The sequence below is a fragment of the Hyalella azteca genome, unplaced genomic scaffold (assembly GCF_000764305.2).
Source record: "Hyalella azteca isolate HAZT.00-mixed unplaced genomic scaffold, Hazt_2.0.2 contig4153, whole genome shotgun sequence".
NCBI lineage: Eukaryota > Metazoa > Arthropoda > Malacostraca > Amphipoda > Hyalellidae > Hyalella > Hyalella azteca.
In genome coordinates, this window is record NW_025934378.1 from 1 (window position 1) to 65,408 (window position 65,408).

General features: G+C 39.7%; 3 protein-coding genes across 4 annotated transcripts in view; 2 read left to right on the forward strand and 1 right to left on the reverse strand.

Annotated features, from left to right (window-relative positions):
• Positions 1-10,237: 10,237 nt before the first annotated feature.
• Positions 10,238-18,442, forward strand: LOC108671386 (gamma-secretase subunit Aph-1). The gene is made up of 6 exons (XM_018158928.2): positions 10,238-10,734; positions 16,340-16,459; positions 16,765-16,865; positions 17,057-17,160; positions 17,682-17,828; positions 18,151-18,442. Exons 1-6 carry the CDS (start codon positions 10,622-10,624, stop codon positions 18,340-18,342), a joined length of 777 nt encoding a protein of 258 aa, XP_018014417.1. The 5' UTR covers positions 10,238-10,621; the 3' UTR covers positions 18,343-18,442.
• A 6,109-nt stretch (positions 18,443-24,551) lies between these two features.
• Positions 24,552-29,506, reverse strand: LOC108671387 (cytoplasmic phosphatidylinositol transfer protein 1). The gene is made up of 9 exons (XM_018158929.2): positions 29,416-29,506; positions 28,989-29,140; positions 28,380-28,468; positions 27,997-28,004; positions 27,634-27,705; positions 27,155-27,250; positions 26,371-26,526; positions 25,843-25,983; positions 24,552-25,235 (listed from the first exon to the last, which is right to left on the reverse strand). The coding sequence occupies exons 1-9, from the start codon at positions 29,458-29,460 to the stop codon at positions 25,026-25,028; spliced, it is 969 nt and encodes a 322-aa protein (XP_018014418.1). The 5' UTR covers positions 29,461-29,506; the 3' UTR covers positions 24,552-25,025.
• Positions 29,507-48,121: 18,615 nt separating this feature from the next.
• Positions 48,122-65,408, forward strand: part of LOC108671391 (oxysterol-binding protein-related protein 9) — a 30,728-nt gene continuing 13,441 nt past the window's right edge. For both annotated transcript variants that reach the window (XM_018158938.2, XM_047879901.1), the window contains exons 1-9: positions 48,122-48,248; positions 48,735-48,863; positions 49,553-49,633; positions 49,968-50,069; positions 50,248-50,358; positions 50,936-51,123; positions 51,934-52,102; positions 52,683-52,767; positions 54,026-54,092. In XM_018158938.2, coding sequence (XP_018014427.2) covers positions 48,150-48,248; positions 48,735-48,863; positions 49,553-49,633; positions 49,968-50,069; positions 50,248-50,358; positions 50,936-51,123; positions 51,934-52,102; positions 52,683-52,767; positions 54,026-54,092 — 1,031 coding nt within the window. In that variant the 5' untranslated portion in view covers positions 48,122-48,149. The remainder of the gene's footprint in view (positions 48,249-48,734; positions 48,864-49,552; positions 49,634-49,967; positions 50,070-50,247; positions 50,359-50,935; positions 51,124-51,933; positions 52,103-52,682; positions 52,768-54,025; positions 54,093-65,408) is intronic.

Here is a 65,408-nt window from a genome sequence, read left to right on the forward strand (position 1 = left end):
TTTTTAGCCATCCATTATGATCCATATACTGTTATTGTTAGTTAGGCTAATTGCAACATAAAAAATACCACTTCAAAAAGACAAAAAAGTTGAAAAAATCAAAAAAATCAAATAAATCAAAAAAATCATGAAAAAATCAAAAAAATCATTGATTTTTTATTTTTTTGATTTTAAAAAAAAATCAAAAAAATCGCCAACCCTGAAATTATTATTACAAAAGATCTTTTGCGGCCCTGCTGTGTTTCGCGGCTCTGCCGGGTTTCACGGCTCTGTCGTGTTTCGCGGCTCTGCCTGTGCTCCACGGCTCTGCCGTGTTCCATGACCCTGCTGTGTTCCGCGGCTCCGCCGTGTAGTGTTCTCTTCAACAGGTGCTAGGGAGAGTTCGAATTAGGCAGGCAGATTGAGTTAGGCAGGATTTTAATGATTAATGATAAAGAGCCAATTAATTAAAGTGATTAATTGAAGTAATTAAAGTGATTGAAATGATTAATTAAAGTGATTGAAGTGATTGATTAAAGTGATTAACAATTATAACTCAAAACTCTGTCGTGGGGCCGCATTGGACTGGTCTTCAGAGGCCCCCGCAAATTTGAAAAAAAAGACAGTCGGTGTGAGAGCTTGCTCAGACTTCAACGAGAGAGGTTACTATTAACATAAGCTCTCGGCTGTGTGATTTTTGCATCACAGCTATAAACAGTGTCCGGGAGGATTGAGCATTTGGTTGACGAGGCAATTCGACTTTAAATTAGATTGATCCATCTACTTTTGAAATGGTCCGAAATTCCGGCAAGCGTCGGAAAAAAGAAGTTGACACTTCTTGGACTTCCCGCTCATCTGATGATACAAGCATTTATTCAGAACCCATACCTTCAGAACAACCGCCAGCAGGGCACTCGTCAAACTTTGATCAATTAGGAGACCCGAAATCAACATTAGCTGTTTGTTCTAGTTCTACTGAGCCTAACAGGGCTAATCTATCTTCTAGTCCAGCTCCCTCTCCCCCGCCCTATGTATCGGCCAATAATATGATACAAACAACAGCTTCAAACTCCAATGCTATTGTGAGACAAAGGAAAGAGCCAGCGGCAAATTTTGAAGGTTTCCCCTCATGTGAAGATGGGGAACTTATGCTGGAAGGTGTTCCAGTTTGGCAGTTCCAAGACCTGATTCAGCCACTAATGCTGGCCAGGTGACCCAGGTCCACCAGGATACCAATAATACATCTGCACAAACTATTGATCCGACTTCACCCACAAACACAATTCAAAATGGCCAGGATGCTGATAGACCTGTGGTGCTTGTTGAACCAATACCTGATCGCCCAATCTCAAAATTTTTTTCTAATGATTTGGCACTAAGCAAAGCCCTTGCCACATCTCCTTTTGGTAAAGCAGGCATATTTCAGATTAGGAAAAATACTGCTCGTAACCTACTTATCATCATACTGAAAAGTGCAGTAACCTGTGTTCCTGAGCTCTTGTCTGTGAACAAGATTGGTTCTTGGGATGTTAAGTGCAGGCTCCCACTCAACCAGACTCAATCTGTTGGAGTGATTGGTCCATTTGGTGAAGACATTACAGATGCTGAGCTGACCTCTGAGCTAAGTTCTGCTGGCTATCCAAAAGCCACTGCAGAGAGGATGTGCAGAGAGATGTGTAAAAATAAAGGCAGAGCAATACACAGAAAAGTGGACGTGTCAGCAGCACAAGGAGAAGGAGCGAGGAAAGAGGAAAATAAACCTCACACTACTACAGCTTAACATCAACGGAATAAGAAACAAACTTGAGGAACTGAAGGAAGTAGTGCAAAAGAAGAAACCGCATGTCATAATGATCCAGGAGACCAAACTTCAAAAACAGCACAAAACACCAATACTGGAAGAGTACTCAACAGTCAGAGGTGATAGACCACAAGGAAATGGCAGAGGAGGGCTGCTAACCTACATCCATAGCAATCTTCAATTCAGGGAGCTCACCAACTTCCAAACTTATATTGATGGAGCAGAGAGATCTGTAGTGGAAATAAGAGACGGAAGGAACTTCACATTGAGACTGGCAAATATATACATACCACCAAGAGATATCAATGCTGATCAGGATGAAATAAGAACAAACCAGTGCATCCAAGAGCTACTAACAGCTGATACCATCCTAGCAGGAGATGTGAACGCGCATGCTCCTCTCTGGCACTCCAGCATCACAGATGCCAGAGGAATATACATAGAAGAGCTGCTACTCACCTCAGATATGACCACGATGAATGAAGAAACACCTACTAGAATACCATTTGATCAGACACAAAGACGAACATCGCCAGATATCACAGTACTCTCACAAGACCTGAAGAGATACTCAAAATGGGAAACGATGACAACAACATCATCAGACCACCTCCCAATAATACTGGAAATACAAACCCACAATAAGGAAAAGAGTATAAGAAAACAGAAGACCTATATTAATTTCAAGAAAGCAAAGTGGGATTGCTACAAAGAATATGTTGACAGTATGCTAACAGTAGACGATGGAAGACCATATAACATCGGAGAGGCAACAAAGAGAATAGAACTGGCAATAAGGAAAGCAAGCAAGAAATTCATACCACAAGGAAATGTAAAATTAAAAATAAATCCCCTGCCGGAGTGCATAAAGGAACAAATAAGAGAAAGAGACAACACCAGAAAGATTGGAGAAGACCCAGAGAGAGTAAAAGAGTTGAACAACAACATCAATGAAAACATCAAGAAGCATAAGAGGGAAAAATGGAAAACATTTGTTGCAGAAGACTGGGATCAAAGGAAAAACACGGATAAATACTGGAAAGTGATGAAGGGAATTCAGGGTAAGACCGAGGAAAGAGTAACTAATATCATGATCAAATTTGGAACAAAGCTGAAAAAGACCAAGAAAGAAATTGCAGAAGGTTTCCAAGCTATACACGGGATCTGCAAAGAAGGTGAGCAGCAAACTCAAAAGAACAACTAACAGGAAGCTAGAGAAGATAGTGAGAGAGGAGGTTGTAATAACCAAAGATGAGGTGAAGAAGGCAATAGCAAGATCGAAAAGCAAGATATCAGAGGGTCCAGATGGAATAACACCGGTACACGTAAAACACCTTGGACCAGTGGCCATAAAACACCCAACAAGGCTATTCAATGAAGTGGTCAACAGGAACAACATACCAGAACAATGGAAGTTAGCAAGAATAATAGCCATATCAAAGCCAGGAAAAGATCGTAACATCGGCAAGTCATACAGACCAATCTCGCTTCTGTTGCCAATTGTGAAGATCCTGGAAAGAGTTCTATTGAACAAAATTGAAAGAGACATCCCCAACATCCAACACCAACATGGATACAAAAGATTGCATTCAACAACATCAGCACTGCACAAAATAAACGATGTCATCTGTGCCGGTTTTAATGAAAAGGCGCCTCCCAAACGAACGATAATGGTAGCCTTAGACATGAGTAGTGCTTTCGATACGATCAATTATGAAAGCACGATAGAAAAGCTACTGCTAACACCTATACCTAAAAAGATTGTTAAGTTCCTAGCAAACTATCTAAGAGGACGGAAAGGTTATGTGGACTACTGCGGAAGCAAATCAAGACAAAGAACTTATCATGGAGGAGTACCTCAAGGGGGAGTGCTGTCCCCAGTACTGTTTAACATATACATGTCAGACCTACCAACACCGCAAGAAGGAGTGGGAATTGAAGTGGTGACCTATGCCGACGACATCACGGTATTGGCAAGTCATAAAGATCTACAGACGGCCAAATCCAACATCACTACATACCTTAACAGCCTTACAAGCCTTACAGAATGGATAGAGAACAACCACCTGTTGCTCAACACAGAGAAAACTCAAGTCACACTATTAACACCGGATCCCAAGCAGTACAGTGTCAACCTGGAGCTCAATGTAAGAGGAACAACGTTGGGAATGGAAAAACATCCCAGAATCTTGGGAGTGACTTTTGATCCAAAGATGACCTACTCTGAACATGTAAGAAGCACTGCGAGCAAAGCGAAGAAAAACATCAACATAATAAAAGCCCTATCTGGAGCTGACTGGGGAAAGGACACGGAGACTATTGTGCAAACCTACAAGGCACTGATACGTCCAGTTCTGGAGTATGGAAGTAGTATATGGGGTCCCATAACATCGGAAAGTGGCTGGCAGAAAATACAAACTGTTCAGAACTCTGCCCTGAGAATTGCCTCAGGACACACACGCGACACCAATGCACAAACTCTTCACGACGAAACATCTGTCCTGCCTCTGAAGAACCATGTGCAGATGACGGCCTCACAACTGAGGGAGAAGAGCAAACTGGAAGAACACCCACTGAGAAGTCTGATGAACCAAGAACCAATCAGACTCATGAAAAAGACCATATACAACAGCGAGTATAGCATAAAAGTGTATGACTGCAACAACAACAGTGATAGCAGCGTGGAGGTGAATAGAAACATGAAGACATTGCATACCACCGTAGTCGAGAGATACCTAGAAGCGAGAACACCCAACAAGATTCTAAATGCACCAGCACCTAAAGTAAACGAAATAGAGAGGACCTTGGACCGAGGCATGAGGCGTACATTGGCGCAGTTAAGGGCGAGGAAATGCCCAATGCTTAGAGAATACCTCAATAAGATCGATGAGGCTAATTACCCAACACCATCATGCCCTCTGTGTCAAAACCCCACCCACAACACACAATATCTGTTTGGGTGTGCTGAAATTCCAACCAGCCTGCAGCCTGAAGATCTATGGAATAAGCCAGTGGAAGTGTCCCTACTGATCAGAGTGTGGCAAGACCGGCTCAGCGCTCCGGAGGGGGGTGGGCCAGGGCGGCACTCAGTTGAGTGACGTTGTGGTGATCATCATCATCAGAGGATCTACAAAGGCAAAGAAAAGACTAAAACAGCAATGTTCAAGGTAAATTTTGCCACAAATACTCTGCCACCATACATATACTTGAGATATCAGCGATTCAAGGTCAATGCCTTTGTTAGTACTTAGTAGACCATGGCAATGTTTCAAGTGCCAACATTTTGGCCACAGTGCAATTTATTGCAAAAATGCTGCTTGCTGTGTTGGATGTAGTGGTCCCCACAATGTCAAGGAATGCCCCAGTGCTGGTGGTAGCTTAGCACCTAAGTGCTGTAATTGTCAGGGTCCCCATACAGCCAATTATGGTGGATGCTCGCAAATGAAATTCCAGACCCATGTTGAGCAGACTCGGACAGTCCAGAAAATTTCCTACCGAGATGCTGTGAAAGTTGTCAATAGGACTAATCCCTCTAAAAGTGCACAGAGCCAGCTAGAATTATTAAATCACTCTCCTTATCCTAATAAGGATAATGCACATAACAAAACCATGCAAGTGAGAGGCCAAGGGACCTCTATGCAGTCAGTTGCCACACAAACTCTGGGTGGCAATGAGCCTCCTTTTGCCCTATGTGGGGAAATTTCTGTTACTAAATTAATTGAACTGCTCTCGAAAGTTCTGTGCTTGTGTGGCAACACTGCCAATATTGATATTGTTGAGGCAGTGACAAGGATTGCCAAAGAAACATTCAATGCTTCAAACCTGCCTACTCCTCTAGAAAGGGTGGAAAAAGATATTGAACCAACCTCTGAATTTCAAACTGCTCCCTCTTTTAGAGGAATCAGAGCTGAACCTGCTGATAATGATATTGAAATGGTGGATTCTGAATTGGAGCCCTCACCTGTCATTGGTGGCCAGTACTTGCTAAGAAATTCAAAACATTCCAATAGACCCCAGCAAACCACAACTATTGGCAGTAAGGTTACTAAGCAAACAGCTACACAGCGTGGCATTGGCTCTGGCCTTAGGTGTGCAGATCTGACATCATCCTTGGATAGCAGTGCAGCTAATATTCAGCCTTCTCCTATCATAGGAGGCCATTTTGTGCACCAGGAAAATGCTCCAACAAAGTCTGACCCCCCTGCATTTCGTGATGCCAAGTCACATGTATCTGGAAGCAGGAACCAGGGAGGAATACACAAAGGCTCAGCAGCACAAGAAGACAACCCCAAGTGCCTCTCCAAAAAGAAATAAAAATCCAACAATGGAACTGCCATAGCCTAAGGAACAAACTTAGCAACTTTAAACTCCACCTGTACTCTACAAAACCTCACGTTGCCTGTCTGAGCGAAACCTGGCTTAACCAAAACACTGAACCTCATTTTATAAATTACTCCACAGTCTTTAAGCATAGAGATTGTGGACTGGGGGGTGGAGGTTTAGCCATACTAATCCGTAGTGACATCTCATTCCTTGAAATTCCTCTCCAACCTTTTCCTGCTGGTGCCCTGGAAGTCCAGGGCATTAAGGTTTTCCTGAAAAACAGTTCTCTCTCTGTAATGAACATATACAATCCAAATCAACCAGTCACCTTTAATGAATTGCAGCACTATTTTCAACAGTTGGGGCCCTCAGCAATTATTGTTGGAGACTTTAATGCTCATCACCCCTTGTGGGAACCTTCTAGGGCACCCAACACCACCGGTAGGAACTTGATGGATGTCTTGTTACAAAATCCTATGCTGGCTCTCCTTACTCCTCCAGACTTGCCCACATATTTCAATGCCTACCTTAACTCATTTTCCACCATTGACCTTACCATAATTTCAACCAATTTGCAGCCAGTAGCTTTTATTTCCACTGAACCTGATATGGGCAGTGACCATTATTCTGTCCTCACCACCATTGGAGTTGAGCCTACCTCCATCCAGCACAGGCGCCGCCCTGCATGACTGTTTGAAGCGGGATCCTGGGCAGCTTGGTACTCCGCATTGCCTCCAGTTAATAATGAACTTCCCTCAAATCTTGCAGAGAGTGCTAGGAACTTAGTAGAAAATATAATATCTGCCAGTAACAAGGCCTTTCCTCAGAGCAAAGAAGCTGTAACTCCCAAATACAGCAAGGTCTGGTGGTCCCAGGCATGTGCTGATGCTGTTCACTCAAGTAAAGCAGCAAAAGCTTTACTCATATCCCAACCTTCACAGGAGAACTTAATTAATTACAAACGTTGTCAGGCTCAAGTCAAATGGGAAGTCAAGGCAGCAAAGGAGACCTCATGGAGGAAGTTCTGTAGTAATATAACCTCTGACACCCCAATTGCTAAATTGTGGGGCCAGATGAGGAAACTGCAAACTCCATTTACACGCAAGTCACAACCTTTCCTAATGCACAACTCAATTCTCTCGGATCCTGCTTCCAAGGTGGCTGCCTTGGCTGACCATTATGAACAGGTCCTCTCCTCTCCAACTCCATCTCCTTATCCTAACCATACCCTACTCCCTCTGGCATTGGCTTTAAGTGTTGACCTTTTTTCTCCCCTCAATGCCCCTTTCACACTGTATGAACTAGAAACCTGCTTGACTTCACTCAAGAACACATCTCCTGGCCAAGACAATGTACATAACAAACATCTTTCCAACCTTCCTCCTGACTATAAGATGTGGCTGCTGAGACTTTTCAATGAGAGCTTTGCCTCTGGAACAGTTCCATGGGAGTGGAAGACAGCATTAATAATACCAATTCCCAAACCCAACAAGGCCCTTACCTCCACCAACTCATACCGCCCAATTTCCTTGCTGTCCTGTGTTGCCAAACTAATGGAACAACTGGTAAATAAACGTCTGCACTTTTTTCTAGAACAGAGTATCGCTTTCAGAACTAGCCAGGGGGGATTCAGACCTCGCTTAGCTTCAATTGACCAGGTGACCCGATTAGACACAGCCATCCGAAATAGCCTCAGGACCAAATCCGTGCTTGCTGTTGTCTTGTGTGATTTCAGTAATGCATTTGACAGTCTGGCATAATGGCCTCTTATATAAGCTGAGCAGGTGTGGGGTACAGGGCAGGATCCTGCGCTGGCTGAGAAACTATCTGTCTGACAGATCTTTTAAAGTATTCTTTGAAGGAGAATATTCCTCGCTGCGCAGGATTAAGAGTGGTGTCCCGCAGGGAGCCATCCTTTCTCCATTACTCTTCAATGTAGTAATGAGGGACATTCCTTCAGTCCCAGGTGTACACTGTGCTGAGTATGCAGACGATGTAGCCTTCTACTCTTCTGATACTGACATTGCCCAAGCTACAGCTCGACTCCAAACACAACTTACATCTTTCTATAACTGGTCCCAACAATGGGGCTTAAAACTAAATCCTCTCAAAACTAAATGCATGTTCTTCACAAATAAACGTGTTATTCCTCTGCCTTTAAGTATTGATGGCCAACCAATTGAGATAGTTCATAAGTATAAATACCTTGGTTGTGTCTTGGATGCTCCCAGACTGCGATGGGGTGCACATGTTGAATCCCTAACAACTTCATGTCTTCCTATCATTAATCTACTCCGATCCATCTCACACAGGAATTGGGGTGCTGACCGCACTCTACTAATCAAACTGTACAAAACTCTTGTTCTCAGCCGCTTAGATTATGCTGCTCCTCTCTATGCCTGTGCATCACCTACTCTCCTGTCAAAGTTGAACGTAATACAAAATGCTTGCCTTCACCTGGCTATAGGCTGCCGTAAAACAATCCCAACTCCATCCTTGGAAGTTGAAGCCCATGTTCCCCCCCTATCCATACATTGGCTGGAGATACTGTGCAAACACTTTGCTCGCCTTATTCAACTCCCTGTACCCTCAATAATAAGAGACCTCTTCCAACCAGCCTACAACATTCAGTCCTCTCCATGCTCACGCTCAATTCTGCCTCCCTTCACACTTAATGCTAGGAATACTTTCACAAAACTGAACCTCCCTGTACCTCTCCCACGAAGGCATTCACTTATCTCCCCCCTTCCACCCTGGTTCAACACCAAAGACTGTGTCCTCACAAACTTTTCACTTTCTTCAGTAACCTCCCTTTCCTCCAATAACGCCATTCAAATTTACAATGATCTCCTACAGACAAAATATGTAGACTTCACTTTAGCGTACACTGATGGCTCCCATGTGCAGGACCCTGTTGCCTCAACTTCGGCTGCTGTTGTGATTCCAGCCAGAGGGGTGGTCTTTAGCTGGAAGCTCCGTCCTGAGGTCCAGGTGCTTGAATCTGAGCTATTTGCTATTCATGAGGCACTACACTGGGCTGTAAATAACCTGAGAAACAGTGAGAATTTTGTTGTTTTTACAGATTCCCTGAGTTCTCTACAATTGATTGTGAGTAGGAGACCACAAAATTTTGCCCCTCTTGTGTTTAAAACACAGGAAAAATTAATTTCTCTCAAGCTCTCACACAGCATAAAGCTCCAGTTTGTGCCTGGTCATCGTGGGATAGCTGGCAACGAGGCTGGTGATCGTGCAGCAAATGAAGCCCACCAGCTCCGATATCGTACACTTACTCCTGTCTACATGGAAGAAATGGTAATATCTCTCCACCGTACTGTTCTGGACTACTGGCAGCGGGTCTGGCTCAGAAATGTGCAAGCTACTGGGAAGGGCCTCTTCCTCACCAGGGTGAGAAGTGAGGTAGGAATGTGGCCATGGGCAGCAAACAAGGATAGGATCATAGAAACAGCTCTTGCTAGATTGCGTCTGGGACATGCGGGTGTTAATGCACACCTTGCACGCTTCCACTTATTAGACAGTCCTCATTGCTCATGTGGGGCTGATACTGAAACAATAGAGTATATGCTCATTTACTGCCCGCTCCATAGACTAGCCCGGAACCGCCTTGCCCTCTCACTTACTGCAATCAATGTAGATCTTACTGTTAAGAACTTACTTGGAGGAGGTCCCTTCCCTATAGAGACTCAAAGTGCAATAGTAGAGGTTTTCTCTACCTTCCTTCACTCAACTAATAAACTGAAATCATTGTAATCACCTGTGTACCACGTAATATCCAGGTACTAACCACCTAGCAGCTCACCTTGAAGAAGTACTCTTACTCTGTATAGAACTAACACCTACTTGATTTAATGTTCTCTCCCCTTGCATCATTGTAAGTGCAACCTCAAGTTTATGATGTCATGAACTAAAACTGGACTCTTTGCTTCATTGTATATTATGAGACACCATCTGTGTGTCTCTGCTGTGCTCTGTTTATTTTCTCTGCCAGCTCTGAGATACCTGCAACTCCTACAGTCTTGGGGCTACATGGACCTGTCTCCAAAGCTCCCTTAAGCAGCAACCAAAGAAGAAGACAGTCGGTGTTGATGTTGAGAGTAGGGCGGAAATTTTTACTGTTCCTTAAAATTTTTTACTGTTTCTCAACTGTGAGTCAGCAGCAGAACCCTGTTGAACTGTTCAATAACGGAATAGCTTCCAGTTCACCTATAAAAACGAGCAATAAAGAAAAGAGAGTCAGCCATATCAATAATCTTGGAGTGTTGAACACAACAGTCAACAGTAGGAACAGTTAAAGTGTCATTGACAATGGCCTTTTCTATTTTTATCATTTGAATCATACCACAGTGAAGTCAAAATTTTGAACCCTATTAAATTTTAAATTAATTACCCCTAAATTTTTTTTTGCCATTTCTTTTTTCAATGTATTTGATCAAGCTGGTGCAGATTAGATATAATTTTGATAAAGTTGAAAGGTAGCTAAACCACTAAAGCACTAAAATCATGACTGTGGCACAGTTTTTTGGCTGTGGCATGATAACCTTTGGGCCTCCATTAGTTCTATTTATTATAACCATGGCTAAAGACCCCATTCGAGTCATCATGTTGGTTGCCAGGTAAGGCTTTGCTTTGTATTTTGGTGTAACTTTCTTACCAACCTGAGTAAAGTTCATTGAACTGAGTTGAAAAATTTCTTTTACTTTAACAGAGTCATGTTTATTAATAATATTTCTGAGGGATTCATTGTGGATAAGCTGTCCAAATTGACTGCCACACTCAGGATGATGTATGTTTTTGGTAATATTTCCCGCATGTTTTCACTTTTTTTAAGCTATTGCTGTGCACAGTTGGCGCAATGTAATGAAAATTGATTCTCTTGCGCACATGTTCGCGCAATCTCGGCCATCAATTCTACGTTGCGCTGTCGCGCAGGAGCAGTTTGTGGAGGAACAGACGTAATACTCAGTACAGTATGCCTTTAATTATCTTTTAATAATATATGATTTTTCTTGATACGGAAATTTGGTGAATGAGAAATCTAGAACTTTATTTTAGAAGAAATTTTTTCCAAAGTCATATGGCAACACTCCATGGTCAGGAAGATGTTCCAGGTGCACGGGAATTTATTTTGTCATTTTAACGACCTGCGCGGTGCGCCGTACTATGCTGGTAAAAAAATGCACCCTGCGCCGTACTTTAGAAAGCTAAAATAGTTCTACTATTTTAGTCGACAATATACGCGAGTATATTGACTACGCGAGTCGAACTGACAATAATAAAATGTAAGACATGTCCGGGTTACTTCTGACTCTTCTGCTTGTCCGCCTTGTCGGATACGGAACTTACGGTAATTGTAAACTGCAGCTATTATACATACGAAATGTAAACAGATGGTGTTCAGTGTTGCCATATGACTTTGGAGAAAATTTCTTCTAAAATAAAGTTCTAGATTTCTCATTGACCAAATTTCCGTATCAAGAAAAATCATATATTACTGAAAGATAATTAAAGGCATACTGTACTGAGTAATGTGAGTATTACGTCTGTTCCTCCACAAACTGCTCGTGCGCGGCAGCGCGACGTAGAATTGATGGCCGGGATTGCGTGAACATGTGCGCGAAGAGAATCAATTTTCATTACATTGTGCCAACTGTGCACAGCAATAGCTTAAAAAAAGTGAAAATGCGCGGGAAAATTCACCGAAAACATACATCATCCTGAGTGTGGGCAACACTGAACACCGTCTGTTTACATTTCGTATGTATAATAGCCACAGTTTACGATTACCGTACGTTCCGTATCCGACAAGCGGAAGAGTCAGAAGTAACCCGGACATGTCTTACATTTTATTATTGTCAGTTCGACTTGCGTAGTTGATATAAACTTTGATCTTTGATGACCAACGAAATATAACTTTTTAATAGAGAGACTTCATGTTTATTATACTACAAGTAATGATCTTTATTTAATTAGAGCCATGTTGAAATGTTTTTTTTTTTTCGAAGCCCGCTTCTAGATCATTAATGTTTTTATATATATCCTCGTATTGTTAGGGACACTCGCTGCTTCCATCAGATCTTAAAATGTAAAAGTCTAATAGATACAGATTTGCATGAATAATGCCATTCAATATCACATAGTTCCGTAGTCATATTTTGTATTGCATAGTTTAATAACGCTTTGTAATTATGCCGTATTGACCCAATTTGTATAGTCCATTTACGCGCATTGATATTAGGTATTGATCGTGTCAATTTTGCCGGCCGGGAGGATGTCGGGAATGTAGTCCCAACATTGGCATGCAGGTTCGTACTGTTGACTCATACCCTACTTGCCGCAACCAGTCCAGACTCCAGTCATTCATTAGAAGGCACCGATGGCACATCTAGAGCCATGTTGCCTTCTTTAGTTTTGTAATTCGTGTCAGATTGAATTGTGATCTATGAATGAATATTCATAACTGTGCTGACTCTTAGAACCTGAGTTGACACGTTAGCAATCTAGTTAACTCATGTCCAACCACAACACAATGCAGATACCTACATGCTTGTGTGTACGGTCAGTGCGATTGCGTAATTTGCGTTGTGGCGCGTCCATATTTAAACTATTTTAGCTTTCTAAAGTACGGCGCATGGCACATTTTTTTACCAGCATAGTACAGCGCACCGCGCAGGTCATTAAAATGACAAAATAAATTCCCGCGCACCTGGCACATCTTCCTGACCATGGATTGACTGTAGCATAATTAATAAAATTCCCAAGATATTGACAACAAACCTGCATAGGCCCAGTGGTTACAGGGCAGGGTGGCCCAGTACTCAGACTCCCAGTAGTTACCGTAAAGTGGGGTTACTTTGACCGGCGGGGTAACTTTGACGACGTTTCATTTTTTTAACAAAAACCCCCAAAACTCAAAAAAGATTTGACATAGAAAAATTTTGTCAATGGCCATCAAAGGCCTAATACTGAGGCTATGTAACACAATAGAAAGATTTAAAAAGTTTGCATATCTAATAGGTTAAAAAATTAATAATGTGACCCACGAAAAAGAGCTATTTGCTATTTAAAGCCTGTCAGAGTACCCCCTCTAATTTTTCTATTTTTTGGTAAAATAACTCCAGGTTTTGATGCATTGTAGTAGAACTCTTCTAGTTACATATGCAAAAGACAAATTTTAGGAAAGTGTCATGGTTTGCAAATGGGGGGCGCCACCCCCAATGGGGTAACTTTGACCACTTGATGGCAGCCATGACGGGGTAACATTGACCAGCTTGGAAATTAAGTTAAAATTACCATAGGTACCTATATAACATATTTTATTTTTGATACACCTATTAATGTTTTTTTCTTTATGTTTCAGACTCTACAGAGTCTTATATATGGTCATTTTAACTTAATTTCCAAACCGGTCAATGTTACCCCATCACGGCTGCCAGTAGGTGGTCACATTTTGCCCATCGGGGGGCTGCACCCCCCATTTGCAAACTATGACACTTTCCTAAAATCTGTCTTTTGCATATGTAACTAGAAGAGTTTTACTACAATGCACCACAACCTGGAGTTATTTGGAGTTATTTTACCAAAAAATAAAATTGATTTTACCACCCGGTCAAAGAAACCCCAAGAGCTGGGGTAACAAAGACCATCAATTTTTTAAAATTACATCAAAGCTATGAGAGGCAGGAGCCAGCAATTTTTGGTGAGTAAAGCTAGAGTATAGACATGTATTTTGCATGTTTCAATTTAAGTTTAACTTATCTAGAAAAAAATGGCATTGTTTTGAAAAAAAAAGTGGTCAAAGTTATCCCATTTTACGGCACAGTTCAGAGTACCAGGATTGGAGCAAAGAGGCACGGGTTCAATCCTAGCTCTGTGCGCCAGTTTCTGGACAGAATTGGCAAGGAGGTCAGGCGGTTAAGCACAGCAGAATTGTAGCAGTGAGTTGCGAGTTTGAGACCGCAAAAAGCTGTGAATGTTTTGCGATGTTAAGAATCGGCGACAGGCTTATGGCCTACTAAACGCTGAAACCGCTATTATTATTATATTGGCAGAGCAGAGAGTTTTTTAGACTATCCCTCAAGTTCATTTTTGAGTCCCATAGTAGAAGTAGACCAGTCACCACTCACCAGTAAGGTATCCTGGATAGTGGATAGGCTACCAGCATTATCATTCTTAAGAAATTGGTTTAAATCTTAGGTATATGAGGAAATTAAAAAAGAACTGATTCTAAAAAATCTCTGGTTTGTCACTATGCAAACCAGACTTTAAAGCATGGCACTACATAGAATAGAATAGAAGTGAAGAAGATAAAATGTATAAAAAAAAAATTTTAAAGACCACTTTTTTCATTTGGACTCAAAAGTAGAAAATAATTTTTCTGCAGCTACTGATCTCTGTTTGCTTTCATTCTCTTGGTCTTTTGTATTTCAGATTTTAGATGTTGTAAAATATTTTAACTGAAATACAAAAGACCAAGAGAATGAAAGCAAACAGAGATCAGTAGCTGCTGAAAAATTATTTTCTACTTTTGAGTCCACATGAAAAACGTGGTCTTTAAAAATTTTTTTATACATTTTATTTTCTACTTTTTAGTTTTTTAAGTATTTTATTTTCTCCTTATTAGTCTGTTGCTACACATGAAAAACGTTGTTGCGAGCCAATTTACTTGACTCGACGTACGTATTGATGATACAAAGCGTATCATCGATATACGCAGTCTAAGCACGAATATCCTCTCGAGGATGACGTGCATTAAAGGTTCCCAACCCCTGCTTGTGAGTTCCTTTAGAGTTTATAACTACTGCAAAAAGGTCAACCATCCTACATAATATTCATTTCATTTCAGTTGGCCATGCAAATGCACAAAAGAAAATTATTTTCAAAGTTCTGTAGAAAATTGTATTCAAGGGGATACATTGTTGTTCCCGTATTTATCTGGGTGCGTGGCTGTAATAAAGAAAGGTTCGGTAATATATACGCCTGGAAACGTGCAACAAATCATTGATTATTGTATTGTTATCGGTAGCTGAGCTTCCCTAAAAGTTTCAGAGCGCTAGCTAGCGGGAAAGTTGGTGAAATATTGATTGCAAGATTTGATCATCACAGACAGAGGGACACGAAAGCGAGCTAAGAAAAACGTGGTAAAATAGGCCCATGGCCTGTTGCCAATTCTTGAATTTTTTGTGACTTGATTTGCAAGGGATCCGGCCTTTGGAACCTGATCTTTCTATAACTGACGATTGATTGAGATAACTACTGGACTTATTGCCTGGTCTGTAATTTGCTAGGCATTTTAAGACAAGACTGCACTTATGCTCCTGCATAGTTTGGTCTAGTCTGTTCTTGAAGGCGTTCATACTCGGAGCATTAACGATGCTATCAGGGAGGCTGTTCCACATGTCGGTGACTCAAAGCGAGAAGAAATGTTGTTGCATGGATGTGTTAAAACGCAGTTTTTTAGTTTATAGCTGTGGCCCCTGGTGTTGGTTTTTGTTTTAAATTCTAGTAATCCATTGGGGACCTTGTATAAGCCATGAGTATACTTGTATGCTTCAATGAGTTCCCCACGCAGATGTTGATAACTGAGGCTTGGAAGCTTCATAATCTTTAATCTTTCCTCAAAGGACTTGCCTTTCAAGCCCGGAATTATCCTTGTTGCACGTCTTTGAACACTCTCTATTAAATTTTTGTCCTTTTCAAGTTTCGGTGATCACACAACGTTTCCAAACTCTAGGTTTGGGCACACGACAGCAACAAACAACTGCTTCACAGTCAATGAATGCATCTTTAAATTTCTCTTTTTTATGTACCTGTATTTAAGGCTGGGCAGTATTTGAGAGAGGCAATTAACATCATTATTATTGAATAATTAATATAAGTTTATCTTGCTGAAGAACTTGCTGTATTATTCAAAGCTTTTTTTTATTGCGTTTCTAAGTGGAAGATGTACATAATTTTATTTAAATGAAGAGGGCGTATCTTGCTCTTAATTTTGCCATTTCCATCATATAATTAGTTCATATCTCAGTTATTATTCATTGGTTATTTTTGTTTAATTTTTGTCAATTTTTATTCTAGATTTAGGTATGAAAGATTGTTTAAGGCCAAAATCACTGATGCCTAGTTTGTCATTTAGGTAATTTGTGATATACATTTGATTATTAATATCACACTGTTTGCAATATAAATTTGATTTATTAATTTCACATTTGACATTTGCAGTTCCTTCTTTTGGCTGCTGTCACTGCTCTTCTCATCCATGCTGTACAAAGTTGTGGGGCCACTGCAACCTTATCTTGCATTTGGCGCACTCTTCTCTGTGCTCTTCCAAGAATTCTTCAGGTAATATATTGAGTCATTATTATTATGTTGAATATTTTACAAAAATAGTTTCAGAGATTACAAATTGCTGTAAAATTGAAGCCTAGGTTGTGGAAAAATTGCCTTACAATAATGGCATTGACACCCATATATCCCACAGGTAGGCTCTTGTGTAGCAAGTAAAGTTTATATGGAATTCAGATTTTTGTGCGTGATTTGGAGCTTTGGTGCAGCTAATTACCATAATTAAGAATTTGAACTCTAATGGATACACACTAATACATTCATGTACACTCTAATTAATATTAAATTGTATTTCTTTTTAGGTTGCTCTGGTTCATGCTCATACGGAAGGCAGAAGTTGGCCTCAAAAAAGTTTCTGAAGATAATTTGGAAATAATAGAAAATAAGCACATCTTGGCCTATGGTAAGGTGCATTTAATTTACGAGGATTTTTATTAGTATTTTTTGTTTATTTTTTATGTTATGACCTGCTTTGCTCCTAATTAACCTTTAAATATTACATAGCATTAGCCTTATGGAATGTCACTTATGGAAAAAATACCTCTGTCTGTGGAAAAATTTGTTAAATCTATTCATGCAAGTTTTCCCTTGCAGTGTCAGGCGTGGGCTTCGGCCTGATCTCTGGTGCGTTTGCTCTGGTCAACGTTCTTGCTGACATGACTGGGCCTGGGACTGTTGGCCTGTATGGTGACTCTCCGGTCTGTTGCTGACACTGTGTTCTTGTTTGGTATACATGACATAATCATTCATCAAATGTAACTTGTGAAGCATAAACAAATTGGGCTATTGATGTTACTAATTTTTTTAACCTGATTAAAAATTCTATGTTATTCAAGCCTAAAGTGACCACGTGATAACTTGAGTGTGTGCTCATTGTAATGTAATGCAGTAAAGAACACTCACAAAGGCTCTGGTTGTACTCTATGCACAATCACGTTGTTGTGCATTTTGCACAATCACCTCACGCGAGCTATTCTTATGTACCCATCACAACCTTTGACAGTTTCAATTAAATGCTAAGCATCCCGATTTCTTTGTAGATTATATATTTACCACTCAACATTTGTGAGTATAACATCCATATTGACATACGTACCTAAGTTCTGAAGAACTGTCCCTAAGCTAAACATTTAAGGCTCAACGCACTCTAATGTTTACTAAGTTATTTAATAACTTAATAACTTTTTATGTTAATTAAGTTATTTCTTGTTTGCTGCAGAGTTTCTTCATCGCGACGACATTCACAAGCCTGGCGTTCATCTTCCTGCACGTGTGTTGGGGCGTCATCTTCTTCGCAGCCATGCACACTCGCCGCTACCTCCTCATCGCCTATGTGATCATGTCGCACCTGCTTGCCTCTGCTATAGTGCGTCACTTTCTGTATATCATAAGGAAGAAAAAATTAAACTTTTATTACTATCTCTTACCATAAACTCAACCGCTTGCCATCATGATAGTGCCGCACTTTCCACACACCAACAACTAAAAATAACCAGAATTTCGTTGCAATTTATTACAATTAGCTTAGAGTTTTCTAATTTGAAATAGAAACATGTGCTAAATATGTTAAATATTCAATGTTATTATTTATAAATAAAATGCACTAAATATGTTGAATATTCAGTGTTATTGTTTATGAATAAAATGCAATCTAATGTATTATTTTCATGACATAATTCTATTTTCAGACGCTGCTGAACCCTCTATACGCGGTGACGGTGCCGCTGGTGTGGCTGGTGCTCGTGGTGACGGCCGTGATAGCCTTGTGTGTGGCAGGCGTCTCCCCTGCGTCTGTACGCAACTCCCTCAAGTTCTCGGACAGGGCGTATCGCGTTGACGCCGTGGATGTGGGGGCTACAGACTCCAGGGCTCATCTCTAACACAGTAGCACTGTTTCAAACACTATGACACCTAGGGAGAACTAGGTTATCAAGCTACAGACACTAGGGCGTATCTCTAGCACTGCTTCAAACGCCAAGACACCTATGCAGAACTAGGTTATCAAACTGCGGAAACTAGGGCTCATCGCTAACACTGTTTCAAACACCAAGATAAATTAGATAACGAGGGAGAACTAGGTTCTCAAGCTACAGACACTAGGGGGCTCATCTCAAGCACTGCTTCAAACACCACGGCACCTAGGAAGAACTAGGTTATCAAGCTACAGACTCTAGATCGCATTTCTGGTGACTGTGCAATTTCGCTTCGCTATCTTTAAAAAAGTATTTTTGGCGAAGTGGCGTTGCTTTTGTGGAACCAGCTTCATTTCAAATTAATGGACAAGTTGATAAGAATTTGAATCCTTATTGTATATGTGAACTGTGATGATGAATACATGACTGAAGCTTAAATAGATGGAGTAAACCAGCCCATGGGATATGACAGGTTACCAAAAAGTCGGTTTTTGACTTCCACGACGGCCATTCAACTTAGGATGTGCTCAATTTTCGTGTAGGCAGCGATTAAACGCAATGCCAGCAGGTTTCATTGAATAAATTCTTTTATTTTAAACTCAATAATGTTGTACAGGTTGAGAGCATCTGCTACTGATTTAATGGGTGCTATGTACTTTAAAGTGTATGAGCAGCCGCTGGTCCCATTAAGTAATGCTTCCCAGAACAGAGAAGTGTTATCGTTTTCTTTGCGTTGCTTCCAATTAGGTTATTACTGACCTGAGGTAATACAAGGATGTGCTGTAATTGTGGCGAAAGCTTTAATTCAACCACTACGGCGCCGGCCGTTATTTTATTCTCGTTTTTAATATTAACTTTATTTAAATCTAATTTTTTACCTACTGAGTCGTATTATTAACCTAGTTGCATTAAACAACTGGATTATGTATATTTATATGGCTTAATACGTCAACATGTTCCAAATTTTGCCAGAATCAAAGACATTACATAGAATCTCTAAAATTTTATTCCAGTGAATTAGTTCCGCAAGTCACCTTTAAGAATCAAGTATTTTTATTGGAAGGTCACGAGTACGAAGCGTATCTACCGCTTACACGTCATTTTAACGCGTTTTTCTAGCTTCAACTCTGGACAAAGACGAGCTGTAGTCACGGCAGGCTTTGACATCATTGTATTGATAGAAATTGACAAGGTCCAGAATTATTTCTTAAGGCTCGGGGATAAGAAACGACAGATAAACATATCATTCTTGACATGAAAAGCGCCAAAAAGTAATATTTAGATCACAATAGAGGAAGGCAAGTACAGCGTATTTGGAGTGCGCTCAAGACGTATACACGAGGAACACGTGGCTAAATGAAAGCCTAGATTTCAGGCACCAAAATCACTTCAATTGAATTGCTAGGCGACAAATGAAACCTAATGCTTCATTCCAATGAGCCGCGGTGCCATTCAGTGTACACCACGTGTGTGGAGACGATATCCGAGACACAAGACCTTCGTTTACTCGAAGGAAAATCGTGCAAATATGGTTACAAGGAGTCCCGCCAACAAAGCCTCTAGGTGTGCACCGCTCATCAAGATCTTGACAGCTTACAAGATAAAGAAAGAATCTTCAGTCAACTGAATTACCTCGAACCTGGAATCAAGAGGCGCGCATCATAGTGGCTAACGAGCGATTTTAGACTCAGTGCATTTCCAATACTCTGATTTTGGAAAATATTCCGTTGAACATCCTCCGTACGTAAATACTGACGGCCTAGGCAACTCAAAGGAAAGGTCAACATAAGTCTCGTTCTCACCATCGTGCAGAGACCGCAATCAATTCGTCAATTCGTGACCTAAATCTACACATCACGGAAGAGCTTCGTATCGCCTCGAATTAATATCATTAGTCGTAAAAATAATCTGCATTACCGTAAAATATCTTCGGTCAGGACGTTACCCGAGAACTTCGTCACCTGCCGAAATAGACCGGCATCATTCAAATGTTTAAAGTAACATTAGACATTATGAATAAGCTAAACCTCTAATAAGCATGCGATGCACTAACACTATACAGGCTACACCACTGTTCACATCACCTGCGTCTTGTTTTATTTGAGGAGAGAGGCAGGATAAACATCCCCTTGTTTTTATCCATAACAGTCGCTCAAAGGCAACGACACTAGGAGCAAAGGCACTAATAGTTCTATTTATTACAGGTATTGGTCCATTTAATGTCTGCAGAAATTAATTTCGTTTAAAATTGCGATAATTAAAGATGAACTGTGATGCGTGATCGCATTGTTAGCGTTTGCTTTTTTCACGATTCTGAGAGAACAGAGCTGATAAATGAACTTAATAGGGACAAACTAAAATACGAAGCGTGATTAATTTAAATCACCTTCTTGCGGCTAAAAACTACACTCTGTTAAACACTCAGAAGCCAGAATGAACACCGCGATGAAGCTTTACAATTATAGAATTAAACTTTGCCGACGTACAGCCGCGAAAATATAATATAATACGGTACTCGTAAGAACCTAATTGAAGAAAGGAGATAAGATTTGCGACCAGTTTGCACATGTCCCCGTCAATACTGCATCTACATTTTGTACGACGAAAACTCCCTGGCAAGGCCAACCTGCATACATCAAAACATAAAAATCCATTCCCTACATTTCCTAATATATAACATTGGCAAAAATATGTTGGTAACATGTCGACACTTATTCTTATGTATTTATATCAAGAAGAATTTTGAAGCAATTGTTTTTAAAATTGATCAACTGTATGTCATTAATAATAATTTTGTGGTGCAACTGTAATGTTCCTCAATATTGTCAGTCGTGCGCCAGCATCACGGTCATGTCTGGCAAGCAATCAAAAATAACATAGAATATTTTCTGCAAATAAGAAGTTCTAAGCACGACGAGATGTGCTTCAAAACTGAATGAATAGAACAAATGCTAGGATGTTTACAATACAATAAAGTCAATACGGATCACAAAATAATCCCCGAACAAGTAAATGCAACTTTGTACCGACGGAGCCAGGAACATCATACGGTAATTGACTGGACTGAAGGCAAAATATACATCTCTGAAGAATGACTGCAAACCGGGCGAATATTGGACATCATTTGCTAAAAGAGTGGACGGTAGTGCATGAAATTTAGAGTTGTAAACTCATATACTCATGAGGAAGGGTAATGGCAATGGACAGAGATCAGGCTAAAATATTTCACAACAAAGAACAGGCACTGAAATCGAACATTCGAACTCTCAAGTTAATATCAGAGCTTAGGACGGTCTTCAGCTCACAGATTACACTCTCACCGAGGCCAGGTATATTATTACTAATAAAAAAGTTAGAGCTACGCTCAGTGACATATACTCCAACTCGTCGTACATGCGCCACAACAGCTACACTAAATTATTAATACAAGCACACAAATATATGGTGGACGCCTCGAACTGTAACGCTCATGAGAAGCTTTAGGGAAAATTTTGCTAAGTCAAAAGAAATGTGAACAAGAACTAAAATAATTTTCTTTAACTTGAACGATTTTAATCAGCTTCATACTAGTTTTTTGCCCTAAAATGAACACTAAATGCCTAGTTAATACTAGAGGCATGCGGCAAAATAACAACTGCATTGCTGCAACGCGTAAGAAACTAGTGCTTTTTTTCTCTGATACTGCGATGAAAATGACAGACGAATGCCCGCCCATGAGAAGCAAATAACGAATGAATTTCCCGCGGGCCGAGAGAAGCAAAAGTTACAGAAGCCGTCGTACAAATCATCATGGAGATACCGTCGAGCACGGAGGCCTAAGCCTGCATAGGCTACGCAGCTGACATGATGTCATGTCATGTCATGATGATGTCATGTCATGTCATGTCATGATGATGTCATGTCATGATGATGTCGTGTCATGATGATGTCGTGTCATGATGATGTCATGATGTCATGTCATGATGATGTCATGTCATGATGATGTCATGTCACGATGATATCATGTCACGATGATGTCATGTCATGATGATGTCATGTCATGTCATGTCATGATGATGTCATGTCATGACGACAACACGGACAATACTAAGATAGGCACGTATAATGCTACACGGGACAAGCAGGGATCTGAAGCAACAGCGGTCCAGACGCCTCGCTCTGCACCTTAAATAATAACTTGGCAAGAAGTTTAATTAATACACATGCAAGAAATAATGAAATAATCCACATGCAAGAAATAATGAAATAATTTACATGCAAGATGTGGATAAGCTAAACAACTGCACACCTCAAGTCCCTCACCAATTAACAATAAAATATCCCACTTTATTTCATGCCAAATAACATACAATGAAAAAATCTACCGAGTAATATATTGGTTCATCGAAAACTAATCAATCTGTATTAAAGCCTAATCTATTTACATACGTAAAATAAACAAGCGATCGTGACTTGTATTTAAAATTCCAGACGTGAACGTTCATTATATCTTATTAAAATTTTCACATGAGAACGTTAATTTTAACATCTTATTTAAATTTCCAGATGAGAACGTTCATTTTAACATCTTATTTAAATTTCCAGAACTATTGGTCGTACGTTTAGTTATACGAAATAAATCTCGTCAAATCTACATCAAAATGACATTCAGGAACCTCTCGTAAGATCACACACACATTTATCTAGAGGCAATACGCTTATTAATAAAAGTTACATATAATGGTGATAATTCTCACAGAATATGTTTCATTTCAAAAAAAGTTACATACAATGGTTATAATTCTCACAGGATATTTATCATTTCAAAAAAAGTTACATATAATGGTTATAATTCTCACAGGATATTTATCATTTCAAAAAAAGTTACATATAATGGTTATAATTCTCACAGAATATTTATCATTTCAAAATAGATTCATTACACTGGTTGGAGTGGCAGGATGAGGTGCACGAGCCGTTGTCAGATTGTCATGGTCCGCATGATGACGTCGCAGGAGCCCATCAGTGCTACACACAATATCTAATAAGCTTATACACTTTGTAGTTAGTATCTTGTACAGTTTGTTACGCACTACATAGATTAAAGTACACGGCTTTATTAAGATAACCGCATACATAATTCAATTGCACACATTATTCAGAGATGAGATGACCATATTTTATTTATGAGGCAAAAAATAATTTCAAAATTACGAAGCATTTCACGTTCACAATTCCACGAAAAAATATGCCAAAAAAAATTAGTTTTTAATTAATATATTTTCATTAAGCAGGTAAGTAACAATTTACCCAGGCACGCAACCGGACGCAACGTAAAAGAATAACATAAGAAGCCACTTCTCTCCATTCAATTAAAATTATTAAATTCTCTCTTCTTTAATTACTTATTTTCAAAATGCAAAAATTGCAGAAAACATTCATGAAGCCCTATGAAAACATCCCGACGTGGTCACTACAGAATTAATAAAAAAAAGATGAGGTCGCTCGTGAACCATGAGGCGGCAAACATTTCGTTCTGTTCAGTACATCATTAATAGAACATTAATAAATCAACATAAAATACTTTTACCCCAAAGATCAAATACCAACTCATAATTATCAGCCAATGAGGATCGTTCAACGTTTCAATATATTCCATTATAAGGTTTTCTCTCACTAGTTACAGCCATTACCGCCAGAAAAGTCGGTTGGCGCTTTATAACAAATTCAAATTACAGCCAATTTACCCTGTAGTTTGGTTACTCTAATACAGAGACCAGATTTAACACACGAAATTTGACATTGATGAAATCAAACTATATATGTCACTCAAATTGTGCAGATAAAAAGTCATAAGTAAACTCAGCAAACAGCAAATTTTAGATTAACACTTTGACTACGATTGCTTCATCTTGCACCATTATTTCACTTTTTGTACTGTTTTTAAACAGGGTTGCCAGACGGTTATGTTTTCCGGACAAATTCCGTGATTTATTCTTCTCAATTGCGTTGTCCGGCTAAAATTTATGATAGGGGTACTACCTAATTAAATGTTAAATACTACAAAAAGAAAATAAATGGAATTTTTATAGCGCAACCTACAAATAAACTATAGTATATATTGAGTTATCGGCCTTTTTTGTTCTCGGATTTGGCCGATTTTAGGCAACATAAATTATGTACCACTAGGTCCTGGAGAAATACATTTCGTGGTACGCATATGTACCACTTCGGAGTCAACGTGTTAAATCATATTTGTGATGTTAAAGTCCAGAGAACACACGATTAAAGATAAGAATTGCTTACCACGCGCAACACAACCGTCTAAGTAATGAGAGATATTCAGAAGTTAGTAAGTTCAAAACATTGGAGAAAGTTTATCTTTGTGCAAACTATTTACAGGCAAAACCCAACACTGATGCTACACTCATGATTGAATCGAAGACTGGAGACCTGAATTCTTACTGCGCGCGCTGAATGCTGGACAGTTGAGGTACTGCACAGTATACATATACACAGTGTGCAGTACAGGTTACCGCACAGTATACAAATAAACAGTATAAAGTACTGCACAGTATACATTACATATACACAGTATACAGTACTGCACAATGGTTATCAGGAATTGAAGCGGACTAATTGGTACTGTCCTGACCCCGACACACGCAGCCTTATGACAACTTGAAGAAACTAGAGAAATAAGAGCCTTGTTTAGGCGCGGCATCAGCTGAGACTGGCGTCGTAGCGCCGCCAGAGGGCGTCGTGGCTCGGCCAGTTGACGGCGTGGAGACGCTCGACGACGACCTACTGGACGACAGTTCCTTCACAACGTTGCCTTCGTCGTCCAGCTCCATCTCATATTCGCCACTTACCTGGCTCTTCTGAAAATATTAACTGGTTTCAGTTACAGGTTATGATGTAAAACTATCAATGCACGAAATTGATGAAGATTTATTTGAGCACTAGTACCAAAACCTTTGAATAACCATCAAATTTAGAAGGAAGTTAGTCATAAATATCTAAAGTTGAATTGGTTCCTCACAACAGAACAAGTCCGTTGAAATAATGAAAAAATCACATTGAAAACAAACTCACAAGTGATCATCGGGTGATCACATTGAACGTTGACTCGCACAAGCTTTTTAAGTATATTGAATCTTATAGGATAATGAATCTCAACTCACAAGACCGTGTTAAATGATCACATTGAATCTGAACACACAGGGCCGTGTTAAATGATCACATAGAATTTCAACTCACAGAAGCTTGTTCAGTTATCATATTTAACCTTAAATGACAAGAGCGTGTCAAGTGATCACATTTAATCTCAACTCACAGAAGCTTATCACGTTATCATAGTGAATCTAAAATGCCAAGAGCCTGTCAAGTGATCACATTTAATGTCAACTTACAAGACCGTGCTAAATAATGATATTGAATCTAAAATGCAAAGAGCGTGTCTAGTGATGACATTTAAACTCAACTCACCAGAGCTTGTCGGATCTTAAGGTTTGTGGTCTCCTGCATGCGGGCTTCATAAGCCCTGACGTCGCTCATGGTCCAGCCGTGCCACTCGTCCATCCACACGAAGGCTTGGCGGTGAGACAAGACGTTGATGTTGCGCACTTCCTGCACGTTGAGTTTAGGGTAACAAATGTTCTAGTGTTCATCAATCAAGCACATAAAAGTTATTGCCTGTTAGGGTGACAAAATGTTCTAGTGTTCATCAATATTCCACTCAAAGAGTTATTGCATGTAGTGAAAAATGTGTATAGAAATCCCAGCCTGCAATACCAGATAATGCTAAATATCACATTTGCTTTCAGTACTCTTATTACATTACTACTTAAAACACAAGGAACCACCATGCTCAAGCGTGATTACTTCAAACAATAAGCATGATCAAGTAATCATTACAAGCGTAATGATTACTTAATGCTAATCTTATATCATACAAATAACAACTCGTCTGTTCCTCCTACACGCGCGTGATAAGAACAATTAAAGAACAAAGACCTTGTGCACAAAGTCCTCAACGCGGGTCTGCAGACCGAAGACTGGGAAGGAGACCTGCACGAGCTTGTAGGAGCACATGATGGGGCCTGCCTGGTCACGCCAGCCACTGCTGAGGGGGCCACGTCCTGTCTTGACCGACCTGAACTTGCAGGGGTCCTGTGGGGCAAGGGACAGCAGGTTATACAACTTGCAGGGTCCTGTGAGGCAAGGGACAGCAGGTTATACAACTTGCAGGGATCCTGTGGGGCAAGGGACAGCAGGTTATACAACTTTCAGGATCCTGCGGGGCAAGGGACGGCAGGTTATAAAAATTGAACCCAGCCGTTATTAATCTTTTAGAAGAATATCTAAGATCATCTAAAAGATCATCAATGAGGTATCAAATGTCAGATTGCAGGTTGGACTTGGCTAGCAAATAGTGGGTGCTTGAATAGCAACTCCAGTGACATGGGCAATTGACTTAGTTATCCTTAGCATCAGCAATATGTGCTTACTGTTGCCTTAATCAATTATTTAAGATAACTTGACCCAGGAAGAATGGTTGGAATTAATTTTAATAAAATTACAGATTATTTCCTTTACAAGCTAACAGTAATCATGCCTTTTGTAACTTAATCAATCAGTAATCATGCCTTTAACTGTAACTAGTAACTTAATAGAAAAAAAAATTTAGGATAGATCTAGCAGTACCTTCGAGTTGAGCACACATTTTACATAAATAAAGATTGCACAATTCAAATTTGGTGAACACTACATGCAAACAAATCTCGCTCCAACAACACACCTCGTCCTCCTTGTACTGGTGAGGCCGCACTTCATCCGTGGCAATGTCGATGAAATCTATTGTGGCAGTCTCTCCAGGACATGTTCCGGCATGCACCTATAAAAAATGCTTTATCTTTGGCATCATAATTACTTTACATTTGACTAATTCAAGCAGCCTAAAGTATTGTATTGGCCACAAAAGACTAGGAAAATGTAACTTTCACTGCAGAAAATGGAATTCACAGAAAAAATTTAACTTGAACCTTTATTACAAAATACTGAAGATGGTCAGGGTACTGTACCCATGTGTTATCTTGTAAGATAACAAGTTAGTTCCATTGCCATCAGCTATTTCCATCATCATTGTGAACTTTAATTAACTTTCTGTATTATATGACACTCAATAGTAATTATGAAGTTTGCCTCAAAAGTAGTTTTTGAATTTCCAACAGGAAATTGATGTTTTATGCCCACCATAGACAACAAGACTGTACTTACATTATTATTGGAGCCGTTGTTGTTCTCGTATCTCGTCCAGATCTTCACACAGAACTTGGGGATAATTGAACACTGCAACAAAGCAAAGAACATCTTATGATATTATAATGCACCATAAATGAGAATGACAAAGAACTAGCTGCCTATGTTTGATTCAGACATATAAATATATTTCGTCAGTTTAAATGAAAACCAATTTCAGAATGAACTAATCAAACATTGCAATAAATAAAATAAATATAATATCATACTATAAAGATGCATACTTTAAAACTGTCTTTATTTTATATTCTATTCAAGGAAAATATTCAACAGAAAGCGAAAGGCAATAACAAAGGCGTCATTGCAACAAGTTGTACTTACAGTGTATTCTGCAGGTGCCATTTCATGCACAAAGAAAGAATGTCAATTAAATTAATATAAACAGCATTCACATTCCACACACAAAGAGTGTATACACAAGAACAGTACATGTGAAAACAAACAGTGAGTACAGTATATATGATACATCAATAGCTAATTATGTACATTGAATCTGTGCACAGACGTGTACATAAGTGACTCAAGGGTACACAAGGATATCACTGTATTTTGGTCAGTTCAAATAGCAATACAAGATCAAGACAATACTTATTTGATACTTTTTGTGTTCAGCTAAAAGGTATCAATAACAACAAAAAAATGAGTGATGGGTCACAAGTGAAAGAGAACAAATTCAACAGAGAAAATCATTGTTATTTACATACCAGTGATTGTGTAAGGGTAAAAATTCCAGGACTTCTCCGTCACATAGATGAATCGCGGCATATATGAGCGGATCCAAGAGGGGAGTTTGCTGCAAAAGGGGAAACATATTCAAAAAAGTTTAATCATAATAGCAAGCTAAACCCTTAATGAATCTGTCTTTAATTCACAAACAGTTGGGCAATTGCTATGGACTTGAATTATTTATTAGAGCATAGTTATCTTCTTCCTTTCATATGTATTCACATAACATAACCATCACCCACTGAATACCTACTAGCAATCCTTTGAAAAAAATCAGTAATAATGACGATGTGCAAGCAGAAATGTAAAAAATGAATGAGCTACTAGATTAAACAATTTGTGAAAAGACAGTGGAAAATTAGATTCAATAAAAAGTAAATGAAGAAATTGATGATGAATTACACCAGCAAGCAGCAATAACATATTTTTATTGTTGCAGGAAGAATGCCATCAATAGTTGGATTTTTCTGAGCTACACAACAGATTAAAATGCATTACACAGAAGGAAAGAATTCAATAGTTGGAGTAATGTTTGCATGCATATAATTATTATTTTGTTGAAGTAATATTACAGATAGACTTCTTACCTGGTTAAATGTATTCTTTTTTCTGCATACTGTCCTTTGCCATACTTGGGATCTTCACAAGGCTCATTGACAATTGTTTCAACTCCTTCACCTTTGTCATCACTTTGTTCTGCACTGTGCCGAGCTATCATGTACAGTTGGCCGATGTGGTACTGCAAATAAGTCTGTGCATTAGTTTGAATAAAATATTGTACAGAACAAATTGGCAAGCTGCATCATCAAATGGAATAACATATTAAAAAATAATTATCTTTTATCAACACGATAAAAATCTCATAAAATATATACCTAGGAGCAATGACAATCACAGTGATATATCGTTGAGATATGAATTCATTACAATACAAGCTGCAATAGTACCTATTTACAATACTAGATCATAAAACAATACAAAGATCTGTCTATTAATTCTTCCAATAAAACTTACCTCTTCAACAGTCATGGGCATGCAAATTCTATATTCTTTCAACATTTTGTTAGCATTTAAAAAGAGATTGTCTATGAAAAACTTAAGTATCCTGAAATAGAATGGAAACAATAATCATAACAGAGGTTCATTGAGAAGTACAAGTAAGGCTGTAGATCATGCATGAGGTATTGGAAGCATTGTGGGTAGGAACAAATTAGAACAAGAGGTTTTCTAAAAACCTGCCTCAAAAATATAATTGTCTTTTGTTTGTGAATAACAGCTAACAGTTATAAAAAATGTAAAAATAATTTTCTTGGACATAAAAAATGCCTCAACAGCTACCGTATACAATTTATTCCAGTAGAGAAAGTTGCACAGTTCTGTATTAGGCACAGCCAATGTACTAGAAATTCTTGCACTGCTGAGAAATCTTAACTGCCAACTGAAACATTATATCTGTATATATGAAAGTTTGATTGAAGACCAGAGCATACTTATTATTAACAATTTTCTTATTGGCCTTAGATAACTAAACTTGGCTTTAGATAACTAAACCTGGCAAATGAATACCATACTTAAACCTGGCTTTAGATAACTAAACTTGGCTTTTGACAACTTAGCTCCTGACAACTAAACTTAGCTTTTGATAACCAAACTAAGCCAATTAAATCTGAATTAAAATATTTCAAGCCTTACAATTTGATAGCTAGGTCAATATTTTTAAATATTTCAACTTAAAGGCTACAGATACCTGGTATTGATTTTTGTGTGATTTGAATGACAATTAAAAAGCACAGATGCAATTAGATGCTTCCCTACAAAATATTTTGAGCTATATTGAAGATTTCAAGTTCAAAGGAAATCCAAATTTTTTTTTCATCTAAATTTTGGTAAACAGCATTGCTGAAGGCTGTATTTCAAAAAATATATAGTTAAAAAATTTTTATATACATTTTTTGTTAATTTTAAAAGTAACTTTAAGTTTAGATTTCAAAATTTTTCCTTTATTTTAACTATTTTAATCATTTCAGTAGAATGTCAATATGTATAATAAACTACACAAAAATATCATAGAGGCTTTTGAAAAGCTTGCAAAGGCTACACATAGCATATTACAAGAATAAAGTTGCTACTGTCTATACACTAATGCAGACAGTGTAGTATCTACAACACTAATTTCATCACATTTTAAATGTAAATTACATTTCGTATGGTTATAAGTTATTACTATTAATAACTCAATAAAAAAAAGTCTGGTGATCAATACAGACAACAGCATTGTGATTTGCTATTAAATAATTGACATAAATGGCAGATATTTAACAATAAACCAGAAATTAATTTTCAAATAATGGCAATTTAAGACCACAATTTCCAATTGGACTCGCAGTACTCACTTGTCACTCCTCCACTGTTACATGGATATATTTTTGTTTGCAATGGCTAAGAAGTAGTTTGAAAAGTTGCAACTTGCAAATATTACAACATAAATGGCTATGGCCATACCTAGAGTGAGGTGTTATTTTAGGCTTTTAGGGATTTACTAATAACCTGACTCAGTGAATGTGGCAAAGCAGAGAGTTTAGTGTCAGGACTGAGTGTCAGGCATGGTGACAAACCAGAGATTTTTTAGAATCAGTTCATTTTTAATTTCCTTATTTACTCAAAATTTAAACCAATATCTCATACATCATGATGATGTATGATAATGCTGGTATCCATGATCATTTACTGTCCACTTATAGTACTCAAAATTTAACTCGAGGAAGAGTCTAAACTTCAAAAAACTTTCAGCTTTGCACTATGCCTGACAGTGACATCTGATGCATGCTTGGAATATTGTGCAGGGGCAGAAGTTTCCTAAAATTAGAGGTAAAATATACATTTAAAAATTTCTTTTTAAAGACAACACTTCTAAAAAATACAGTGTCTCCAATGTTAAAGATGTACAATGAATTTCTCATTTTATTTTTGAATATTAAAAAAATTAATTTTTCAATTTTTTAATATATAAAAATTCTTTCCAAAATTATTTATTCTGCCAATTGATTCATGTGTTGCCTCTGACTTCACACAAGTGTGCAAAATTCCAGATCAATTGGACAGGTAAATGTGTTGAATATCAGTTATAAGAATTGTAGCTGACAAAACTATTTTTTCGATTTTTTTAATATAAAAAAAATTTTTTTAATAATTTATTTCATCAATTGATTCTTGCATTGTCTCCAACTTTATGCAAGTGTGCAAAATTTCAGATCGATAGGATAAGTACAAGTGTACTGGTATTAGGGTAAATGCGGTATATTCCGACATCGTAGGTAATTCCGACACTTCTCAACTTTTTCCTTTATATTAAGCTTTATCTTAGTTCCACACATTCGTTGATGGTTGAAATAGTGATGTCATACTATTTCGCGCCATACTATTGCCAAAACGCTAGGTCTGGGCCGTCTGGCATGAAAATGTTAAGATCCAAAGAGAGACAGTGCACGTCACCTAGTGAGAACATCAAAAAACGTGTCAAAGTTGATAGTTGACCTAGCTCTAACTAATAGGGATAAACTGTTTGTGTAGAAAGAATATTATGGTTTGAGATTTTTAAGTAAGTCTGTGAATATATTAGGAATCCTTCAAGTATACTTGTATTTGCTGATTTCAAGTGGTAAATAAATTAATAGATGATTAAGATTAAGTTGAGCGACGGTTTTAGATACATAAAAACTAATTCCGACACAGCTTGGAATTAGACATTTAGACACACACAGCTTGTTCTGAGCTGTGTCCAAAAATTAAAATTTTCTTAATTGAAAGCTAAATAGCTTTTAATTAAAAGCTTACTTAAAAAATTATACATTTTTCATTAAGCTCGTTCTGAGCTGTGTCATATTTCGATACAGCTCACACAGGGCGTTGGAATACCATTATACCAACACAGGGTGCCAGAATTACAAATTAATAGAGTTTGAAGAGCTGCCAGAATTAGTTTCACAATATGCCAAAATAAGCCAAATTTAGTCACACACAGCGCCGGAATTCAGGGATTTTTTAGGTTTGAATTCTTAAGGCTTTTCAATACATATGGCAATTGGCATCAGTTTATAAGGTTCCATTGTTGACGTAAACCAATTAGAACTTGAGTTGCGCATATGCCATACAGTGCTATTTTTATAGCCGTCATTCGTTTTTCAGTTTTTTGAGGATGTGGAGTCGTCCTCCATGCACCTCACGGCTTAACAGGGCTCCCTCAGCAGGCAAGCCAAAAACCTGAAACATGAAGAACCATCAGATGTCACCAAAGTGGTACGCAAAGGAGTAATGGGTCTATTGGTTAGTACCGTCAACCAGGGCTACTCGGGACAGGCGGGGCTACTCGGGACAGGCCTATGACACGGCGTAAAACTGTTGTAGTAGCGAAACTAATTGGAATATCGCAAAACTAAAAATAGTGGCGTAAACGTAACTATTTTTCCTATCTATCTAGTATAAAGGAAGTCGAAAAATACTACATTTACTTGCTTTGAAAAATTCCTGAAAAAAATGGTGAAAAACTATGTTTTGTAAAGTTACAACTGCTAAGGTATGTAGCAAAAAAAATATTCGCCGTATTAAAAAATTTTACTTACATAAAAGTTGCACCCAGGTGTCGGCTTGAAAACGTAATTGACAGAATTTGCCTATCTAATTCCAAAAAGAAATGGCAGCCATTTCCGCACGGCGGGGCTACTCGGGACACCCCCCCGGGGCTATTCGGGACACCCCCAAAAACGCATTAAGGGTAGAACCTCAGTTAGCAAAGGCTTCAATTACGAAAAAAATTGATTAAAAACAAAGAATATTGATCACATTTTCCTTGCTCAGCGAAAAAATGTCTCTTATCAAAAAATTAGTGCATCATCAGTCATCTTAAAATTGTGCATAGCTTGTCATGTATAGAATTGTGCACCAGGCATTATAGAATGAAAAGTAATTGACCTAAACTATGATTTATTTCTCCAAAAGATAGGCTGGTTGTCACTAAAACATTCCTTTCAGGAAGTTAATGATCACGCGAAGTTAATGATCACGCAAAGTTAATGATCACGCGAAGTTCAATACCATGTGAAGTTAATGATCACGCAAAGTTAATGATCACGCGAAGTTAAATACCACGTGAAGTTAATGATCACGGGAAGTTAATGATCACGGGAAGTTAATGACCACGTGAAGTTAATGATCACGGGAAGTTAATGATCACGTGAAGTTAATGATCAAGGGAAGTTAATGATCACGTGAAGTTAATGATCACACTAAGTTAATGATCACGTGAAGTTAATGATCACGGGAAGTTAATGACCACGGGAAGTTAATGATCACGCGAAGTTAATGATCACGCTAAGTTAATGACCACGGGAAGTTAATGATCACAGGAAGTTAATGATCACAGGAAGTTAATGATCACGGGAAGTTAATGATCACGTGAAGTTAATGACCACGGGAAGTTAATGATCACGCGAAGTTAATGATCACGCGAAGTTAATGATCACGCGAAGTTAATGATCACGCGAAGTTAATGACCACGGGAAGTTAATGATCACGGGAAGTTAATGATCACGCGAAGTTAATGATCACGGGAAGTCCCAATTAAAATGATGTGAAATTACGAGCCTTCCTGTAAGCTTACAGGGAACATTTCAATGGGGGAACATTGCTCTCCACCTCTAGTGAAGATATTGGTGATGTTTTTCTTGCCCCGATGGCCAATCTGAGGAACCTATTTTGAATTTTGTTTAGTCTTTCCAGATGACTGCCTGCTGTTGTCTCATAGAACATGGAACCATAGTCCATTTTGCTTCTTATTACTGCCTTGTAAAATTTGAGCAATGTTTCTCTGTCTGCTCCCCAGTGATGGGCCGATATGGACTGCATGACATTAACCTTCCCGAGGCAGCTCACACTTGAAATGTTTATTTGGTCCCTCCATCCCAAGGCTGGAGAGTCTAGAGTGAGGCCAAGATACTTGTATGTTCTGGGAAATTCTATGTTGAAATTATTGATACTAACCTGAGGGTTATTAGCATTTTTTCGCGTAAACATTAGACATTTTGTTTTTTCTAGGTTTAGTTGGAACCCCCAAGTTTGAGTCCATCTAAAGAGTTGGTCTACTTGGGACTGGATGCGGGCCTGCACCACCCCAAGGTCAGGTCCCCTACTGAAAATGGCAATGTCATCGGCATACTCAGCAAGTGCCACTCCTGGAATACGAGGTAAGTCTGCTAGCAGGACACTGAAAAGTGTGGGAGATAGTATGGCTCCCTGAGGAACCCCCCTGGTGATAATGTGTTCAGGAGAAATTTCTCCCTCAAAAAGAACACTGAAGGAGCGCCCATCCAGATACTCCCTGATCCAAGCCAGCATCCTCCCCCTGATCCCCTTTTGTTGCAATTTGTACAGGAGGCCTAAGTGCCATACACAGTCATATGCACTGCTTAAGTCAAAGAAAACTGCAATGCACATCTGGCGGTTCACAAATGTCTCCCTCACACATTTTTCTAATCTTGCAACCTGGTCCAACGTGCAGAGCCAGCGTCTAAAACCACATTGAGTTGGACTAACAGCCCTAGTTGATTCCAGCTGGAAACATAGTCAGTTGCATACCAAGCGTTCCATTAGTTTTGGTATACAAGGGAGCAATGAAATTGGTCGATATGATTTAGGGTTAAGTGCAGATTTACCAGGCTTTTGAATGGGAAGGACTATAGCTTTTTTTCACATTTTTGGGATGCAACTGTGTAGGAAACTGTAGTTGAAAATTCTAAGAAGCCACTGTTTATATTGCTGCGGGAGGTGCCTTAGCATTGCGTTATGTATATAGTCATGTCCAGGAGAAGAGTTGTTTAAGATTTTGATACATTCATCTAACTCTGAGAGGGAAAAATTACAGTTATATGGGAGATTTGAGTCATCTGTTATTGCTAATGTAATTGGCAAAATGTAAGGACCGCCGTCGAGGTGGGCATTTTGTGAGGAGATAATGGTGGCATATTCCTCTGCAATAATGCTTGCCTTTCTGGCTGGATCTGTGACTACCTCATTTCCCCTTAAAATGGGAGAGGCTTGTTGAACGCTACCTTTGTTTGCTAGCTTTCCTATCTTCTTCCAGAGCACAGCCACAGAAGTATCCTTGTTCATCTTAGAGCAGAACTCTTGGAATGATTTAGCTTTGGCTTGTTTTACCTCTCGCTTCACCAAAGCCTCTGCTTTTCTCAAGGCAATCAGGTTTGCCATGGATGGGTGTCTTTTTAGTCTATTTTTGGCAGCATGCCTATCTGATATGCGCTCTGCGCAGGCTTCATTCCACCAAGACTTTGAGAAGCGGGGAGACACTGTTTCTTTTGTTCTCTCAAACTCGTTTGCTGCTGCCTCCAACAGGGCTGTCTGGAATTCCTCAACCTCCTTGTCAAAAGACCCTTCTTGGGGGACTTCTGGAAGAGACAGCTGCCACCTACCCCAAGAGCCCTTGTGAAACAGCCAACGGCGACGGGACTTGAAAGTGGCTTTGCTGGGTACAACGCTAATAGACAACAGCACTGGCTCATGGTCGCTGCCCATTTCAGGTTCCAGCGTTATTTGCGAGAGGGGCATTAGGTCTGTTGAGACAAAACAAAGGTCCAAAGTAGAGAAGGTTCCAGTTTGTGCATGGAAATAGGTGGGAAGAGAAACAGGTGTTAGTAGGCTTAAATCTGGGAACTCCTCCAGGCTCTCCACCAAGTTCAGGCCGGCTGTGTTGCATTCGTTTCTGTCTTCCCACATTGTGTGATGTGCATTGAAGTCTCTCAGAATAACCCGGGGGCCAGACAATTGTTCAAGGTAATGGGTGTACTCAGCTGAAGGAATAGGCATGTTTGGGTTGTATACATTGGTGATGCTTATGGCCCTGTTTTGACAGAAAACCTTTATAGATTGTATTTCTAATGCTCCAGCTGGGAAGCTGTCTAGTGGGTTTATGATGCTATTTAGATCCTTCCTGACTAGTATTGCTAGCCCTCCACCTGGTCAATGCTGTCTATGCTGGTAGTAGGCTGTGTAGTTGATGAAGGTGGGTTCACGGATTTGTTTAAGCCAAGTTTCTGTCAGACACACTATATGTGGTTTGGATGCATAGTCTAATCTTAAAGTGGGAGAGTTTGGAGTACAGACTGCGGCAATTCCAGAAAAGAATTCGGAGTTTTTCCATTCTCAGGGGCATGAGGCCAGGATGCCTTTACCTTTTTTATTTTTGGACCCAGGGCTAATTGGAGGGCTGGGCTGCTTTGTTGTATCAGTAGTATTCATTGGCTGGCTTACTTTCTCTAATATAGAGGTCTTAGACAGGTCCTTCTTAGGAAGGACCATTTCCTGGTTTCTTGATTTGGTTTTTGGTTCAACAGATTGTTCAGACGGTTCAGAAATGGATATCGTTTTTTTTTGAAGGAGATAAGTTCCTGGGTCTACCAATCAAGGGCTTGGGCCACATTGTAGGGCTTTTGCTGCTGTGATCTGTGTTTGTTACAAGGCTCTCCGATATGACTTCAGGTGGCTGGGCAGGAGATCTAGTTGCGTTTATTACCTTTTTTAATATGGTTGATACTAAGGACTGGTTAAAGGCCATTGTTTCATTAGCAGATTGTATTGTCTGAACCACTTCCAGGACTACCATGGCTATAGTTGTTATGTCCTCCAAATTGAATTTTGAAGGGTGAGATATCCGTTCTGTCTCTGCATAGGTTTGACTAGCTGCCTCTATAGCTTCTGTTTGGGTACTCATCTCTTTGACTCTGGGGCTTAGTATTCCTTGTGTTTCTGTCTGCCTGATAATGTTAGGAGTCAGAGAAGAACCCATTTGCCTATTTGAACTACCTAAGTCAATACTGACCGATGGTTTCTGCAAAGGCCTCTGCACAGACCTAACAGCCTGAACTGCATCTCGGTAAGACAACTTTTGTTCAGCTCTCACCCTTTCCACTGCCTTGGCTTCCTTCATTTTGACACAACCCCCATAACTTGCTGTATGGTTTCCTTGGCAGTTAGCACACTTTGAGGTTGAATTTTTGTTAGGGCAGTCCTTGGAGCTGTGGGCTCCTGAGCAAATCACACATTGAGTCCTGGACCTGCAGTGAGCAGCCTTGTGAAAAAACCCTTGACAGTTATAGCATTGCCGTGGACGATCAACAAATAAGCGGACTGGAAAACGCTGGTATCCTATGCTCACATAGTCAGGTAACTCTTTGCCAGAGAAAGGCAACTGGAAGCATTGTGTAGGGGTTTGGTTTTTGTCCTTCATTATTCTTCATGCTGATTGCAAAGATGCATGCCGTTTTTTCAGCTCCAACAGAATTTCCTCTACATCAGTCTCCATCCCCACAGGACCAATGACTCCATGGGTTAAGGATTGCATTTGTGGTAACCTGCACCTCACTTCCCTACTCCCAATTGAATTCACTGCCAGCAACTTGGTTAGCTGTTCTTCGTGTAGTTCATGGAAGTTCAGTATCAGGAGCCCCCTTGCTAGATTTTTGTTAATTGATGCAATTTGATATTTGCCAAACAAAGAAGCATCTATGTCCCTTGCCAACTTGATGTCATTGGCAAAAAAGCCATTTACTTTGTCAGGGGTCCCAATTGGTTCAATTAGTATTGTTTTTGCAGACATGGGCTTCATGGTTGCAACCTGGGGCTGGGGGTCGGGCATGGCCGGAGTGGAAAAACAGAGGTTGTTTGGTGAGTCTAGGGCCCTTGATGTGGATTGCCAGCTAGATGGGGAATTGCCAGTAGGTTTGCTCCTAACTTCGTCATTGAAACCTCTAAAGTTGTTATTGCTTTTTTTCTGGCTGGTTGCTTGGCTCTCCATTTCAGGACTGGATGTTGCCTTCCTCTTTTGTGCATGAGTAGCAACAAAAAAATGTTCAGTATCTGACTCAGCCATTTCCTCACCTGATGGGCTATCTGAGAAAGACAAGTCTGGGGGGGGGGCCATTCATCATTAGGGGACCCGGCACCAGCAGAAAGACCATTTAGATTTCTTTTACGATTCTGATGCTTAGATTTGCCTGTCACAGCTCCATTCCCCAGAGTGGAGCTCTCCATTTCTGCCTCCTTTTCCTATTGCTTTTCTTCCTCTCCTCTTTGTGACCAGTGCGAGCTTATTGAAAAAAAAAAAAACACAGTCAATCCTACTCTTCTAAGACCACTCAAAGCCTACCTAAATTTTCAACTCATCAACGGACTAAATTAACACGTTGGCCGCGATTGCTGATTTGGCCCGAATGCTGTATGGGCGATAGGTTCAAACTTGTATATCTTCAGTTACCCAGCAGATAGCAAGGAGAAAAGTTGTGTGCAGCTCTGTAGGGCTATGTTCTGTCATTGTGTCACGTAAAATTCGTGGCCGCATTTGGTGCACATCGCTCAGGGGTGAAATTCGTCATTATTCCTGGCGATGTGTACCAAATGAAGCCATGCCTGTTGTGGCTCATATTGGCTCACGCCGCCTATCGTAATCACTTCTAATACTATGGGCGATGTGTTCCAAGCAAAGACATGCATCTATGGCTCATATTGCCAAAAAACACCTAAAGTTATCACTTTTATCACTGTGAGTGATGCGCGCAAGAAATCTACATTAGTTTTGAGTCATAATTGCACACATTATGGCTATTGGTATCTCTTAGCTTAGTGTGAACGATGTATATTACGCATGGAAATTACTATGGAAATAAAGAGATTGGTGTCCAGGTTTTCATAATCCTGAATAAAATTGAGGGTATTTACATTGTTAGTTCAGTTATATTTACCATATAGAGATCATTCATCGTATATATTGTCTTGAGCTTCTGTTACAAGCAGCATTTCAGAGAGAGTAAAATCAGGATGTATATCTCAAATTATCGAGTGGGACAGAGGACAGCCCACTTTCATTGAACCAACTAGAACTAAAGCCAGGATGCGCTGCCATGAATGCTACAACATACTCTCAGCAAATGATGGAAGTGCCGTAGCAAAGGTGAAACTCAAAGGATAAAAAAATACATTGACGACTGTGAAAAATACATTGACGATAATTGTTTTTCAATCAGGTATGAAATATAATGATGTTGGCAACACCCAATTTTGTAGTTTCAGATCAATAAGAAAATATTTTATTTTCTTTTCATACAAAGATAGATTTATATAATGCTTTCATCAATGGACACAAATTTCGTAATTTTTGTATTACTTGCATTTGAAAATAAAACTATTTCTCTAAGCAGTAGTTGACTTCAAAGCATTCCCTAACATGCCTATTTAATTGTATCATTGAAATTTTAAATTTGAAAGAGTAATAAGATTTTATACAAAATATGTATTTTTCATATGAATGTACCACATGTGTACACATCGCGATTCTGAGAAGTACAGCGTGTACATATATGGCGCACATCGCGGCCAACGTGTTAAAGAAAAAAAATATGAATAGTGACAAAATTATTGAGACTGCTTAGTTTTGACAGATTGCTCACATGCCGTCGACCATCATCCTGAGCTTGCCGGTAGAACGCTGTCAGACCACCTGGGGCAATTGCAAACGTGCTTTGGCCATTTTTATAGCCATTCATTTCTTGCTACATCCTAAATGTGTCAGAATATACCGCGTTTACCCTAAATTTTGATTATAAAATTTGTGGCAGACAGACAGACAAACAAACAACAAGACGTGAAGTTAAAGAGAAGTGTTGTAAAATGATCTTTTCTCTGGTGAATTACAAAAATTGTTCTTAAAAATAGGCCAGATAGGCAGGCATTTGGCCAATTCACAAGTGGCTTCTGCCCAATTTTTCCCTTTGCTGATTACCTGACACTCTGACAGGCTGACCTAGGCTGACCAAAAGATGTGATAAGTGTATAATTGAGCCAGAAGATTCCAAAATTGTTTAAAACTTATTACCTTGAAGCCCAATTATGAATAACTGGCAGTAATTTCCAGAAATTGCAGATAACAACAATTGTTTCATTGGTGATTTTTGAAAATTGCAGGAAAAAACATTTTTCATATTTTTTCACTGAAAGGCATAGGCCTACAGAACAAGAGAAATTGGCCAGATTCATGGCCATTTTTGTCGGATTCATGGGTGGCTTCTGTTCAATTTTCCAGTTAGGTTTGAAGCCATAAAATTGCCCACCTTATGCTTAAAACATCATTATTAGAAGATGTCAAATTTTAAGATTAGTGAAATAAAATAGTCCACTGGACACTGATTGAATAATGTGGTCTCTGCTCTGTTAACGGCGGTCAACAGTTCAAAACTTTGAATCGTCAGAATAAAGCCAACGAATAGCTACGACGGCTGATCGCTGGTGAACGCTTGACACTGTCACTGTTTCGTTCATCAGCTCACACAGCTGACTAACATCTGGCTGCAATGGAATTCCGTCGTGACGTAAGGTGTTGTTTTGTGACGTCAACAACAGAATATCGTTAATTCAATGATGGCGGAAATCCTTGTTAATTTTCCTGCACATGCCTTGAAGTTTGAGTCATTGGTCTCTCATGATTAAGAATTTTAGACTATATTTTTATAGAATGAAATTTTAGTGTAATCAGATTGATTATTGTCATCATATTTACGGTTTTTATATATTTTTTCGTTTCATATCATATCTTAAAAGTTGGAATTCAAATTTTTTTTGTAAATTCACTTTACTTGCAAATTTCCAACGTTTTTTGTGAGTATAATCGTATAATGTATCAGTGAGTTGCTGAGTTCTAACCCCCTCCAATCTAAAAATTATGATAATAGGTAGTAAGCAAGTGCAATTCAGTGAGACTGTGAGTGACTCGTGAGCTCAACTCAAAATTATTTCATGAGACCTCACGGCTCACGCCTGAGAATCTGAGTGACTGAAATGTATATTGCCATTTGTCTGTTGGAACATCAAATTTCATCTCAATAAAAATCATGTTATTTTTGTCCTACAATGAGAAATATTTATTTTTTGGTGCTTCTGTCTGCAACTGCCCCCTTGTTTTGTGCTGTCCATTTACTCCAAGCATCAACTTCCCAAGCCCAAGGCTTTCATCATTTCATGTGCCCAAGATTTCACAATTTTACTGAAAGTCTAGAACTCTTCAACTGGAAACTGGAGTTTTTTATTTGTATGTATTTTTATTTGACTCACTGAAGGAAAGGGACTGTGGGACACCAAAAAAATCTGGGAGTAGTGATCAACAAATTTGACAGGGACCTAAGCTTCAAATGCCAAGTAGCGCAAGGCCCATAGTGGCAAAGCAGAGAGTTTTTTAGACTCTCCCTCAAGTTCATTTTTGAGTCCTACAAGTAGACCAGTAAAGTATACAGTATACTGGATACCAGCATTATCATACTTAAGAAATTGGTTCAAATCTTGAGTAAATGAGGAAATTAAAAATGAACTGATTCTAAAAAAGCTCTCGTTTGCCACTATGGCGCAAGCCGCAAGCAAGCAACAGCTAAGGCAAACAGAGTACTGGGTGTTATAAGGCAAATCTTTGACTTCATCATGCCTGAGATCTAGTATGGAATATATCTACTTGGCAAGCCGCGACTGAATTTTTCAAGCCGTGGTTTTATGGATTTGCCAGCCGTGATTCCATTTCTACGAGCCGTGATTCTATTTCACCGAGCCGTGAATTCCATATCTNCGAGATATGGAATTCACGGCTCGGTGAAATAGAATCACGGCTCGTAGAAATGGAATCACGGCTGGCAAATCCATAAAACCACGGCTCGAAAAATTCAGTCGCGGCTCGCCAAGTAGATATATTCCATACTAGACCTGAAGGACGTTCAGAGGAGGGCAACCAAGATTGTCGCAAGCCTCAAGGACAAGTCGTACCCAGAACGCCTCGCCTCACTTGGTCTACCCAGCTTGGAGCACAGAAGACCATGAGGGGAGATGATCAATGTTTTCAAGTACATCCACGCTTGATGCTGGCCCACGCATAGTGGCAAAGCAGAGAGTTTTTTTAGACTCTCCCTCAAGTTCATTTTTGAGTCCTATAATTAAACCAGCAAAGTATCATGGATACCAGCATTATCATACATAAGAAATTGGTTTCAATCTTGAGTAAATAAAGAAATTAAAAATGAACTTACCAGCATTATCATACTTAAGAAATTGATTTAAATCTTGAATAAATGAGGAAATTAAAAATGAACTGATTCTAAAAAATCTCTGGTTTGTCACTATGAAATGAAGTGATTCTAAAAAAAATCTCTGGTTTGTCACTGTGCATCCACAGTGACTATGAAGCTGACCACCCCCAGCTGCACCTTCACGACAGCAGAGATATCCGCAGTAACAGCCTGAAACTCACCAAGGGCTGCTGCAGACTGAACGTCAGAGCCGGCTACTTCTCTCACCGAGTCTTGTCAATATGGAACAGCCTGCATGACAACATCGTCACTACCTCCTCTCTCAAGTTATCAACGCCTTCAAGGTCAGGCTTGACAAGCACCAGGCATAGTGGCAAAGCAGAGAGTTTTTTAGACTCTCCTTCAAGTTCAATTTCAAGGCCTATAAGTAGACCAGAAAAGTATCCTGGATACCAGCATCATCATACATAAGATATTGGCTTTAATGGCTTAAATCTTGGGTAAATGAGAAAATTAAAAATGAAGTGATTCTAAAAAATCACTGGTTTGCCACTATGGCACCAGGTGACACACAGTCTGAGTCTGTCTGACACAGAGAACTGTGTCTGTATGACCCTGAATGCTGTCATTAGCTCTCCTTTTGGCACTTCTAGACTAACTGCTAGGGCTAGCCACGCTGGCCAACGCATGTGACAAATAGTCAAGAAACAACCCAACCAGGCCAAATAGTCAAGAAGCAACCCCTCAACCATGTGTGGTGAACAGCCTGCAAGGCCTTTCACACTGAACTTATCAAGTATCAAGTATTAACATTTGGAAGATAGGATGTTGCTATTAATGCATTAACAATGCCAATTTTTTATATTGGGCAGATGGGCCTTGTGCAGATTCTGCCACCCTGCTAAACCCTCCCCAGTCTCCAGTGGGCCAGTAGTCAGTAATTCAGTATCAGTACTTGGTCCAAGATCATAAATCCCTGTACACTAGTATACAGTGTACCTGTACTGTCTCCCACACAGACACACCCACAGTTCCCACTCCCCCTCCTGGGCCTCAGTTGCCACACAGCACAGGGTGAGCACACACCCTAGGAGAAACTCTGTTAAAGACTTGAGGAACTATGTGATTATGACATTCTGTTGATTTCACCATGTCAGAATGATGCGATGGGTAGAAGTTTCCCAAAATCGTAGGTAAAAACTATCATTTTGTGGGTGATTTTTAAAAATTACAGGTAAAAGTAGACTGTTTTTTTATTTTTTACTGAATAAATTTAGAAAAGGTTATAAGAATGGATATTGGGTATAATTGACCAGATTCACAGGTATTTTTGTCTGATTTATGTGTGGCTTCTGCAAAATTTTCCACTTGGGTATTGAACTTGAAATTGAAAAGCTGTTACCAAATCCAGGGTGCAGAAAGTGGGTGAAATCTGAAGATCTTTGGTGATGCATCAGCAGCAAAATTTATGCCTTCAGAAGATCTTGCCGACACATTTTGATTGAAATTCTTGCATTTTCGATATTCCCAAATCTTGAAGACTGCCGGAGATTGGGCTATGCATACACACACTACATAAAAGTTGCACACAGGTGTTGGCTTAAAAATGTGATTGGTGGAATTTGTGTATCTCATTAAAAAAAATGAAAGTGGCAGCCATTTCAGAAGACAGGGTAATAAAGGACACTCCCTCCTCCGGGGTAATAAGGGACACCTCTAAAAATGCATTTACAGTAGAACCTATCAGATATTGCCGGTAGATCCTGCACCACTAACCTCTTGTCGGCTCTGAACAAATGGACCCGCCTGCTGGACGAAAGGGAGCCAGTAGATGCAGTGTACCTCGATTTTGCCAAGGCATTTGACAGTGTCCCACATGAGCGGCTGTTGCGTAAATTGAAGTCTTTGGGAATTGAGAGTAATGTACTCAAATGGATCAGAGATTTTCTAGTAGGGAGGCAACAACGTGTCAGTATTAATGGGTCTGTATCAGACTGGGCTTCAGTGCGCAGCGGCATGCCACGAGGAAGCGTTCCCGGGCCTGTTTTATTTGTTGCCTTGCTCGATGTATGCTGACGACACTAAAATTTATAATACAGTGAAGAATACGTCGCAAAAAGTACAGTTGCAAGGTGATCTGGAAAGGCTGGTTGACTGGGCTGATAAGTGGCAGCGGCATTTTAGTGCTGACAAATGTAAAGTTATCCACCTTGGCAAGAATAATGAACAGCAAGATTACAGTATGAGAAGACATGGTTGCAACGACAGAGTGATGATGTCAAAGTCGAAGTTAATATTGACAATTTGTTGAAATTTTCTAAGCATATTAACGGTCAGGTTAATAAAGCCAATAAACGACTTGGACTGATCAGACGCTCTTTTGAGTTCCTAGATGCAGAAGCAATGAAGCAGTTGTTTGTGGCTGTCGTGCGCCAAAACCTAGAGTTTGGAAACGTCCTGTGGTCACCAAAAGTTCCAGGCTTGAAAGGCAAGTCCTATGAGAAAAGATTAAAGATTATGAAGCTTCCAAGCCTCAGTTATTGACGTCTGTGTGGGGACCTCATTGAAGCATACAAGTATACTCATGGCTTATACAAGGTCCCAGAAGGATTACTAGAATTTGAAACAAGAACCAACACCAGGGGCCATGGCTATAAACTAAAAAGACAGCGTTGGAATACATCCATGCGACGAAATTTCTTCTTGCTTCGATTCACCAACATGTGGAACAGCCTCCGTGATAGCATCGTTGATGCTTCAAGTATGAACATCTTCAAAAACAGACTAGATGAAGCTATGCAGGAGCATGTGTTCAGTCTTAAAATGCCCAGCAAATTACGGACCAGGCAATAAGTCCATCAGCTATCTCAATCAATCGTCAGTTATAGAAAGATCGGGTTCTTAAAGATCAGGTTCCCTTGTGAATCAAGTCACGAAAAGTTCAAGAATTGGCAACAGGCCATGGGCCTATTTCTTCAATGCCAACACTTCTATTCTATTCTGTTACAAAATTGTGCATAGAATGTCATTGAATGAATTGTGCACTGGGCAACATAGAATGAAAAGTAATTAACCTTAACTAATAGTTATTTATCCAAAAAAAATTTGATGGTTGTCACTAAAATATTCCTTCCTGTTTCAGGTATGGTATGTTTTTTGTTATAGTTAATTCACTTGACCCAATTAAAATGGTGTGAAATTACAAGTTGTCCTTGATGCTTACAGATACAGAATAAATGCTATACAGCTGCTGAAATGAAGCTTGCAGTGGACAAAGTCATTGGAAATGCTCAATGGCATGTTCATGGATACGGTAATATCACATCAATGATATGGTAATAGATGGATCTGCTAAAATCATATTGTTGTAGGACTATATTTATCGTGCTACCAGCCACGTTTTGGGCCTGAGGGTGTTTGTTGCAAGGGTGTCAAGAAAACAAGGTATTGGTGATGGTCTCCACCTCCCCTTCAACCATCCCAAACCACCTTTTTATTAGACTTTTCCTTGTGTTTATTTAACAATTTATTGAACAACACAACAAGAAGAACCAGGTATGTACATTGAACAGAGAAGAAAAAAGAATAAGCACAAAACCGAGGCACATGGGTTTATAACCTCAAATAATGGTATTTTCAAGTTTGCCTGCTTTACCCAGTCTGAAAAGCAAAAACAGATTAACATGATAACCTAAGGAGTGCTCTAAATCCATAAAAAATATCTGTTACATTAACTTTAGCATGATTAAGTTACTGTTGCATATCAAACAGTGAGCACTCTACTATGACGTCAAAACTGAAATTGATACATACTTTTGCTTTAATTTCGTACTTTAATTTCACATTACATTGCATTTCAGGAGAGGGGGGTTTGCAGGACCCATAGTAGGAAAATCCTACTTCCTTGCAATATCACTGAAATTGGCTTCCCACAACAATATTAATAAAGGAAAAACATGTAAAAGTCATTTATTCTAGATCTACATCATCTACAAAGGAAGAGGAAGACTTCAGAGTACTGTTTGTAATGGATGAGTACATTTTGCATGCCTCAAATGTTTTAAAATTGAGTTTTATTACAAGTATCCTGGATTACCTCATTTCCAGGGGTATTTCACTACACTTTTATTTGTGTCTGACACCTTACAAGTAACATATGGAATTTTTGGAAATCCCATACAATAGCCCTTGCAAAGAGCTTTAAAATGAGCCCAAACTTGTTTATGATAGGTATGTTTCATGGTAAGTAGTTATTAACAAAAAATGCTCAAAACCGTCCCTTATTACCCCGTTTGATGGTATTTTTTATCAATTAAAAAAAATGTTTGCAATACGTAATTGGAGTTCTATCTTAACCAATACTACCATATATGACATACAAGCTGTCAATAAAGGTGCTTATACACCAGGCGAATAGTTGCGTCAACTAGTTGATGCAACTAAAATTTGTGATGATTGATGTCTTCAGAGGCAAATAGCTGTTGCATTGCATCCAGAGTAGCTCAGGTTGTTTCTAGACAGTCTAGCGTGCCCAGTAGCAGCTCAGCCACTGTACTGAGCACAGCTGCGTTGCTCTCTCTCTTGCCCACTGTAGCGCACACAGCTTTGGAGCTCTTGCTTACCTCCACCATGCACACATTTTACTTGACAACTCCCAACATCGCACTGGTGCTGGCGCACTGTACTGAAAACACTCTCCTTGAGTATAGGTTCTCAGCCTGCAAAGCTATAGTTAACTCAAGTAATCAATGCAACTAATTGCCCTGTATATAAGCACCTCAAGCAACTGCTATACTTGACTGGCCAATAATAAACAAATAGTACTGGGCCATCAGAATTTCTCTATTGCCAATTAAAATCTAAGAAGCTATGTTGATTAGCCTATGCTAGAATGTTGTGGTATAGTTTTGTTTACATAATATAGGCAGTTTATTTGAAGACCAACAACATAAGTGCTTTGGCAATGTTAGTGGCATTGAAGGTAGTTTATTGATGACCAATAATATACATATACATACCTACATAAATTATACATGCGTAAAAAGGTTACAATGTTGATCATGATGCAGTGTTAGGTGCATCACTAGTTTCAGGTTCATAATTTTGTCAGTACTTTTGAGTATTTGATACCAGGTGGGTGGATAAACAAGATCACCACCTTGATAAACAAGGTCGCCACCCAAGAGGGTGGATAAACAATGTCACGCATGCCTTATAGAGCACTTAATGTTAGCTGCTAAGTACTATTTGGCCAGAGCCAACATCTGTTGCAGAATCCTGGCTAGAAGTGCATTCCAGATTACCTCTTTGACACAGGCATGACAGAGACTGAAGATGTGGCGAGGACTTGAGTACTCTGATGTTTGACTTGACTTGAGGACTTGAGAATTCTGAGGACTTGAGAACTCTGAGGACTTGAGAACTCTCTGACCCAGCATGACTTGAGAACTCTGATGGAACACTTCCCATTGATAGGATATTTGTACCAACATCAAAAATTACATTGGCAATAGAAGAATATATTCCATCTGTTGTAGATTTAACTGATAATTGAATTTGAATTTTATTTGAATTTTTTATCTTTTTTGCCAACAGTTTCTTTCTGTTTTCTATCAAAGACCAGAAATGGAAGGCCCTTTAAGCAAGTGGACAAATGTCATGAAAGGGTGGCAATATCGTTGGTTTGTTTTGGATGATAGTGCTGGACTTTTGTCTTATTACACGGTAAGTCAAGATATTTTAGCGTTTGTATCTTTAAATGCTTTGATTTATTGCATTTTCCAGAAATATTTTATTTATATCTATCTAAGCTTTGTAACAAGACAGTAAATAGGTATGCATTGATTTGAAGAATATTATAATATCCAAAGAATACAACAAAAATAAAACTGTTTCAAAGTTTTTGAAAAACTGATATATTTTTCTGTGTATTTTTTTAACTATTTGGTGGAAACCTGTAAAACAAATTATCCTGCAAGGTCTAAATCTTCTTCAAAATATTCTTGAACATTCTTGGCTTTGATTGACTATATAATTGGCATTTTTTGAATTTCCCAGCAAAATTTTTAGGTGTGTTATTAATGGAAAATTATAGATTAAATTTAATTGCAAGTGTCAGGTATAATATTATATCATTCCCTATTGTGTACATTTTATTTATATTTTTTCCCTTTTAAATATGCATTTAAACAAATTTTTTTTATATTTCAGTCAAAGGACAAGATGGTGCGAGGTGCTCGTCGAGGCTGTGTTCGTTTACGTAATGCAGTTGTTGGCATTGACGATGATGATGACAGTACCTTCACCATCACAGTTGATGCTAAAACTTTCCACTTCCAGGTAGAACATTACTTGTTACTCTGTGATAGCATAATTTTGAATGTTGTCTGTATACAAAATCAATTTACAGTAGTTTAATACTCGGTTCTTATAACATTAGGTGCAATAACTGCTGTTGATGAAACAATAATGCCAAAGAACATCAAGCAACTTCATTCTTTCCTTTGCTTGTGTTCATCTATATTATTTAATTTATCATTTCCATGCAATATGTGTTCCCTGAAATTTCATGTACACAATTTTATTATTTATGGTAGCATGGCTGAAAAATAATTTCTCTATTTAACCCTGTACTGCCATGTGTCACTCTCCGGGTAGAAAACTTTCAACTTGAATTGTACATTAACTATTAGGTGTAGCAACCTCAGGACGTTTGTACACAACAGAGAACATTTTTAAGTTGTCGTACATGGCGGTAACCATCATCGCAAGTCATTTTGCGCTCACTTGAACGTATTCCTTTTGGGAACTAGGCTTGTGACAGTATTGCCCTGGTTACTATGTCAGGTTGTAGAGGGTTAAAACATTATGGTAGGAATATATCATAGTATGTTATTATAAGGATACCTAGTATTATTTAATGTACGTACATGTTGTGATGAATAATAAATCTTTGTTGGCTAAATTCAATGCATTTATTAATTGGTCTTGAATTTGGTTCTTAAAATAATATTGATGGTTTTCTGCAGGCTCATGACCGGGACGAGAGGGAGACCTGGATAAGGGCTCTAGAGGACACCATCCTACGTCATGCACTAGCCATGACCAAAGTGAGTCATGTATAGACTTCTACATCTCATTATTTACTAGAAAACTTTCATCCATTATAGCTTGTAGAGATGATTATTTTATTAGGTTAGGGTAATTAAATTTGTGAGTTTCCGAGTAGTGATGCTGCTAATTTTTTGAGCAAAAATAAATATTGAGGCTGCTCTCATACACTTGTGTTAAAATAATTTGCTATAGCAGAATTAATATTTCTCATGCTATCATCACAGTGTATTGGGTATATGTAAAAATCATTTTATTTTATTGCTGACTCTGAAGTATGTATAAATTGTAACTTTATATATATATTTGGCTATTGTTTGCATCTTTTGACAGCGTTGGGACCCCTCGCGCCCGCCTCCCACCATGGCAGATTTTGACAAGAAGCTCACAGAGAGCGACGCCTACCTGCAGCTGCTCATTGACCAGGCTCGTCAGGTCAGTGGGGACAAAACTTCCAAGGCATTTTGTGATGTTTCTTGCAAAGACTGCAGTGAGAGTACCAATTCATAAGCCTTCATAATAATACTGATTCCATACTCAACTTATTTTTTGTGTTCTTATTATGCATTTGTCATTAATTCTGATGTAAGTGACTGCCTTATTTGGTGTTCAGCTCGAGCGCCACCAGCCCAGTGATGAAGAGGAGCGTCGCCGCTGCCTGCTGGTGCTGGACAAACTCAACACGCTCCTGGAGACTGTCAAGCACGCCATCGTCTTGCTGCAGGTCTTTGCTGTGCACGTGTTTTGTCTTTTCTGTATTATTCTTAACTATTGAGTGATAAAGCTATCGTCTTGCTGCAGGTCTTTGCTGTGCACGTGTTTTAAATTTCTGTATTCTTAACCATTGATAAAGCTATCGTCTTGCTGCAGGTCTTTGCTGTGCACGTGTTTTGTCTTTTCTGTATTATTCTTAACTATTGAGTGATAAAGCTATCGTCTTGCTGCAGGTCTTTGCTGTGCGCGTGTTTTAAATTTCTGTATTCTTAACCATTGATAAAGCTATCGTCTTGCTGCAGGTCTTTGAAGTGTACGTGTTTCGTCATTAGGCTGCATTATTTATAACTATTGAGTTGCTCCATAGTTATTTATTATGAAAGAAATAGCTGAAATGAAACAGATAACTTGCGCATAAAATTAATATATTTAATAGCATGTCGGGAATGATGAGGCTTTATTTTTAGTTTATGTTTTTGTTCCTAAGTAACTTGTTGACTAAGCTGGTTAAATGAAGCCGCTTAGGTGACATTTTATTTCACCTATAGCCTTCATTTTTGCTCTCACTCAAATCACGTGCTTTACAGATCGCCAAGAACACAGCGTTCCCTGCCAACGACGTGTACCAGCCCTGCAACGCCCCCAGCAGCAGAAGCCTCCCTGCCCCTGCTGCTGACCTCATCAGGAAGGCGGGCAGCAGCGGCAACGTCTGCAGCAGCGGCAACAGCAGTGATGATGGAGCTGTAGTCGTCAGGAGTGCCTCAACACGATCGCGGTACAAATGATCACATTCAATAGAATACTTGTAATATATTGGCCAGATTATTTGCTCATACTATAGCATTCTTACAATATTTTGGCCAGGTTATTTGCTCATACAATAGCATTCTTACAATATTTTGGCCAGGTTATTTGCTCATACAATAGCATTCTTGCGATATTTTGGCCACGTTATTTGCTCATACAATAGCATTCTTGCGATATTTTGGCATGATTATTTGCATTTGAATAATATGAGATGGTGCTGCTGCGGTTAATACACTAGCAGGATATTTTGTGTGTGTGGTGCAGTCATGTCACCGTGAGACTCAGTGTTGCAATCATAATCATTGTTCTGTATTTTCTGGCTGCAATATGAGTTTCTTTGATAATTATCCAGTTTCGCAAATGTTCTTTCATTTTGAATGTCAATATTGTTGAAATGTTGGCCTTTAAGTTCAGGGATCAGAACTCTGGATGGAAGCTGTTTGCTTGGAAGCTGTTTTAACTGTGAATGGAACATTCCGTGTTGTGATATGCATTAACCTTGTAGAAGAACCTTGTCAGAACTGACAACAATTTTATGTTTTGTCTAACTTTTTAGCAAAAAATAAAATGGACAGGTGACAGCTTATGATATTTTATTCAACAATTAGCTGAAGCTAGTTAGATGCTGAGTCAAGTTCTCATATTGCTCCTCATAATTGACTAACCACAAATTTTTACTCGACCAGAGAGCCGAATTTTAATGCGTGTTTACCGCATAATTCTCATTCCTGATTTCCATGCCCACCTTGCACCTTATATTTCCACGCCTGCGCCCCAGTTGTGGGGAAGGCAGCCGCGTCCTCCCCGCGGGACTCACGGCGTCCCCGACACAGCGGCGCCTCGCGCGCCCCGCCGCGCACGGCCGAGCGCCGCCGCCCGTCGCCGACGACGCTGACAGCGACGACCCCATCAGCTTCATGGCCGAGCATGTCCTGACCGGCATAGAGGTGAGGGTCAGGGGAGATGAGGAGGTGGGGGGTGAGGGTAGTGAGATGAGGGGAGGTTGTTGAGAGGTGAGGGTCGTGAAGTGAGGGTAGTGAGAGGAGTGAGGTGAGAGTGGTGAGGGTAGTGAGATGAAGGGAGGGTGGTGAAGGTAGTGAAAGTAGGGCTGTGAGGTGAGGGTAGTGGGGTGAGGTGAAGGGAGGATGGTGAGGTGAAGGGAGGATTGTGAGGTGAAGGGAGTAAGGTNGTAAGGTGAGGATGGTGAAGTGAAGGGAGTAAGGTGGGGATGATGAAAGTAGTGAGGTGAGGTTAGGACCAGGGCGCGAGCAGGCCGTGGCTATGAGCAGAATTAACGCTGGACAGTCGCTGTGCTTGCAATAGAACGACGTTTTAATGGTCTTACTTGCCCATCGTAATCATTAGTAAATAGAACGATCCGACAATTTATAATATAAATTGAGCAATTGCGATCTGTGCATGGCGTTGAAGTTGGGAACAGGAGAATAACTTAGCATTGGAGTTGCTCCAACATGGCATTGGAGTGTCCAACAGGAGAATAACTTAGCTATCCCTCCGTTGCACCAGGTGGGGCGAGAGGTGCTGTGCAGCGCCTCTGTCAGCGCGCGCTGCAACCTCGACGACCTCACCTCCTCCAGGAGCCTCCCTGACGGTGAGTCCTGCGTCCTCTGATGTAGTAGCCAGACGTCGCTCTGCCGGTGAGGGTCATCCTTTTTAGCGCATTTTCTCATTTGTGGAAAAAATGCACTATTGTGCTCTCCATGTTCGTCCGTCTGTCTGTCTGTCTGTCCGTCTGTCTGTCTGTCCGTCTGTCTGTCCGTCTGTCTATCTGTCTGTCTGTCTGTCTGTCTGTCCGTCCGTCTATCCGTCCGTCTGTCCGTAACTTCACGTTTTTGTCGGCGAGGAAATGCGCTCTCTGTCACTCACTGCAGTGAATACTGAGTTATATTTTTTCATCCTTCACAGTGTCAATGCCAGACATGACTAGGATAATAAGTGCCATCCTTCAATTATCCTCCCAAGCCAGACTCGTCCTGAACAGGATAATGTGGAGACGCTTCTTGGGGTAACTCTAACGTTTAGCTTCGTCAAGGATGTATTCCTTCAAATTATCGTTGATATTGGTCATGGATTTGATCGATGGAATATCCATCTCTGCCAGCTTCATTAGGTGTGTATGAATTATTCATAATTGAAAAAAATTTGTGTTGAAAATTCCATTACAATCCACACATCTAAGGAAGGGAAGAAGTTTTCTTCTTGAGTTAAATTTCCCTTAATTATTTGCCATTCATGAAATAGAATTAATTGAGTTAAACTTGTTCAGATATTTGACTATATGAGATGATTTTGTTTCCACTGAATTTAGTAACGAAGGGAAAATATTAAGGGCAAGATATTGCCAGCGTAGGTCACGTCCGAATTTCTGTTACGACCACGCCCGGCCAGACCACAGTTGTGGCCGCTTAATTATTATTATTGTTGTGGTCTGTGTCATCAAGTCTTGAGTTTAGGTGCAAACGCAATCGTCTCTAAAAGTCTTACGGTCTTTTCAATTTAGCAATTTAGCTAATTTGATGTATGTATTCAATTGAGTCTTCTTTAAGGTAATAATTATAATTTTTCATGTTCTTTACAATATGGCTAATTCCGTGTATATATTCAATTGAGTCTACTTTACGGTAAAAAGTATAATTTTTCATGTTCGTTATACCATATGGCTAATTCGGTGTATGTATCCAATTGAGTCTACTTTATGGTAATAACTATAATTTTTCACGTGCTTTACAATTTGGCTAATTCGGTGTATGTATCCAATGGAGTCTATTTGAAGGTAATACGTATAATATTTCTATTTTAAAAGAATAATACGAAAGTGTTAAATATGCGCTGTTTGTTTACGTGCACAGTGCCGGTGACTTCGTACTCAAGTTCTGAAGACGAAGACTTCTTCGACGCCGACGACTACACGCCTGCGTGAGTATACAATACATGTATATCTATAGAAATATTCAAAATAAACGCCTGCTTTAGTGTTCGTTATAAATATTCCCACGGTTTCCATCTGAACGCTGAGGTTCTGTTATACAGAAACTATAATTGATGTGCTCGACGAAGTTCGAGAATGGCCCCCGCAACATTTTCTGGACACGCATACCGTATCAGAATAAAAAAGCCTGGTTTTCCGTGGTCTTTGTGATGGTCCTAGTCCTAACGTTACCGCGCTCCTCCAACATCATGGTTAAACTATATAAGGTTGACAGAGGTGGGCAGTAGCGCGCTACATGTAGCGGCCGCTACATTTTCAGTAGCGGTAGCGGCGCTGCATTTAAGCAATTGTAGCGGTAGCGGTAGCGCGTGCTACATTTAGAGCATGTAACGGTAGCGGAAGCGGCCGCTACATTTCGAAGTAGCGCTGCCCAGCTCTGAAGGTTGATCCACGAGAAGTTCCGTCTTTCAGTTCAGCTTTCTTGTTACGTCTCTGAGATCGAGAAATATAGACAATCCGTCATTCACATGACAGATTGGTTGACTGGTTTGAACGCATTTCGGTGATTGGTTAATACCCGTGACGTCACTGATATCAGTGACGTCACAGGCGAACAACGAGCTACATCCGCTAAAATGAGCGGCGGATGGGTCAACCTTACACTAGTTCAACCATGCTCCAACATAATCTCGTCTCTCAGGAACTAAATTCATTTTTGATGCGGTGTTCACGGAATTTTTGATTTTGTGCTTGTGAAAACTTACGTTCAGTATGCGAATACTTAATTTAATGCATTTACCCTAGTTCTTCTGTCGTATAATTCACATTATTCGGTGTTTCATATCTTGGCTTGGAAGAAATTTGTGAACTATCTAAGAGGGTTAAGATTTGTCACTGGATGTCTTGCATTGACTCGCCTTGGACTCGCCACTCTGGGTTGCCAGATGAGCTTTGGGTCTGAAAGCCTGAACAGTATATGTGCGCAAGGTTAACGGTTTTAAATACCTGAAATTTGAAATTTTCCTGTTGATTTCAAATGGGTCCGTTTCTAGCCTTTTTGTGAGCGAAATTGGCTTTTTGCTCTTGGCTCCATCTGGCAACTCTGTCGCAGGCTCGCACTTCACAGCTCGCGCCTTAGTGTTTAGCTAGACGCGGTTGTGTGAGGTTATGCGTTGGCTTTGCGCTCCGTTCGTCTTCGCGTCATCAGTGAAACGAAGTGCTATTTCGTTCACTATAAGTTTTTTATCTCATTTTAATTCGAAAATATTCTAGCATCTTATCTTTTTTTCAAATGGATAGACGTTACTGCTGTTAGTCAAAATGTGCCCCTATATTGAGAGCTTAGTTCAATCAAACGTTCTCGCTTTGCACTGCACCAGCTCGCAGTACAGTGCACCAGCTCCCGGTGCAAGTTGTATTTGAAGAATTGATTTCTGTTTGATTGGCCAAATAGCTAATCTTAGTTTCCGTCTTAGCTCTGCATTTTTTGAGAACATAATATTTACTCTATTACCAAATTATATGTTTGTTAATTTTCTTGGTAGTGTAATTAGCCAATCAAATCATGACACGAAAATGTTCATAATGCCGTGGAAAATGCAATGATTACATGGTAAGGTCTGTCATCATGTAAATGCTATGCTGACGACGCAATGTTTAAATTGATACTATAACACTGACGACGTAACCAGCGTCAGGGAAGCGTGCTGCGTGCATCACCGATGACCCTGACCTTTAATTGATGAGACTCATGACACTAACTCGCGCCGCTCGCATGAAGCCGTCATAAGCTTTCTCCAGTGATTATCAGTGCTTGTAGTTTGTACTGCCATTAGTCCAGCCTAATTATTTATTTACCTAAACCTAATGCTTCAGGCTTTAATTTCAAAATGTGTGGGCATGTTTGACGATGCTCAAGTTAAGTAATGTTCTGATTTGACCTGTACTTGCGTAGCTTGACGGAGCCAGCCTAAAACTTGTTTATGCAATTTCTACGCAAACTGAAGTGTAACTTTCTATAATGACGTCTAATATTCATGCCCACACCATCTTCTCAAGACAACGTTGTTTCTGAGATGTGTGGATCCGAGCAATCGATCCACATCGCTAAATTTGAACTTCTGCAGATTGCTTTACATTTTCTTAATTTCCGTCGGATTGCATTGCATTACTCGCGGATATTCGGCTCCTGTTTAGCAAGAATCTGAATTCATGGAATTATTTTGCGGATGCCTTTAGCCTGTTCACAATTTTAATGCTTGCGTTCCTGCTATCGCTGTCATTGATGTTTCTTTGATGATCGCTTTCCATATCTCATTATAAAAACTTTGATTTCCGATTAAGATATTTTGAACTTTCCTCCTCGTAAGAATATTTTTTTAATGATTGTAAAGCACAACTAACAGATGCGCACAGCTGCTCTCATTCAAGGTTGTGCGCGATTCTCTTGCAGTGGTGAGATCTGAGGCTTCCAATGTGTGCGCTGGAGCTCGCATATGATAGCTCAATTTGTGCCCGGATGTTGAGAGCGAGCGCGTTGTTTCCTCCTGACGCTGTAGTGTGGCTTAATAATAATATAATAACCTGGTAATAACCCTTAATAACCTGGTATCATGTCTGCCTCTTGACTGGTCTCACTCTATAGGCACTCTGTCATACAGTGCGCTGTTACGAAGATGTACTATGTTCAATGGTAATGCCATGTCACGTCCGCGTCAAACTTCTGCACCATTCTGCATTCTACATTTTGCATCCTCATACTGCATCCTACATTGTATCCTCATTCTGCATCCTTATACTGCATCCTACATTCTTATACTATGTCTTGTGTTAACAGTAATGTTGTATCGTTTCTTTCACTGGGCCATTAGGCTGCGTGCTTTGCTGCTCTCGTGAAACTCCTCGCTCACAACCACTACTGTTTAGGTCGCCACTGGTAATTAGGCCTGAAGTTTAGCAGCGCCATAATTCTGTTCAGTAGCCGAGATACCTAGCGATGCATGATGTACTAGAACTTCCTTCTGTGCCGGCTGAAAATTAATAAGTAAGACAAGAAGAAAACATTAGTGCTCGTCCAATAATGTGAGGCGCGTGTACATGAAGTGAAGCATTGTTCTGGAAAAACATCTCTGCACTCAGCATTTTACTGCGCTTTTTGTACGTCAGGGTTTTATTTAGGTCGGTTATACAGGGTGCGGCGTGGGAACTTACTCTTTTAAAAAAATCACAAAGTAAAAAGTATTAAAGATAGCGTTTTAATTCTTTCTTTTTTACAAAGAGCTACATTTAAAGTTTCGTTGGGTTTACTTACAAGTTTAATTCTTGAATATTACATCTTGTAGGTGACCTCCATGCTGTTCAATACATTTTGTCTAGCGAGATCGNCGCAACTGAACTGAGTGGACGAAAAACTTCATAGCCCGCGCACCATATTGCGCATGGCGCCACCTTCCTAGGACTAATGGCCGCCACGTGGCGCGCAATTCAAATAAGTAAGTTCCCGCGCCGCACCCTGTAGTAAACTTCTTTTATCATTATATTCCCTTACGACATCCGCAACCTGGCCGTGAGGGTACTGTAAACTCCACGGAAATTGCGGCAAACATTTAAGTATCTTTGTCTTGATCATCTATTATGCCTTCGCTTTTAATTGGAATTCTCAGCCCAAAACGCTCAGGAATGATTGTTAAGTTTCATCTGCTTACATGCTTTCGCCAATAAACCGTCTCAATCTTGCAGAATAAAAAGTCGTTAGGTCTGTGTGTTTACTTCTGCTAGAAAATTTCATCTCTTTAAAGTTTTAAGTATAAATTATTTTAATTAAACATTAGGTTGCGTTTCGTATTGTATTTCGTAGCTGATGGAATATTTTAAGAGTTTTCAATATTAGCCTTGCCTTATATTTTTTCTGGGGCACCCTCGAGTGAATGTTTGTGCGGCACATAATAAATGTTTGAGAACACATATTAGAGAAGAGATGTCCACTAATATTCATCGCACTCTAGCTATTTCCTTGCTACTCCTTCATTGCACATCTTCTCTCATGCCACTCCTTCATTGCACATCTTCTCTCATGCCACTCCTTCATTGCACATCTTCTCTCATGCCTCTCCTTCATTGCACATCTTCTCTCATGCCTCTCCTTCATTGCACATCTTCTCAACCCTCGTTCCTGCCGATCATTCTAATATATTCCTCCATGCTGCTGCTGCAATATTATAGACGCCTGTCATGGTGACGCCTATATTATTATATAATAATATAGGCGTCACCTATAACATATAGGTATATTATAGACGCCTGTCATGCGCGGCGTCTACACCACTAAAGTACTCCTCCTCGAGCGCTCTCAAGTCGCTCAACTTCTGATTTTTCGATAAAAATATTCGGGTTTTGTTACATGGCTGTCTCGTGGCTCTGATTGGAGCCATACTGCGTTCTAACGACCTATACCCTCCTAACGATCGCTCTTATGGCTTGAGTGCGCTCGTTTTCTTTTGGAGAAAAATTAAGTCGATGCCTTCGTGTGCCACGGACTGCGATAGCAACGGAGTAGCGAGAAGACTTCTTTGTTTAAGTTGACGAGCTAATGTCACGTGTGTGTTTAACTGACTAGTCACTTTTTACGAGTAAGTAAAGACTGCAAAAGTCCTGTTTGAGTGCAGAGTGTCGGCAATACTACGACCGTGACAGCGACGATCAACAATAGTTGTACATCAAGTGCTGCAATTATTATGTGCCTCATAGATAGCTTTCTTACTAATCACGTACAGAATCTCTAATCTCTTGATTCATCAAGTGAACTTCATTTTCTTGCGTGTCATAATCCTCTTACAACATCCGCGACATGTTCGTGCATGAGGGTGCTGTAAACTCCACGGTAATTGCGGCAAACATTTAAGTATCTTTGTCTTTATCAACTACCTTCGCTATGGCTCCTTGTCTATGTTGATATTTATTAATTTTTCGTTGTTTACTTATGAAGTATTTATTAGTTGAATTTACCTCAAAGAGCAACTTGTAGGTAAGCTGTTGGCCGATGACACTTGGCTGAGCTCCGCAGTCTCGGCGCGCCACGAGCGCACTATCGACGCATCGTAACTTTACGACCGTCTTTAACTCGCAAATCGCAATACACATCTCTAACTCACTGCTCTTTTCCCTAATCTGAGTATTGGTTCGCTGATTTACTTACGACGTCGTAATTACTTGCGAACGTCCGTCGTATTATTTCAATACTTCTATTGCGGACCTGCCTGCTGCGGTCGCCTAGACCCTGTTGAAGGATTACATTAGCAATCCTTCTCTAGTAATCCTTGGCTCACTGACCTGACCAATCACGTAAAGAGAATTAGATATTATATCTTGCCCTGCTGGTCAAACTGGCTATATCCTAATGAGCGCCGCAATTATTGACTTATATCATAAGATGGAACTGTTTCCTTTAGTTCAGACGCTGGCTGATGTGGTGAATATTGGTAACTAGAGGACGTACTCAGACCTCCTGTTCCTGTGCAGCAGGAGTTCTCAGTCTGTGGTACGGGAAACTCACGGAGTGATGAACGATTTTACGAGTATTTATTATCACTTTTACTTAGAAAAAATATATTCTACCTACCAAAAGATAATCCTGTAACGATTCGCCACAATTGAAAATAATGTTTGACGAGCAGTGCTGCAAGATACAGCGCAACACAACTGTTCGTAGCAGCCCACCTTTTAATTAAACAATTTAGTCAACTTGTTCAATATTACCAATCATCAACTCGTTGAGTAAAATTATATGCTATTAATAGTACATATTAGCAGCTAATCGATGGTATTTGTAGTACGCGGCGACAACGGAAACTTAATTGGTACTCTGCTGCAAAAAAAGTTCTAAATATCCGCTATACATGATGTAATAACTAGCAGGACTAATGTCCGATCTTAGAGAAATACCAACAGATTAACCAGGCGCTGCCTGGAATATATAAATTTTGTTAATCTCACTATTGTGAGTCGGCAGTTACATCAAATGCACACTCACGCTGCTGAATTCTAATTAATGTTAACAAAAGAATGCCTCTATTTCAACAATGTTTAACGTAGAATTGCTACGTTTGTTTAAAATTAAGAAGGATTTTCTGACCCACGAGTGTACGGATGCTCCTCATGTATGCGCGACAGTTCTGCGCATCTATTTAGTTATTATCAATATTCCGGGAATATTAATTTAGCTGCAGCTATCTCGAGGCAGGGTGGCCCAGTGGTTACAGTTCAGAGCACCAGGATTGGCGCAGAGAGGCGCGGGTTCGATCCCAGCTCTGCGCCAGTTTCTGGTCAGAATCGGCAAGGAGGCCGGGCGGTTAATTAAGCACAACAGAATTGAATAAGTGAGTTACGAGTTCGAAACCGCAACAAGCTGTGAATGTTCTGCGATGGCAAGAATCGGCGACTGGCTTACGGCCTATTAAACACTGAAACCGCTTTTTACATGCATTACATATATATGTGTATGACTACTAGTGCCACACTGGTCTGCTGCCTTGTGTAGTTCTCTTGGTCTAAGGCAAGCTCAATGTTTGCGCCCGGAAAGTCGTGATTATGTTTCCAGTAGTGACCGCAGATGCTGGCACTGGACTCCAATTTATTCCTAGCATTTCTTGTGCGTGGGTGTAAGCAGCGAAAGAATTTTGCGTCTGTCCAATGTTGATATTAGGTTAATTTTCGTACACGGATGACCTATTGCATCTTTTGCCGGTAGCTCCCACGTGCAGATCTCTTTTTTAAAAAAGATTAGCCAATACGGATGCATGCCTCCATAAAGGTCAGAAACGGGAGAAGCATCGTAGATTGTAGTGCTCAAAGTTTACGCAGTGACGACACCACCCAACCGTCTTTGGCCACAGCGTGACCGCTACTGCCGACCAAGGCGACCATCTCCTTTATATAGCCACGCTGGATTTAGTGCCTTGCACGCGAGACGAACTTCTGCTTCCATCCTTTCTTCGACTTGGTTAGATAAAGAAAGACTTTACAACTTTTCTATGCACTTATCAATTATTGTAGTGAAGCTGGTTGCTTCCTTGGGTTCTTTCCTAACAAGTGTGAGGTACTCTCCTTCAAGCATTCCTATTATTCAATAAACGTTTATTCAAACAGGTCTTAATGGAACAGTAAACATTAATACAAAAGAACATTATCAGAGGTACACTAAATATATACTCGTAGCGTTACAGATACAAATTACGGGTAGCGGTCTAGTGCTAGTAGTGAGGATTACTTAGATAGGATTTTCTAATTGATATCTTTAAAGTTATATGTCGCTCGTTTTATATAGTTTATTCTTATTAGAGGCAATGTTTTTAGTCATAGTGCGCGTGTAACAAGAAATTTATTTTCGTACTCCTAGAGTGTGATCCTCATGAAGTATGCTTCCTACAATATACCCAGTAATATTTAAACTTAATGTTTAAAACACGATGATATAGAAGATAAATGTGCAGACCTCGATTAATTTTTCCACTATAATAAAACATATATCGCTTGGCTGCTCGTCATTAATTCAGCGAGGATAATTCATAGCGTTTTGGTTATTATTTAATTTAATAATTATTATTTAGTGTCAAATACGTGGACGAGACTTGCAAGCCTCGCGTGCTCTCACATTGAATTGCAAGGCATTATTATTAACAATGTTTGCGCCCGAAAAGTCGTGATTATGTATGTTTCCAGTAATATCTTGATGTTTAACGTAAAATATATCTTGATTAAAAATAATATCTAATAATAATATCAACAATAGTATCATGATCTGCCTTGTGGAGTGTGCACTGCCCTGTGGTGTAACCAAGATGCACCCTTTGAAGCCTGACAGATTTGTTAGACCAAGCATATCCTGGTGACTTAGGGACTTTTTTAGCGCATTTTTTTTAGAAAAAGGTGATATTGTACTCGTCATATGTCCGGCCGTGATTTCACCACCACCGTCCGTCCGTGACTGTCACGTACGGACGGACGAGAAAATGCGCTCTCTGTCACTCACTGCAGTGAGTACTGATCTAATTTTTATACTTCAATGCTAAGCTGCTTCAGCAGCGCTGCAAAAGCTCTTGAAATTAACGGCGAGAGCAGTTTTTAGCTGAACAGTAATGCCCCGGTGAAAATTGAGGTGGTTATATTTCGTCTGAGAGCGTTACTGACGCGGTACAACTCCAGTTAACTGCTGATCAGTTTGTCAGAGAGTTATAGACGCTATAAAACTCCAGTTAACTGCTGATCAGTTTGTCCGAGAGCTATAGACGCTATAAAACTCCAGTTAACTGCTGATCAGTTTGTCCGAGAGTTATAGACGCTATATAACTCCAGTTAACTGCTGATCAGTTTGTCAGAGAGTTATAGACGCTATAAAACTCCAGTTAACTGCTAATCACAGTTTGTTCAAGTCCCAACTCTCCAAAACTCCAGTTAACTGCTAGATGCCGCCCAGCCTCTCAGCTCTTATATACGAGGCCCATTATCCCTTATTAAAAATGATGGTAGTGCCATCACCATGGCCGTCCAGTGGCACCCCATAAGCCTGGCACGAGGTTCTTCTTGACTCCACGATGGCCGCTCGTTCCAACTAACGAGCGCAGCAACGAACACAAAAGTCGCATTGGTGCTTTGATGCTCCTCTTTAAGCCTACACGCAAGATGTTTCTTCTTCGTAACATTAAGCGGTGATTTTAGTGTGGGTGTTTCTTTGATGTGGAATATAGTGTTTTGCTTGTGCATGTTTGAAAGTGATATTTTCAACGCGGGGTTTCCATGTCTTTACATAAGACTTCTCTTTAACTTCAATTCTTGTTTGTTTGTCTGCTACTAATCTTATAATCGATATTTAACACTCTTCTATCTGTCCAATCGATCTGAAATTTTGCACACTTGCACAAAGTCGGAGACAATGCTTGAATCAATTGACAGATAAAGTAATTTGAACAATGTAATTTTTTTTATAAAGAATTTAAAATTTTTTAAATTATTTAAAAATAAAAATAGTAAATTCATAGTTCATGTGTAACATCGGAGGCACTGGTCCCTTTAGAAGTGTTGTCTTCCAAAAATAATTTTTGAACGCATATTATTTACCTTTCGATCAGCCGCTGATCTGCCTTGTGGTCCTCAATTATGGAGTGTGCATTGCCTTGTGATGTATCCAAGATACGTGCCTTTCTTCCAAGAATTCGCATGTATCCAAGATACAACGTTCTTTTCTTCCTGTAAGCGAGGCCATTTGTACGACATAATTTTCTGATGTCTCGAATTATTCTCGAAGAAATATTAATTGGTGCGTTTAGAAGAAAATGCCCTTGCATATTATCTAGTGACCTTGTTTATTTAAACACTTTACCTGCAGATACATTAACCGTCGTGTGTGCTATTCATTTTTTGAAATCCAGGAACCTAGAGGAGCAGCCTGTAGGCAAATGGTCAAAAATACTAAAATTTTAGCATTTTTTAAATCTGTCTCAGCAACCACGCCTGGAGGCTAAGCCCTGGCTTACGCAGCTTACGTGTCTCGCTAGGGCCACTGTCATGGCGACCAATATAGCAGCTGCAGCCCGGCTCTAAAGTTAATCCAAGTGTGATCACAACTCCACGGCAAGGATTAGTTGCAGCAATATTTACGGCAAACCCTCCTGTGTTCCGAGAGATCAAGTCTCATCCCATTACACTTTCCTTCGTTGCAGGATTATTTACTCCTATCTAAGCTTCACGGGCACTTCCCTTTTTTTATACAGAATCATTCCTTCTATCTAAATTTCATTGCAGTTCATATCTATATTGTATGATCTATAAGATAAATCACACTTTCCTATGTTTGCGATTGTTTGTATTCCTTGCTTAATTTTTGTATTCCTCAATTTTTAGGAGGATATGATTCAGTGTAAACTTGGCTAAACACCCCTATGAGTTAAGTGGTCAATTGAAATTCTTACTCAATCATTATCGCAATCGAGGGCTTGAGACCAATTTGAAGATCAATTATGTTTCGCTTCCTTCAAGCCGCAAAAGATCTTACTGAGGTTTGTGAGTTGCGTGCTTGTTGTATATGGAGCCGCTAACACGGAGCCTGTTTTGTTCTCGCGGCTTTACGATTGTTAAGTAACATTACTTAATTAGTGACATGATGGAGTACATCTTTCATACTGAATGTTGGTTTGTACTCTTCTCTGAAGGACATTACTAACATCCGTGTTGCAGTTAAGTTTATTTATTGTTGTTTGAGCATTAAAGCATGGAGCATTTTAAACGTCGACGCTCAGACTGGGTCGATCAGTGAGAACAGCAAGAACGTCGAATAAGAAAAAGTGTACCGACCAACTCATCATCTATAAGAAGCCTCGATGTTGTTGCGGTACAAAACTTGACAGGCGTCCTGCCTTTATTTACATGCTTCTTAAACCAGCAATTTGACTCCATAAATTGACAATAGAATCTGGAAACAGTTTTGTTTTTGTGTGTCTGGGTCATATATGTATACTCGGTTTCTGAGTTATGTACATACATATATATGTTTCTGAGCTACTCTGACCTCTTTATGACTCTCGGCTGACTCCCCTCATGACACAGACCGCAAGTATGTTGATATGCTGTTATACATATTTCTTCCCTGTGCGTTAATCTCCAGTGAAGTGTGTTATGGACCATTGTCACGATTAGGATTTTACTCGTGCTACGCAGTAAGCTTACGTTATGGATGGGAATGAAGGACAACCCTCGTGCTTTTATATGTGCTCCATATTTCTAACCAGGCTCGGATTTTAGACGAGGTCCAGGTTTACTCTCCTGTCTGTGACGCTGACACACTGCTAGAAAAAACTGTGAAAAAACGGTCCCAATGGCGTTCTAGTGGCCGGTCGCCCCGGGAAAATAAACTGTTTCGGCGTCTTTATCAGATGTTTTACGGATTTCTAGTGTTAAATTATAATAAAAACGGCGACACGGTGTTTCTATTCACGTGCCGACCGGCCACTGAAACGCCGGTAATACCGTTAACGGTAAATTTTCTAATAAATAGTGCAGCTACACTCGCATATATCTGCGCTACACTCGCATATATCCATGCTACACTCGCATATACCCGTGCTACACTCGCATATACCCGTGCTACACTCGCATATACCCGTGCTACACTCGCATATATCTGCGCTACACTCGCATATATCCGCGCTACACTCGCATATATCCGTGCTACACTCGCATATATCCGTGCTACACTCGCATATATCCGTGCTACACTCGCATATATCCGTGCTACACTCGCATATATCCGTGCT

What these genes read in the sequence shown, in the direction of transcription:
- LOC108671386 (XM_018158928.2), top strand. Translation starts at nt 10,622, where the DNA reads ATGACTGTGGCACAGTTTTTTGGCTGTGGCATGATAACCTTTGGGCCT. An exon ending in GTCATCATGTTGGTTGCCAG is followed by an intron (nt 10,735 to 16,339) that starts GTAAGGCTTTGC and finishes TGACATTTGCAG; the next exon opens with TTCCTTCTTTTGGCTGCTGT. An exon ending in ACCTGCTTGCCTCTGCTATA is followed by an intron (nt 17,829 to 18,150) that starts GTGCGTCACTTT and finishes TTCTATTTTCAG; the next exon opens with ACGCTGCTGAACCCTCTATA.
- LOC108671387 (XM_018158929.2), bottom strand. Translation starts at nt 29,460, where the DNA reads ATGTTGAAAGAATATAGAATTTGCATGCCCATGACTGTTGAAGAG. An exon ending in TGCCCATGACTGTTGAAGAG is followed by an intron (nt 29,141 to 29,415) that starts GTAAGTTTTATT and finishes ACTTATTTGCAG; the next exon opens with TACCACATCGGCCAACTGTA. An exon ending in TTAAGATCCGACAAGCTCTG is followed by an intron (nt 25,236 to 25,842) that starts GTGAGTTGAGTT and finishes TAATATTTTCAG; the next exon opens with AAGAGCCAGGTAAGTGGCGA.